The sequence below is a fragment of the Pyrus communis genome, chromosome 12, assembly GCF_963583255.1.
Source record: "Pyrus communis chromosome 12, drPyrComm1.1, whole genome shotgun sequence".
Lineage (NCBI taxonomy): Eukaryota > Viridiplantae > Streptophyta > Magnoliopsida > Rosales > Rosaceae > Pyrus > Pyrus communis.
The window spans coordinates 17113517-17178305 of NC_084814.1; the positions used below are offsets into that span (position 1 = coordinate 17113517).

The 64789-nt window shown below is 38.6% G+C and overlaps 7 protein-coding genes across 7 annotated transcripts; 4 read left to right on the top strand and 3 right to left on the bottom strand.

Moving 5' to 3' along the window:
* The first annotated feature begins 8474 nt into the window (after window positions 1–8474).
* LOC137710089 (autophagy-related protein 8B-like) lies at window positions 8475–9559 on the top strand. Its single transcript, XM_068449045.1, has 2 exons — window positions 8475–8497; window positions 9040–9559. Exons 1-2 carry the CDS (start codon window positions 8475–8477, stop codon window positions 9557–9559), a joined length of 543 nt encoding a protein of 180 aa, XP_068305146.1.
* A 1021-nt stretch (window positions 9560–10580) lies between these two features.
* LOC137711510 (uncharacterized) lies at window positions 10581–13543 on the bottom strand. Its single transcript, XM_068450749.1, has 4 exons — window positions 12841–13543; window positions 11986–12725; window positions 11764–11895; window positions 10581–11595 (listed from the first exon to the last, which is right to left on the bottom strand). The coding sequence occupies exons 1-4, from the start codon at window positions 13385–13387 to the stop codon at window positions 10843–10845; spliced, it is 2172 nt and encodes a 723-aa protein (XP_068306850.1). The 5' UTR covers window positions 13388–13543; the 3' UTR covers window positions 10581–10842.
* A 9520-nt stretch (window positions 13544–23063) lies between these two features.
* On the bottom strand, window positions 23064–23408 carry LOC137710090 (uncharacterized). Its single transcript, XM_068449046.1, has one exon. It carries the CDS (start codon window positions 23406–23408, stop codon window positions 23064–23066), a length of 345 nt encoding a protein of 114 aa, XP_068305147.1.
* A 6637-nt stretch (window positions 23409–30045) lies between these two features.
* On the top strand, window positions 30046–34663 carry LOC137710704 (uncharacterized). The gene is made up of 8 exons (XM_068449807.1): window positions 30046–30247; window positions 30474–31647; window positions 31768–31833; window positions 32458–32602; window positions 32701–32919; window positions 33398–33617; window positions 33726–33921; window positions 34124–34663. Exons 2-8 carry the CDS (start codon window positions 30491–30493, stop codon window positions 34236–34238), a joined length of 2118 nt encoding a protein of 705 aa, XP_068305908.1. The 5' UTR covers window positions 30046–30247; window positions 30474–30490; the 3' UTR covers window positions 34239–34663.
* Window positions 34664–38671: 4008 nt separating this feature from the next.
* Window positions 38672–41875, top strand: LOC137711718 (COP1-interactive protein 1-like). Its single transcript, XM_068450978.1, has 2 exons — window positions 38672–38835; window positions 39326–41875. Exons 1-2 carry the CDS (start codon window positions 38745–38747, stop codon window positions 41734–41736), a joined length of 2502 nt encoding a protein of 833 aa, XP_068307079.1. The 5' UTR covers window positions 38672–38744; the 3' UTR covers window positions 41737–41875.
* A 4530-nt stretch (window positions 41876–46405) lies between these two features.
* Window positions 46406–55563, top strand: LOC137711001 (COP1-interactive protein 1). The gene is made up of 4 exons (XM_068450189.1): window positions 46406–46709; window positions 47074–47159; window positions 48831–48994; window positions 49140–55563. The coding sequence occupies exons 3-4, from the start codon at window positions 48901–48903 to the stop codon at window positions 55331–55333; spliced, it is 6288 nt and encodes a 2095-aa protein (XP_068306290.1). The 5' UTR covers window positions 46406–46709; window positions 47074–47159; window positions 48831–48900; the 3' UTR covers window positions 55334–55563.
* A 267-nt stretch (window positions 55564–55830) lies between these two features.
* Window positions 55831–59337, bottom strand: LOC137711002 (mitochondrial adenine nucleotide transporter ADNT1-like). The gene is made up of 8 exons (XM_068450190.1): window positions 58962–59337; window positions 58249–58297; window positions 57881–58044; window positions 57690–57727; window positions 57084–57196; window positions 56875–56988; window positions 56295–56639; window positions 55831–56191 (listed from the first exon to the last, which is right to left on the bottom strand). The coding sequence occupies exons 1-8, from the start codon at window positions 59123–59125 to the stop codon at window positions 56108–56110; spliced, it is 1071 nt and encodes a 356-aa protein (XP_068306291.1). The 5' UTR covers window positions 59126–59337; the 3' UTR covers window positions 55831–56107.
* Between the last annotated feature and the right edge of the window lie 5452 nt (window positions 59338–64789).

The window sequence follows — 64789 nt, forward strand, 5'->3', positions numbered from 1 at the left end:
GAAAGTGTACTAAAGGAAGAAGCTAGCATCCGATGATGATTGGATATTGATAGTAGTTGTTACCTCAAGTGCATAATCACATATCAGAAGAGCATTTGAAGAATCATTTATTGCTAGAAGATTCATCGAATGAGACTTCGATGTTGAAAAAATAGCATTTCAATTTTTTAAGAATAATAGTAGGTGAGAAAATATCATATTAGAGGTTAATTATGAATAATAGTTGGTGGGGAAATAAAATTTCAAATTTTTAACATTTTATGATGGGTGAGTTTATAATGTGATGAGAAAATAGAACATTGATGGGTCTAACAACTCTCATTGAAAATTACTTAATGAACAAAATTTAACCAAACACATAAAAGTATAACCCCCATCCCACTAGTCAAAATTAAGCAATTACCAAATTTCAAGCACTGAATTAAAATTCGCAGTTTACCGCTCAGGACTATGGTATGATAATATTCATCTTCAATTGGAAGTGAGATGTCTTAAGTTTGAATCTTGTAGATGGTGAATTCAATACCAAAAAATTAAAATTCGCATTTTACCGCTCAAGACTACGGTATGATAGTATTCATGTTCAGTTGGAAGTGAGATGTTTTAAGTTTGAATCTCGTAGATGGTGAATTCAATACCAAATGAGTTAGTTGAACTACTAATCTCTGTAAAAACATCGATATACTCGGAAAAAAAAAAATCCTTAATCCAAATTACCTGCAATTGGCAAACCTCTATTTCCTTCAACAGAAGAAGTAGAGCCAACTTCACAGTTATTACTGATTCCAGCCAGAGGCTTGCTTCTTCTTCTTTGCATGTTCCTCCTCTTCCCCGAAATGACCTCATTGCCTTGGTCTTTCACCGGAAACTTGTCTTCGCTAACCGCCTCTGCCTTGACCATCACGGAAAGCTTGACCTTGAGCTCGTCCTCTCCTTTGAGCTTCTCGAGCCGCTCGAACTCGTGCTTTTCCTCCATCAATGCCTTCTCGTGCCTTTGCCTCTCAAATTCTCGCTTCGGTTCCGCTTCTCTCCCTGCTAAAGCCTCTTCGATTCGGGCGAAATCCTCCGCCCGAGACGCCGCTCTCAGCGCCGAAACCAGCTCGGAAACGTTTCGATTTTCGGCTTCAGCTTCGCCCCCGTGGTCGTTAGAAAGAATCGTACGTCGTGTCTCCGCCATCATTTTCATGGACGGAAATTGAACCGGAGGTCCGGAACCGAGCCGAAGACGTCTCCGTAACACAGTGGGAGTGACCGGAGGGACCCAAGTCTTGAAAATATGAACGAAAAGTGCGATTATGGTCCCTATGCCACTTTTCTACCAACAAATAATGCCGAGTGTCACTGAAGAGTGTACCTATGAGTGCATAAGATCGTGCCACGCGTTGTTAACGTGCATTATCGTACGGTCTGTTATTTATTATGTATATCAAAGAGTAATTAGGCCATTTCCAACTGAAAGGTTCAGAAGGCTAGAGGATCAAAAATAGCCCAAAAACCGTCTTCAACCAACGGCTAGGCCAGAGGGCTGTGGAATCTGAGAGGGTCCCATGGAATCGGAGATGGCTAGAAGGTTGGAAGGCTGGCTAGAAAATAGAGCAATCCTGTCAGTTATAACTTACTAGATTGCTTAAAAAAATTGAATACAACGGCTAGTCAGCTAGCCGTTGTATTCATTTTTTTTTTTTAAATTCTTAAAAATTCTAATTTTTTTTCCTATAAATATCTAAACCATTCATTCAATTTAAGTTCTAATTTTTTGGGGCCAATTATCATTGTAGTTTTTAAATTTAAGTTGTTGGATTTGAATTTAAGTTGATGTAGTTTTTAAATTTAAATAATAAATTATGTTTGACCTTATGGTCCTTTGGCCCTCGGTTAGAGACGGTTTTTTGTGACAGGGCTAAAATGAGCCCTATGACCCTTTGATCATTTGTTGGAGACGGAGGCAAATATGGCCCTGTACTTTTCATTAAAATATTAATATCTTGGAGGATCTTGGAGGACTAGAGGGCTAAAATGAGCCATCTGGCCAGCCATCGGTTGGAGATGGCCTTAAAGGCTAGCCTAATCCCATCGATATTGTAAATAAATGGATAATTATTGCATTCCCTTTTGGCATGAGTTTATTCTCATACTTAAAATATCTTCATCGTACAACTTTATAGTAAGAAGTGTTCAATCTCTTAAGAGCAGTTCCACCGTGGGAAATGCCCCCCAGGGCTATGCACTATTTAATCCACCCAGTAAATAGTAACTGCCCTTAATGAACAGTAATTGTTTTTTGCATCTCCACTCCTACACTGAATAGCCCTGGCAATAGGCAATAAAATATTAATATTTTTTATTTATAAAATAATACAAAATAATTTAATTTGTAATTTCAGATAAGATTTTTAATCGTTCTCGTTACGCTACATATCATTATCTGAAAAAACAATTATTGATGATGGATTTCAATAAGATTTTTATCCAATGCCGTCATGCTACGTGTCGTTACCTTTTCAGAATCTTTGATGATAGATTTCCGATAAGATTTTTAACCAATCACGTCGTGCTACGTGCCACAATCTGTTTACAATCTTTAAGGATAAATTTCGACCAGATTTTTAACGAATGACGGCATGCCATGTGGCATTATCTACAACCTAATCCTTTCTGAATCCTCCATATAATCCATCATCCATCCTCAAAAATCTCACACCAATTTTCTGAAGATTTCTATCATTATTCATAGTTTCTGCTTCCTTCTTCACCAAAATCAAAATATGTATCATTATTCATAGTTTCTGCTTCATTCTTCACCAAAATCAAAATATGTATCATTATTCATAGTTTCTGCTTCCTTCTTACAATGTCTTCTTCTTCAAGGATGATGTGGGAAATCGATCAATAAGAGGAAGAATTGTTTAACCAATGAGAAGGAATGTTCAATCTCCAGGTGGCCCAAAATGAGAGGGAAGATGATGAGGAGCGTAGAAGGAGAGATGACGAAGCAAGAATGGGCAGAGCCTCACATTCCTGTAAAGTCATCCAAGCTGCGGGTTAGATCTGCAAGCCCAGCCATTCTGAAAACCTTGATAAAAGCAGGCAACGACGAGGTATGGAGCTCTTGGACGATTATTTTGTCCGTAATAGTGCATTCCCTGATACGTATTTTAGACGTCATTTTAGAATGGAACGACATTTGTTCAACAAAATCATGATTGCTGTTTGCAACCATGATTCTTACTTTGTGCAAAAGAAGGATGCTTTTGGTGGTATGGGTCTCCTTCATGAGCAAAAAATTACTGCTGCCTTACAGATGCTTGCATATGGAGTATTTGCAGACCAAGTGGACGAGATATCAAGGATGTGGAAATCAACCATTCTTGAGTCCCTAATGAGGTTTTGTGGAGCAATTGAATCTATCTACACTGCAGAGTACCTCCGGAGACCTACTGATATGGACTTGTAAAGGCTTCTGAAGAAGGGTGAAATGCGAGGTTTTTTGGGGATGATTGAAAACATTGACTATATGCAATGGACCTGGAAAAACTGTTCAAGTGCATGGCAATGCGCTTATGGGGATAGAAAAAGAGCAAAAAGTATCATTTTGGAGGCGGTGACATCTTTTGATACAGGGATTTGGCACGCATTTTTCAGGGTTCCGGGAGCTCAAAATGATCTCAATGTCCTTGGCTAATCTCCAGTGTTCAATGACGTACTGCAAGGAAAAGCTGGGTCAACAGACATAAGTATGACGGGCCATACTACTAAGCAGACGACCTTTACTCAAGGTGGTCATCGTTTGTCAAAACAGTGTCACGTCCGCGAAGTGCAACGGAAAAACACTTTGCAAGCTGTCGTGTAGGAAGGATGTGGAGCGTTGTTTTGGTATCCTCCAAGCTTGATGGGCAATTGTTAGGGGTGCTGTCAGAATGTTTGATGTAGAGTTACTTCGTTCCATCATGATGACGTACATCATTCTTCACAACATGATTGTGGAAGATGAGAACGATTATGATGCCGTTGATGAATATGAGTCAGACACGATAAACAATTCCAGAACACAAATATATTGTGCTCATGACGCCACTGAAGAACCCGTGCAACACAGGCTATTAGAAAGGGATGGACGTTACAATGAAAGACTCATTCAATGATATACTACACTTCAAAGGCCATATATGCACAATGCCTAGCAAATTGACTTGATAGAGCACCAGTGGGAATTGAAACAAGCTCAAGATACTTAAGTTCATATAGTGTGTTTGTTTTTTTAAGTTCATATAGTGTGTTTGTTTTTATTTGGTGTGTTTATTTAATTTTATTTGGTGTGTTTTTTTTAGTTCATTTAGTGAGTTTTTTTTTTATTATTTGGTATGTTTATATAATTTTATTTGGTATGTTTTTTTTTAGTTCATTTAGTGAGTTTTTTATTATTTGGTATGTTTATGTAATTTTATTTGGTGTGTTTATGTCATTTGAATAAAGATTCTCTTAGTATAAATAAATTACCAAAATAAATAAATTTACTCTTACTTTAAATAAAGTACTAAATTCAATAAATTGGAAACAACATAAAGTACTCTATTCAATAAATAATAAATTACAACCTAAAGTGATTGGAAAATTATGGGCTCCGATTACAAACAAAGTGATCGAAAAATTATGGGGTCGTGAATTCATCATCATCACCTAACCAATTTGTGGTGTTAGGATGATCTTCTCTTGTCGTACTAGGACCATCTCCATTTGCTCTCGCTTCTCTTGCACGCCTCATTCGCACTACGTCCGCTTTCTTCGACTTCCAAAAATTTTTAGAATTTGGAGACTTCCCTTCTAAAGGTGTGTTCATAATGTCACGATCTCGTTGAGCCATTTTTTCTTCTCTAACTTGTTCCCTTTCTTGCCTAAGTAGCTCTCTTTCTCTCTCAACATCAGCAGCTTTTGCCTCCTTTCTAGCCTTATCAGCCTCAAATTTAGCCATTTCTCTCGCCAAACTCAATTCACCTTAGCGAGCAAGTTCTTCCATATACTTTGCATAATCATTCTTGGAAGCACTCCATTTTCTCTTTGAAGCCTTCTTACCTTAAGGCATAATTGGATAACGGGTCGAACCCAACGCTTGTTCAAGGGGGCATTTCAGGCACTTCTTCTGCGTCATCTTTATGAACATGCGAGGAATGATCTGGCGTAGAGTGTAGAGGGGTGTTGTTCATGAAAACTTGGGGACCAACAGACACAACTCTGAATTTAGGGCAATCTTTGACAATATTCCAACATTCCCACTAGTTGAATGATTGCTTGTGGTTTTTGGATTTGGCAGTATACCAAGATTGTGCTTGAAGTGTCTACATAATGCGGGAGAAGAAATAATTATAATAGGCATCAATCTCATCATACCAGGCCCTTGGTGCCTGCTTCAATCCATACAGTGCTTTGTTCAACTTATACACCTTAGTCTTTTCATTATCCTTCACAAAACCTTATGGTTGCTTAACATACACTTCTTCCTTCAGCACTCAATTGAGAAATACATATTTCACATCCAATTGATACAAACTATATTCCTTTTGTGCAGCAAGTGCAATCAAAGTTCTTATGGTATCCAATCTTGCCACTAGGGCAAAGGTTTCATTGTAGTCAATTCCAAGCTTCTGTGAGTAGCTTTTAGCCACCAATCTAGCTTTATTTTTTTCACAATACCATCTGGATTGAGTTTGGTCTTATAGACCCACTTAACACCAATGACTGGCTTGTCAAATGGTCTCTCAACAAGCTGCCATGTATTATTCTTCTCTATCATTTCCAACTCAGCTTCCATTGCCTTTCTCCATGAGTCATCTTTGGCTGTATCATCATAACTTTCAGGTTCAATAATACACATATTGCACTGAGCCATTATTTCACTCACACTTCATCACTTTTTAGGTGTATTATCATATACTTGAGACCTGTCAATCACACTTTCACTTTGAGAAGTAATGGGTTGCTCAGAATGAGAACTTTCACCACTTTCACATATCACATTAACATTTTGATACTCAGTGACAACTGGAAATCTCACTTCATTATTTGTAGTGCAGTTCCAATCCCATGAAGCATTCTCATCAAATGTAACATCCCTTGATAGAATGATTTTCCTTGAAATCGGATCAAATAATTTGTAGCCCTTCTCACTAGCACCATAGCCTACAAAGATGCATTTATGGCTATTTTATTCCAACTTGTGTCTGAGATTAGAAGGTATGTGCACATAGCAAAGTGAACCAAAGATTTTCAAGTGAGCTATCCCTGGTTTTCTTCCACTATATGCCTCAAATGGAGTTGTTTTCTTCAAAGCTTTAGAGGGACATCAGTTAAGCACGTCAACTGCAGTGTTCACTGCTTCTGCCCAAAACACATTGGAAGATTCTTTTCATGTAGCATTGACTTTGCCATTTCCACCACAGTCCTATTCTTCTTTCGGACACTCTTTTTGTTGAGGAGTATAGGCCATAGTCAATTATCTTTGGATCCCTAGATCACTGCAATACTTGTCAACTTTTGCAGAAATGAATTCTCCTCCTCTATCACTCCTGAGACATTTCACCTTATAACCACATTGTAATTTAGTCATTGCCTTGAACTTTTTAAAACAATCAAGTGCATGAGACTTATATCTTAGAAAATACACCCATGTCATTATTGTGCAACCATTTGTGATAACAAAAAGTATTTGTTTCCAGAGTGAGATTTAACTTGCATTGGACCACAAATGTCTGTGTGGATCAATTCCAATGGATTCTTGGCTTTCCAAGTTGATTAAGAGGGAAATGTGTCCCTATGTTATTTTCCCATCATGCAACCATCACATACACTTGTGGACATTTCCAAGTGAGGCAATCCATGCACCATTTCCTATTATTCAAGTAGTTTGAGACTTCTCTCATTCAAGTGTCTCAATCTCTTATGCCAAATATGAGAGCAATGTGTGACACTTGCTCTTAGTGAAAATTGATTTGCAGGCATCATTGTCAAGGGGAAGCATCTGTTATTTGCCATTAGTACTCTAACTACCAAGTTTTCAAGTGACTAGCCATAAAAAATATTCACTACATTTCCTCCAAACAACAAGCGGTACCCATGCTCTATCATTTGTCCAACACTGAAAAGATTCTCTTCAAGTCCAGGCACAAGCATCACTTCTTGTATATGTTTTCTTCCCAGTTTAGTCTTTCGTGCTACCTGAACAATTTCCCCAGTCCCCATCTTCACTTTAGAAATCAAATTTCTCTGAATATTGACCAATAGCCTCTCATCACCTGTCATGTGGTTACCACAACCACTATCAATGTACCATGAGTTGTTTACTTTCACATCTGTCACTACATTACAAGCATAGAACAAGGATCCTGTTTCTCCCATTTACCTTGCATAATTAAAATTTTGCACTGCCTTATTCTCATGACAATCCTTCACAGCATGACCTGGTTTACAACAACCTTATCCTCATACCAACACTTCCCATAATGAAACATGTCCCACCATTTGCAATCTCCCTGAGTGTTATTCTGCCTCTAAGTGTAATTAGGCATGTGATCCCAATTTCTTTGAGCATTGTTTTGTTTATGGACAAAGTTAGGCTTGTGATCCCAACCTTTCCCTATTGGCTTCCAATTCTTTTGAAATTTTTGATTTCTAGAGGATCCACCACTTTTATGACCCTTAGTTGCAACATTTAAAGTTGCAAATACTCTCTCAGTGGAGGTTTAAGCATGCAAATCAAGCATCTGCTCAAGTCCCTTGAGTGAAGCAACAACTTCTTGGACCTCAAGGGTTTCGAGATCTCTAGAGTGCTCAATCACATAACAAATTGCATCATATGTTTTTGGAAGACTAATTAGTAATTTATGCACAATTCTTTCCCTAGATAGTTATTCTTCATAACTTCTCATTTGATTAGTGATATCAAATAATCTAGTGAGATACACAGATAAAGATTCATTATCCTTCATACGAGTATACTCAAAATCTCTACGTAACCCTTGCAATTTTACACTTCTTACTTGTTTATCTCCTTGGAATTCACTCTTCAGGACATCCCAAACTCATTTGGACGTTTCTTCATTCACGATTTTGGGGAAGATCTGATCCGAGATAACTCCCTGGATTATCCCAAGCGCTCGAGGATCTCTCATCAAGGTTTCATTGAATGGCACCTCCTCCATCGTCTCCTTCTTCGTCTCATCAACCACAGTCTTCTTATCCTTCAGATCTGGAGGTTCAAACCCATTCTTGACCAACTCCTAGAGACCATACAATTTTAGTATAGTCGTCATGCGAATCCTCCAAAACTTGTAGTTCTTTCCATTGAAAACAAGAGCTCTAAGCTCAGCAGTGCTTGATCCAGCCATGTTAGACTTGGATTCAAGAAATCACAGTTTCCAGATTCGATTTGAGCTCAAAATTCAACTCAATCGCACTCACAGATTTCATGCCCAGTTTAGACGATGAAACCTGGCTCTGAGGCCATGTTAGTGTTTGTGTGTATTGGATATGCTTCAATGGAGACTTGATACAAATCTGAAAATACCAGAGGATTTGCAAAGAATGATGATGGAATTAATTTATGGAATTCCTCACTCAAAGCATGAGTGGTTTGTTACCATTATACATGGAAGAGGAAAGGAGATCATTCACTCATCAAACTGAAATACAATCTCAGCCCTTAATTGCTATCACCCTATGAGATGATGCCACTTGTCTTAATCTATCACTTAAGCTAGATACAAGAGAGAGCTGCCACATGGACTATGATCCAATGGCCTAGATTTAAACTGAAAACAACTATTAAAATAAAGCATTTGAATTGTTTCTTTGGCTCCAAGTTTCGGTTGAAGGGTTACACACCAACAGACATTCCCGTCAATAAAGCGAAAAAATTTTGTCAGCAACAAGGAAGAGCAAAAAACAAGTGTGTCGTAATATCACAAAACCCATTACAGTTTTAGACCCTTGGAATAACGGGCTGATTGTGAGGACTGACCTTAATACAAAGGATGGGATATGGTTCAGAAAATTTCTGGGGCGCCCCGAAAACCAGCCTCATCGTATAGATGCTTGGCATTTGAGGAAGACGTGCGCAATTTTAATACCTGTGGCTGTCGAGAAGGATGCTAGATGTGATATTCCTGAATTTGACAGGAAGAAATACCAGGTCCCTGGTAATATGACCCTTGGAGAATTCATCTTATTCATTAGGGTCAGTATCAGGATAAGCAAGAAAAAGCCGATATTTGTCTCTTTCAAGAACACTAAACCTCCTGTTGGTGTTTTTTTTTATGAAATCGATGAGGAAAATAAGGGTGAAGATGGATTTCTTCACATTACCTACAGTGGGGAAGAGAATGTTTGTGGATCAAATCAAGAGCAAGAACACGGGGATGAAATCTCAATCGAGAAGGAAGCCGCAAACAATCCACATGCAACACCAGCAGGAATTCCACTGAAGCAGAACATAATTCTCGTGAAATCTGCATGCAAGGAGGGGAAGCCGCAAACAATCCACATGCAACACCAGCAGGAATTCCACTGAAGCAGAACATAATTCTCGTGAAATCTGCATGCAAGGAGGATTGATAGTATTCCCGACAACAATTCCATTGAACCTGCCATGGGTGCCTGGTTATCTGCAATCAATGAGAGAAATAAGGATAAGTCGTATTTCTTCACATCAGTCGGAAAGGAGGATAACGTTTGTGAATCGTCCAAGGAAGAGCGAGAATGCATTAAGTTGAAGTATTTAGTTTTATGAAATGCAGTGGGACTGTAATATCTGTGTGTGATAATGTTATCAGTTAGAAATGATTGGGGGCTCAATTACATCTGTATCCCTTGAAACTCAACCCGAGTTAGAGTAACTGCGTTTGTATTTAACTCTAAACTCTATATCCGACCCTAACTTTTTCAGTGCATTGTAAATGTCACACCCCGATCCTGGAAACATCTAGAATCAACACATGACATGACATCAAGTCATATTGAGACAATCACGTAAAACCTAGCTAGATTTCGTGCTTCATAAATACAAACAGAAAGAACCTAATCAACGAACCAATAGCCTTACAATGCGAAGTACCAAAAACAATCAATGATTTAACAACATAGCATCCGCTCATTTATTTTACTACATATATATAATCAGGGTAACCATTATGAACTATATACTTTGTTCTGTATAGCTGACTAGGCATACGAAACATAAATGTATATAACTTCAAATTCTCCATATCTTCTGTTATAGTCTCTTTCAGAATTTTCTTAGGTCTTTCTCTACTTCTTGTATTATGCGCCTTCATCTCATAGTTTGCATCTTTTGACCGGAGCATTTGTAGGTTTTCAGTTCCCGTGTCCAAACCATCTTAACCGATTGTCTATAATCTTTACCCAAGAAAAACATTCTTGCAATCAAACATAATCCTCGCATCATCATTCGCCCAATAAATGTTTTTCCAAAAAGAATTCTTAATAAAAGTAATTGTTTATAGGGAACTTTAACAAAAAGTTTCCAATACTGTTCACTTTAACGAAAAATCACATTTTTACACTAAAAAGTCAATCATGTTACTATTTACTATATCCTTTATTTTGTCCTTATCGTTAAAACTCAAAGTTTTCAAGCTCTTATCATTAGTTTTTCTTTGTTTAACTTGCTAATTACACATTGAAGCAGAACCGACTAATTCAAGCCTTACCATCAAATGAAGCAGACTGCACACATTACAAGGGAAGTCTTTCTTTAAATAGGACGTGGAAATGTGAAAAACAACTAAACCACATAAAGAGCTTGTTCATCTGATCGTGCCGGAAGCAATAGCATCAGATAGGACATCCTCCCTTCTTTCCATTTCTTTCCTCGTCTACTTTCCTCTCCTTTTCGCCCCGCTGTTCATCCTCAAACTCCAAATCTAATACCCTCTTCATGACGCCTTTCTCAGGACTTGTCAAAAAGGATTGCATTGGAGATACCTCAACTTGCACGTCCTCCCTCAATTGCACCACGGAGCATGGACTTCCTTGATTGAGCTTTTCTTTGAGTTCTTGATTTTCCTTGATCAGCTCCATTTTTTCTTTCTTTAGGTTTTTCACCGCTTCCCTTTCCGCTTCAAGAGTTTCTTCCAGCATTTTCACCAACCTCTTCAGAGAATCAAACAATGATTTCTTTTCAGAAGTTAAGACCTCATTTTCCTCTTTCAGCTTTCTCCTTTCCTTCTTTTCTTCTTTTAGTTTTCTCTTCAACTTTTTAGTTTTTTCCTTCTTACTCTCCAACTTTTCAGTTAGCCTACTCACTTTTCCTTGATCAGCACTTGCATTCTGAATCACTCTCCAAATATCTTCTGATCTTTCTTCCAAGTCCTCATTGTCATTTAACCTTTTTGAAATAGGGGGTCCGCGGACGAATTTCATTTTTCTCTTTCGAGCTCGGAGATGATCTTCCAATTCGCCCGCTGTATCACCAGTCACATTTTCCCATTCTTCTCGTTCTTCTCGTCCATTGGTTATAATAGCTTCTTCGCGTGCTTTTTCATCTTCTCCTAGTTTCTTCCTCTCCTTGTCCTTCTTAAAGCTCAACTGCACAGTTGCATTATCCAAACAAATACGATATCAGCATCTGCAAGCAATACCTAGCAATAGAGTATTCGCATTTGTACACCAATTACAACTACCCTCAGTACCCCGTACTATATAACAGTTAGTATGCATATGATAACATAAAGTACGAAAATTTACAAGACTTACCCCAATGTCTGCGACATGTACTTGTTTAAGTTTCAAGTGCAGTTCCTGCATGCTCCATTTTACGAGAGCTGGTTTCTGTCCCTCCCTTCCCTTGATTGGTTGTATGAGGTTAGTTCTCTCACACAACCAAAGCTGTTAGCATGAAAGTAAAAAACGATCACGATCACATATGAAGGCAATCTTGCATTAGGAAGATCTAATACGTAAGAGTACATCAATTACCATTATGGCAACCACGCACCCAGGAACAGAATATGGCTTGAACCGCCCGGTCCCTTTTTCCAATCCCTGGTGCAGAACGTCAGCCACAGCTTTCGCCCATGAATATCTTGAAATACTTTCTAAATCCTCACAATACTTGACTAAATTCCATGAAGTAACTTGGCCCGAGTTACATAACAAAAAGGTTATGCATAATTCTATCAAAATCAGGCGTACAACATCCTCTACGTCTGTTTCTCTTTTCCCTTCTATTGCTTCGTCCAAGGCTTTATCCACCAATGTTTTATACACTCTTTTGGCGTTAAAATATCTTTCGACAAAATCTGATTTGTAACTCCTTGATCCCTTTAACTTCAATTCTTCACCTTCTTGTGGAAGTCCCAAAATTTCTGCCATGTCTTCTGTCGTCAACGATGCAGATGTGCTACCAAACTGAAAACTCATTGTTCTTGCGTTGTAGCACTTGATAATGGCGCGGACATCACTCTCTGATTTCTTGCATTGATCTTCCGATATCACACCGCTGTAAAACGCGGATATTAATGGCCAAAAAGGAGTCTGTCGAAGCAACTCCAAGTGCCGTTCAGTTAAGTGCCCCTTAATTCGCTGCATTGTACTGAAAAACGACAGCATATTACATCGGTATTGTACATATTCTTCTCCTCTCCCCCACCTCAAATTTTCCATCTTGTTCTTCCCCATCTTCCTTCTTATCTGCTTCTGTATGCTCCTTCTGTAACCTAAACATACACACACACACACACACACACAAGTATATGTATATGTATATATATAGAAACAAGATTTACAAGAAGATTAAAATGCAAACGTTTAAAATTCCCTAATCCGAATTACCTGAAATTCTCAGAGCGTTATTTCCTTTAACCGGAGCAGAGCTACCTTCACCGCTATCATTGTTAGCAGTGGTATCACCACCGATCGCAGCCAACCGATCGCTCCTTCTTCTCTGGATGCTGTTACTCAAACCCTTCTTCCTCAATGTCTTACCGCCCTTCTCCAGCCGCGAAATGCGGCGCTCCAGCTCCTCGTTCTGCGTCCGGAGCTCCAAAATTACCTCTCTGCCCTCGCCGCCGTTCTCTTCGCTCACCGCCTCCGCCTTGATCGGTGAAAGCTTGAGCCTGAGCTCCTCCTCTGCTCTGAGCTTCTCGAGCCGCTCGAACTCGTGCTTCTCGTCGAGCAGCGCGTTCTCGTACCTCTGCTTCTCGATTTCTCGCCTCAGTTTCGCTTCCCTCGCCGATAATGCCTGTTCGACTCGGCCGAAATCCTTCGGCCGAGACGCCGCTCTCAGCGCCGAAAACAGGTCCGAGACGGTCGGATTTTCGGTTTCGGCTGCGTCGTCGTGGCCTTCAGAAGGAGGGGTGAGTTGTGTCCCGAACACCATTTGCAGGGACGCGAATCCGTGACGACCGAGTCGATTTTCGGAACGGGAGGGAAACTTTGAGTTTCGGATGAAGTGGAGAAGAAAGCGACGGTTTTCTAACCGAAAAAGATGGAAGCGATCCTGCTCCCTGTGGCAAGTGTCAGGAGTGTACTTCTGAGTAAACAAAGATGTCGCCACATGTTGTTAGAACGCAGGATCGTGCGGTCATGGTTAATTCCATTCTATAACTTTTTCTAGAAAATAATAACACACTCCTATTCTCATTCAACATTCAACATTATTGTTTTATATTTGCGAGATTCATAATTTTTCACTTATATGTTTCAATTCAATCATTTTTATCATTACCGTTTGAAATTGCTAAAGCCTTTGTTAGTGCGTTCAGGTGGCATAACGTAGGACCAAATGTACTTTTATTATTGTTATCTGGATTAAAATTAAATTAATTACAAAAAATGTTTAAAGAATTACCATACCTTCACCGCCCTTATCCTCTGCTTAGACATGACATTTTAGTATTTGGGTAAATGCTTAATGGGTCGGGTCATTAGTAGGTAATTGTTAAATCCCTAATCTTATTAAATAACGAGTCATTTTGAGTGAACTTGCGAAACTAATTATCACCCTTTAGCACACATGAGGACGTTTTGTGTAACTTCATAAATATGTAACAAAAGAAAACCCTCGTTGACTCTCTTTGCCTCGCACTGTCGCACAACGCACACACTCTGCCGTTTACACTCTAGTCTTTTTTTCTTTTCTTTTTTGGTTAAACTAGATAATATTAATCCGGGCAAAGCCTGGAACGACGTCGAATCAAGCTCGGAAGCATCACGGCTTGAAACCTCCTTGAATTTGATAATAACTCTGTCGTCATATCTAATTGGATACAAAATCAAGGAGCAATTAGAAAGTGTAAGAATCTAAATTAATTGAGCTCAATTCGTTGCAGATTTACAAAACTAATCAACATCATAAAACATAACGATTCGATACATATCTAGATAAGAAAAACGAACCGAAATCATATACGAACATGTAATACTGAATCGAACATTGAACAACACCAAATCGAGTTGGCCAAACAAGCTATTCAATTCAATAACGGCTTAAAATTTTAACAACATAAAACCACCATTAGCAAGCATATGGTGAAATGATGAACGAGAATTCGATATAAACTATCCAAACAGATATCAAAATTGGGTTTGGGTGTTAAAGGGTGAAACATATGACCTATTAGCTTAACAGGCTAGTTGGGTGACCCGCTAGCTTAACGGGTTAGGTGTAAGTGATACGTTATCGTAATGGGTCTTACAGGTCTACCTCTACCCATCACTCCGACTGCAAATTACCTTGACTGTCCAACCCTTTCCTCGAGAATTCAACATCTTCCCAATGAGTACGTGCAAAGGCAAAAAGTATATGAAGGCCCTCTCTTTCTATCTAAATCTTTTCTCCTCTCTCTTTGTCTCACATGTCATGCTCCAATTCAAATTTAATATTATAAGTTGCTCATCAATTCAATTTCATTACTAGATTTTTTAGGATGGGGTCTATTGCTTGGTTGAATGGGTGGGACTTAGTGAAATTTTTGCTCTATATTATTGCTCCAGGACAATATTCATGGCATGAAAAGTTGAATAAGTCTTCTTCAAGAGATCATATTCAGTCAAGTCCTTATTACATAACTTGAGAACTGATTAGATTCGATAAACTTCATAATTGTATTCATTCACAGACTTCAAGTCTTGGAAACGTAAGTGATGCTAGTTGTGTCTTGCTATAGGCAAGAAGATATGTTTGTGGTGATCGAAATGCTTTGTCAGGGCGAGTCAAAGAGTGTGTGGATCATCTTTAGCGAGGTATTCGGTCTACAATCCATCGTGCATATGCCTTTAATGAATACCATGGTGGTCATTTCGTTAGCTTCGTCAACTGGTTCATTCGTAGCCTCTTCAATTTTGGCTCTGAGACTTTTGGAGGTGAGATCGAGCTTCACATATTGGACCCACTTCAGGTAGTTTCTTCTAGAAAGGTAAAGTCGAGTTTGTTCAAGTTCGACATGTCGTTGCAATGGAGAGAACAAGATTGTAGTTCTTCTTATGGAAAATTAAATATCCACAGACATAAAGTAGAAAATTTAGCTTCTATAAACATGTTCTGGTTTAATTTACGTGAAAAAATTCATGTTTCATGGGTGTATGTTTTGTATGATTGTGAGGAGAAAGAAGAGTTATAAACGTATGGAATAACATGCTTGAAAAATATTCTCAAAAATGATGATTGGTCACGTGGTATGTTTCGCATAAAAGAAAAATGAGCTTTGGTCAGTTTTGTGCCGATATCACCACCACTCAACGTAGCGAAAGAATGAATAGTTCTCTAAAGAGGTTTTCCAATTGCAAACATGATTTGCACATTTTGTTTTACTATTTTCAAAGACTAGTTGAGGATTGTTGTTATGAAGAATTAAAGGCCGACTTTAAAGCAAATCAAAGTTCTTTTGCATTGTCATTTTCCGTTGATATATTGAAGCATGCAATGTTAGATTCCACATCGCCCAGGGGAGTGGATCCTCTATGCTTTATATGTATATTTCCATCTCTACCTAGCACGAAGCCTTTTGGGAGCTCATTGGCTTTGGAGTTCATTGGAACTCTATAGTTAAGCGAGTTCACACGAGAGTAATCCCAGGATGGGTGACCCACTAGGAAGTTCTCGTGTGAGTTCCCAGAAACAAAACCGTGAGGGCATGGTCGGGGCCCAAATCGGACAATATCGTGCTACAATGAAGTCGAGCTGGGATGTGGTGGGGGCCGAGACCGGGATGTAACAATTTGGTATCAAAGTCAATCCCCTGCCGGAAGTGTGCCAACGAGGACGTCGGGCCCCTAAGGGGGGTGGATTGTAACATCCCACATCGACCAACGGAGAGGGAGTGATGTGCCTTATATGTACATGCCCACCTCCATATTGCATGAGGCTTTTTGGGAACTCACTGGCTTTGGATTCCATCTGAACTCCAAAGTTAAGCGAGTTCAGACGAGAGCAATCCTAGGATGGGTAACCCACTGGGAAGTTCACGTGTGAGTTCCCAGAAACCAAATCGTAAAGGCATGATCAGGGCCTAAAACGAACAATATCGTGCTACGGTGGAGTCGAGCCCGGGATGTGGTGAGGGCCAGGGCTGGGGATGTGACAATTTGGTATCTGAGCCAATCCTTGGCCGGAAGTGTGCCAACGAAGACGTCAGGCCCCTAAGGGGGGTGGATTGTTAAATCCCACATCGCCCAGGGGAATGGATCCTCTATGCCTTATATGTATATTTCCATCTCTACCTAGCACGAGGCCTTTTGGGAGCTCACTGGCTTTAGAGTTCATTGGAACTTTGAAGTAAGCGAGTTCGCATGAAGGCAATCCTAGGATGGGTGACCCACTGGGAAGTTCTCGTGTGAGTTCTCAGAAACAAAACCGTGAGGGCGTGGTTGGGGTCCAAAGCGGACAATATCGTGCTACAGTGGAGTCGAGCCCAGGATGTGGTGGGGGCCCAGGCCGGGATGTGACACGCAGTTAGTGTTACAAACTAACAATGTTCACTGTATTTCAGAATGAGTTATGTAAAACTCATGATTATGCGTTGAACTTCTTAGGCAAAAGTGGTACAGTGAGAAAACATTACTTATAGCTTCCTAGTGGTAATAATTTAACCACAAGTTTGATTTTGTCTATGTATTTTTCAAAGATGATAATATTTTGTAGACGCATGGTAGAGTTTAAGTGAGTGAAACTATATGGGTTTCAAAATCAGGATTTCACTTAATTATCATGGTCTTGTGATATTTGTAAGATTATTAATGCAATTTCATGACCTTTTTCTCATGTATCCAATTTCATTGCTACCAGAGCTGTTGGCATTTTCATTTATTTTCTTGTTGTGATGGTGAAGTTTTCTATGTTTTAATGTGGTTGAATATCAAAGAACTGCGAACTTTAAAATTATGTACTTCACAGGTCAAAGTTTCCCATGGCTTGTAACAAAATACAACAATCACATCTTGACCATACAAAGTTATCACTGGGAATCTTGAAAATTTGAGATATTCACATCTTGTTCTCGTAACAATTTGTGTTTGTTCAAAATTGCATCCACTCTCCCATCTGATAATGTTATGCACCAATAGGGCAAGCCACCTCAAAATCCCATCAACAATGTTCTTCCAATCATGCACAAGAGGCGTAACATAAATGACCATACTTAAATGGTCCATAGCTTCCTTGTCAACTAGAGAAAGCCCCCATAACAGAAAAAGAAGCATAAACCCATAGCTTCTTATGACTGAAACCGCATCGTCTGTTCCACCACACTTCTATTGAAATTGAACATCCGTTTATACTCTAATAAAACTGTGCACCACTAACCGTTCCACCACACTTTGATTGATTGAACACCCTTTTTGCTCGATTAAATCGTGCACACATTGGTGGTTTCGATGAACTTTTCGTGGTGTTCTGTGTGCTTGTATTCTACTTGGTCATTTGCTGAAGGAGAGTCAATGGATAAATGACTCCATCACAACCCTTGTAATTGTGGGTAAGCTTTGGTTGTTCTATGTGTGCTCAAATCTTTGTGCATGGCTTTTTGGCTCCATGGTTTAGTGTTTAGACATAGAGACTGAGAATTTTGGAAGCTAAAGTGAGCAAAAAAGAAAGTCGAGACAGAGGGATATTTTTGAAGAGTCTAAGCGTCGTTTGTTTTTTGCAATTTTTTTTTTCCAAAATTTTAGGAGATAATAGAGGTCTGGGGATAATATAAAGATTAACAGAGTTAAGATTAGTAAGTGAGTAAACATGCGTCGCATTTTTAGGGAGGCCACAAGGATGCAACATTACTTTTTGGATGCATAAAAGATTTGAAACCAGAAAAAATATTCTCATATTACTTTGGGAACCCCACATGCATTAAAAGTTGGCCTATTAAAGAGAATAGCTTGCACAATGGAGCTAAAACGCGTTTACAAATAATATTTTTTAATAAACAATAGCGTTAGTAAGTTAAATGTTTTTTATTTTTTTGAATAAAGTGAATTAAATTATTAAAGGTCAGAAGAGAGGGAGATTCATGAGAATCAAACCCGCACCATGTACATATACATTATAACTTTCCATCATTACATTAAAGCGTTATCTGCAAATAAAAAAGTTACAATCCCATCATTTTGCAAAAATAGTTAATGTATTAAAGCAGGAGCAACATCATGGCAAACTTGTATCTTTCCGAAGATGTTTTCTGTGTCTCCTTAATTTTAATTCAACGAACATACAATTTCATTATACTAGGAGAATTTGCTTCTCGAATGGAAGACTCTAAATTTTAAAGATGAAGATGGACATTTAACATCCTAAAGTTTTACAATTTTTTTTTTTCTTAAAAAAGGGGACAATTGGTGGCTGTGGATGCAAATTTCCGCCTTCTTCTTCTTGGACGAAAATGCACCTACAAAACAATTAACACCTAAGATCAAGGCCAAGAGCCTCACGCGCCCACGATTAATGGGGGGCTTTGGCTGAAGAATCTCTGATGCCAAAGTTAGAATTTGAGGGAAAAGTGTTTAGAGAAATTTAGAGAATTTTAGAAAAGAATTGGACTTAGATTTTTGGAGATATGATGGGCTATATATATGGGTGTGGCCACCCCTATTAGGAGAATTGGGACCGGCCACATTTGGTTGATTTGTGGGATTGATTGCAAGATATTATGTGAAATAATATCTTGCATTAATTTGGTAATTAATCCGAATTTGAAAAGAATAATTGGGAGTTACTTTGTGGGTAAGGATTTGATGAGGAGTGATAAGAGTGTTTTAAAAGAATACCATTTTGATCACCTTTGACCTCGATTGAGCCGTTATTGTCCGTTGCACGCGCGTGAAAATCCCGGTGTGCCTTAAGGGTAATTTTATCTTTTTCACCCAAAAGTCCACGTGTCGCCTTCATAATTTCCTTGATTATTTTTGGCTCCGTAAATATCCCCACACCTGTTCGGCTGCTCGCAAGAAATGGCCACAGGTGTAGAGATATTCCTTTGCTTTAGGAAACATAACATTGTTTCTTATTTTGATGTAGATTCCCACATTTGTTGGAAATTAGATCTTTCTAGGAAAGGAAAATAAATCACTTCAGAGAACAATTTATTCTACCCTACAAGAGAGAGAAAGCTAGAGGATATTTGTTCCCCCTTCCCTAGCAATCTTCTACACTTGCCCGTGCAAATGATCGTCTTTCGTTGCTTTTTTCGTCTCCTTCACGCCACACTGGGGTAAGAAAAAAAAAATAATTTTCCTTGTCTTCTTCTTAGATAGTGTTGTCACGGGGCAGTCGTCGGGGTGGTGTGGCATGTTGGCTGGCAATGGCCAGGAGTCGGCTCGGCATGGGCCAATAAGTGTTGTGGCAGGGACCACTACTTGGGCTGCTTGACCTGGCTAGAGCCAAGGGCAGCTGTGCAGCTGGGGTCGCGGATTGAGGCCTTGGGGCGCAGTGCTAGTTAAGCCACATGGCTCATGTCATTTGGGCTCTTGGACCTGACGCGTGCCAGGTCGACAATTGAGAAAAATGAGGAGGTTGTGTGCCCCATAAGCTGCTGAAATGTTGGGCATGTAAGTCTCCTGCTTGCTGGTCTGAGAGAAAAAATGAGGAAAAAGCCAGTATGGGTTGAGCTCTTCCACTGAGTACCGTGAATGGCGTTAGCTGCTTAGTCCTCTTCGCTGAGAAAAATGTAGGCTGTTTCCGAGAGATAAGATAAAGAGGATCAAGGTAGATGCATTGGCTTGTCTGATAATTATCGTGGGGCCTACTATGAATGAAGGTGGAAAGAAGAGATTTTCCCAGCCTGCTCAAAAGATGCCGGTTAAGAAAAAATCGAAGACTTTCTCCACTGCTTAAAGGGTCTGCTGCTGCTGCCGAGAGGTCTGTGATTAACTTGAGCTTGTGGCTCCTACCATGCCGAAAATGGCTAGTACAATTGCTAATAAGATTGCTTAGCGTAGAGGTTTTGTCATGCCCCTAGTGCCGAAATTTGTACCAAGATGTCCGTTGTGAGCTAAGTTTGGTTCACATTTGGAGAGGCTTGTTACTATAAAGAACGATAAGGTGGATTTTGCTGCTAAAGTGGCACCAAGGCCCATTCCCCTTGCTATTGAGACTGATTCGCCTACTAAGAAAAAGGAGACTACTCGCGTGGGCAGTTGTGAAAAATCCACCAAGCTTGTTTCTGGGAAGGCTGCTAAGATTTGTGCTTTTTTGAAACCAGTTTGCTTAAAGACATCGATGTGTGTGCCAAACTTATTAATGGCATTAGAGGGGTTGTTTGCCCAAATTCCGTCGCGAAGTATATAACCGAGTATAGAATGACGACTTTGCTTGCTATGATGCAGAAAATGGCGATTTTGGTAGATGAGTCTATGCTTCTTAACCAATAGGATACCAAGGCTACCAAGAAGGTGGCAAAGACTATGGTAGTTGAAGCCTATTCCTTTGCCGATAAGATTAAGAGGTTGGAATTTGAGCTCGTCGCTTTGAAAGGATTTAATATCTCTCCACCCCATTTTTATGCAACTTGAGATCGCAGCTTGCCAAGAGATCGTTGATTTGAAAACTAGGCTTAATGTGATCCAAGTTAAGTATGAAAATGTAGAGAATGAGATTGGATGTCAACTACCTCAGATTCAAGTAATCCATTTCAAGAAGATCATCAATAGGCTTAAACCCCAAGTGTTGGAACTTCAAGGTGCATTGAAGATCAACGAAGTCTGAAGAATGAAATAAATGAGCTGCAGCACATCCGTGTTGGTCTGCTCAAGGAGAACAAGTAGTTGAAGGGTGAGAATGCTGGGCTCGAAGCTTTGCTTGTTCAGAGTCAGGCCGATTTCTACAAGCTGGGTTATGTATATCATCTATTTGGTAGTCCATCTAACTTTGAGTTTGCTGGGAAAGACTTCGAGACCTTTTCTATTTCTCTGGAAGACTTGTTTGCCTTTACTTTTGAGCCTTCCATTGGTGAAGTAGTCAGAGAAGTTGGTGCCCTTGCTAGGGCAGCCGAGGGTGAAACGCTGAATGATATCGTTGCTGAAAGCGTCGCGGTTGCTGAATGTGTGGCAACCGAGTAGTTGTGTGATGTCCAAGTTGTTGAAGAGTAGTCTTCTAGGTAGCCTTTAGGATTTTCTTTGTTTTCCTTGTTGCTTTTTGTTTTACTTGAACTCTTTCAGCCTTTACTAGTTGTTTATCAAATTTGCTAGAAAATTTAATAAACTTGCTTCCTTTGCTTTTCTTTATCTTCATTTCTTTTGTTCACTCCCCACTTTTGACCTTTAGACTAGCGGCAAATGTCCTATTTTTCAATAAACAAACAGGCCCATGTAGCCTATGCAGTCGTAGGTGTTGGTATAGAACTTTTGCAAAGTTGTTAGCCATAGGGCCGACAGCTGGACGCCTTACTTACAGAAGTAGACTAGTCCGCGTGACCACTTGGCTATTAACTTTGGCTTTCTTCAATCCTTTGAGCTGTGTGGCCTGCATCACAACATACTAAAGATTTTTGGGTTATGAAATTTGCTAACCTTTCGTATCAAAGTACATGGTTGTATGGAATTTCGTAAGCAAAGGTCCTAGAAAACTCCTTGCTTTTTATGTAACCAATTATGTGGGTTGTGTAGCAAGTATTAACACTTTAGGAATTAGTGTAGATCTAAATGATCATTCCGCATTTGGCAGAGGTGAAGTTTATCAACTGTGTAGCATGTCAGCAGTGGATAAAGCTTCTTATATGCACGCTAACCTTTCATAAAAATGTGCGGTTGTATAAGTTTATTACGACTTACTGCTCGAAGGGCAAGCCGTAGGTAGTCTTCTGAAATCGAATGCTACATTAGTGCACTCAATAGCAACTTTAGGGCTCGAAGGCAGCTGTTCATAGGGCGTACTGCGTAATGTGCCTCCTCCGTCTTTGAGGCCCGGTTCCCCACGGATTAGGCCAAAAGACACAAAATCCTTCAATTAGCTAAACCTTGAAAAAGACCATTGTGGCTACTTCTAGGAATCCCAATGCAAGCCATTGTGCACCTACTTATACCAGGGTAGCCTGACTCATCCACGTCTGGATATTCAGAGTGTAAAGTTTATCCTCCCGCATTGGAGAGCAAACTCATGTGGGTGTTGGGGAATTGGTTTACCCTTTCGCACTGGAGAACAATTAGTTTATCTTTTCACATTGGAGAGCGGATCCAGATGGGTGTCGAGGAATTGGTTTACCCTATCGCACTGAAGAGCATGGTTGGTCCCCTAGGGGGATTAATTTTTGCGATAAGTCCTTAAAAAGGGCACGATCTTCTTTTGAAGTGCAGGAATGATCAGTTGTTGTAAATATGCAGCTATGCCAAGTTGAAGATTACTTCTGAATTCCTCGTTGGAAAACGATTGAAACGAACAAAAACTTAGCTATAAGGTAGGGACTGCATAACAACTGGATAATCATTGGCTTACGAGGTGGTACCCGTCGAGCTACTTGAGTCTTTAGGCTTTGATGTAGTAGGATGTCACGCATGGTACTTCCTTAGATTGTAGGCATTTTATCTTTTCAAAGCCTTCTTTATGAGCAATGATAAAGGCTTAGGACTAAATCTCAGGGTTGGAATTGTCGGATCTTGGCCCCTTTGTTATAGCTGGATAAGAGCTGTTGCTGGTAGGCTGCGATGCGGGTAATGGTCTTCTCGCATTTCTCTTCTGCCAGATCTAAGCTTATGGCCAACTCCTTACTATTCTGCTCGATGTTTAGTAGTAGAGTGCTGATACTTAGCACGATGACATTGGGAGGAATGATTGCTTCTGAACCAAATGCCAAAGAGAAAGAAATCTCGCCGGTTGCTTGTCGTTTGGTTGTGCGATATGCCCATAAACATTCAGGGAGTTCGTCTGGCCATTTTCCCTTTTTGTCGAAAAGGGATTTCTTGAGGCAGTCGAGAATCATCTTGTTAGATGCTTCGGCCTGCTCATTGCCTTGGGGATACCTTAGCATGTACATGTGCTGCTTAATGCCATATTTTTGGAAGAACTTTGCTAAATCTTTGCCTACGAATTGCGGGTCGTTGTTTGTGATGATGTATTGAAGGATGCCAAATCGGCCAATGATGTTCCTTCATATGAAGTGCTCTATGTCTGTCTGAGTTGTGGTTGTCATGGATTCTACTTTTACCTACTTGGTGAAGTAGTCAATTGCCACGATCATCATGCATCTGCCCTCACTAGCGGGCAACATTGGCTTTACCAAATCGATTGCCCACTACATAAATAGCCAATGACTCGTCTATTGGTATAGCTCGCTGGCAGGCAGTGTTGGTACCGATTTGTAGTGTTGGCAGCGGTCGCACTTTTGTACTAACTCCTTAGCGTCTTGATCCATAGTAGGCTAGTAATAGCATACGTTAAAAGTCTTTTGTGTTAAGGATCGGCCTCCGGATTGATTTCAACAAACACGTTCATGGTTTGAACTTATAACCTTTAGGTCGTTGGGAGGGGCTAGGCAGCGAAGATGTGATCCAGTGTAGGATCTTCAGATTAAAATGTCGTTCCACATGTAGTAACGTGCCGTCTTTGTTTGAAGATTTTTAGACTCTAATTTTTCCATAGGGAGTGTGCCATTAACCAGGTAGTTTATAATGCAATCTTGCCAGTTTAAAGTTGTACTAACATGTGACACCTCGGCTGCTGGTTCCGCCTCTATTCTTGGCTTGTTTAGATACTCCACCAGAATAGAGCATTTGAGTTGGTGATCAATGGCGGAGCCTAGGTCGGCTAGCGCGTTTGCGTGGGCGTTGTCTGCCCGCGGAACTTAAGTAAGGGTGTAAGCTTGAAACTCTTCTAGTTGTTTTCATACCTTTTTTAGGTATTGCGCCATTTTCAGATGTTTTACTGTGTACTTCCTAGTAGTTTGGTTGGTGATTAGTTAGGAATCAAAATGAATTGCAAGTTTTTTCACCGCTAAGTTTTTTGCTATTCGAAGGCCTGCTAGTAAGACTTCGTACTCTGCTTCATTGTTGGATGCTTCAAAGCCTAAAGTGATCACCTGCTCGAACATCAAACCATTTGGGGTGTCAAAGACCACGCTTGCTCCCGAGTCCTTGTAGTTTGATGCGTTGTCGTCGTGCAAATGCCAGAAGTCTTCATCAAGTGAAGTAGGTGTGGCTAAGGCGTGCTCAGTTGCCTCCAAGGTGTCGTTGGGTCGCTTTGTTGTGTCGCCTAGGTTAGGCATGAAAACACGGTAGGGAGCTATGGAGCCATCATTGGGTCGTTCTATTGCATCGCCTAGGCTAGGCGTGAAGGCACGGTAGGGAGCTGTAAAGCTGGGGCTATGTTACACACAACATGAGATGCTCAACTACAAGTATTAGGCTACTAAGGAGCTGAATTATGGAGCAAGGTTCGGTTGGGGCATGTAACGCGCAGCAGGATGTGGTGCTTAACTGCTGGTACATGTTGCTAATAGGATTAAAGGCACACCACAAAGTAGCACACAAATGTCCTATTGATTTTCCTTATTAACACTAAGATTTATCAATTGTAGCATATGAAAATAAGGGTCTTTCCTGCAGAAGATTGTTTTATCTAACTACTTAAAATGTCATAAAAACTGTGTTGCTGTCCCTACTGACCAGTCACCGAAAAATAATTATTAGACCGACTTACACTTATCTAAAGTCTAGGAAATTTTATATGAAGACACTAGACACACAGAGCTACACTCACACAAATTTTTGGGATTTTTGGAGTTGATTTTCTATTTAAATTAAATCGAACAAAAACAGAACAGAAACATATTTTTAAGTAGTTCACAAATTAAGAAAAACGAGTTAGGGGAATTGCTATCCACCACCAAATAATCATGCAAACATGTTATGTTTCATTCAAATTTCTTTCATTTTTTATGAAGATGCTCAAGTTGGCTCAATGTTAGAACTCAACCTATTACTCTTTCTTATGTAGTATGTTAAGAGAATGGCGTTTTCAACTTAACTTAGTCCCTAACATGCAATCTAGAATAGTGTGTTCATAGATTTAACAAGTAGAAATCATTAAAAATGAAAAGAGTTTGAGTCATCACAAGGCATTGTAAGCACTAGCGTTGTCTTACTTATCCTAGAAATTGATTCACATGTTAATCGCAATTAACAAGTACTACTCTATAACATATGTAGGTCCTCATTCGACAAGGGTAGGCACACACATATTCATAGTATTAGAATCCTAGATATGCTTACTAAGTATGCATCCGTAGAAAACACATAAAGAATTCATAAATGAGACAAGTAGTGAACCAATTTCCATCCATTCGTAAAAGTAATTCAAACGAAATGTCATAACAAACTTGCAATCATATTCGGGGCTTCAAAACAGCCCCTAACTACTAAAAATTAGTTACACATAATTCTCAAATTAAACCAAAAGAAAGACATGAGTTTGAGAAGATAAAACCGAAAGAAGAGAATGCCAAGATTTCATCATTCCTTTCCTTCCTTCCCCAATGTAGCAGCCTTGCCTTTTTTCCTTGCTTTCCTTCCTGTTTTCTATCTTTTTTTCCACCTTTTTTTCCCCCTTTGCTGCTGCAACCTGTAGGTCTTTTCTTCTTTTTTGCTGCCACAGTTTTTCCTCCATAACTCACCCCACTAATAGCCATTTAGTGATGACAATAAGTGAAAGGAAATGCTAAAACAATTGTAACTCTTTGGGCAGCCTTTATGCCCATTACTCTCACTTAATTTTCTATTTCCTCTGATATTTGAATAGGTGTTAGCTGGCTTGTTCTTGGCTGCATCAATTTTGGCTGTTAGTTTTATTGGATTTATTGCTTTCAATGATTTATTGCTTTCAATGCTTTCTTGTCAGTTACAAACTGCTCAGCCTCTTGGGAACCTTTCAATGTTAAAATGGCCATAACTTCTTCTAGAAAAATGATATTAACAATCCGTGAAATGCTCCAGAAAATAGACATCCGTAGCTTTCGAAGAATATAAGGCTCATTCTCTAATTCATTCTGAGTTGTCTGCAACTTGCTTCCAAAGTCAGCTAACATGCACATGCAGTTTTGACGAATTTGTTACTTAAAATTCCACTTGTGCTATTTTTCTTTTCTTTACTTGACAAATCCTAAAAAACACAAAAACAAAGTAAATAGCTCAAAAATATAAGGAACTAACTAAGAAAAGACAAGTGAATTTGATATAAAATATATATAGATATGAGCTTATCAGTTGCTCATATGTAGAATCTTTTAGGGCGACGAGAACAAAACTTGTTTCCGAGTGTGTCCTTCTAGTGTTCGTCTACCCTTGGTGCGCCTTTTGGGCTAAGTTGTTGCGTTTGTCAAAAAACTTTGCATTCGCCAGTGTCTGCGTCTTTATTGTCGCGTGTCTGGATTGGGGCAAAATAATGTGTCATGAGGATGATTGCATGCATCTGAAGGTATAACTTGAGCTTCCGGTGCAACAACTGTTGCCAAAGTTAGCTTTTGAATTTCTGGTAGCTAGTTTCCGCATCGAGAAGAGTTTTTGAATTGTGGAAGGTAGTCGGGCCCCAAACTATTCTCATATGAACATGTGAATAGGTCATCCGCTGCTTTAAGTTTGGATAGTATGAAGGTAATGTCAAGTACTCTTTCAAGTCCTTGAATCTGGATTGGAGAGCCTTGTCCCAAAGTGCATGCTTCTCTACCAGAGCGAAAAAGTCTACCAGAATTAGATCTTCCTTCATGATGAATTTTCCGAACAGTGGGTGGTTTGCTAGAAGTCTTTTTTTGGAAGGTTGCTCCAGCTATCAAATCGTTGCATCCAACTATCTTTGCCTTCTCTGCTTTTTAACCTCTTCAGATAGTTGTGAAGCGACTCCTTTGAGTTATTGACGTTGAATAAGTGGTCAAACTTCTTCTTGATCGAGCAATAGGATGAATATTCTTTGGTGAAAACCAAAGAAAGTTCGTTGAAACTCCGGATGGATTATGGCGGCAGGGTGTAGAACCAATATTACTCATCGCCTTGTAGAGTGGTGGCAAATATCTTGCACATGAGATCGTCGTTGTTTTGATAAATGATCATTGCGCTTTGGTAGTGATTCAAGTGTCTCTCCAGGTCTCCATCTCCTTTGAAGGATGTGAAATGTGGCATGCTAAACTTGAGTGAAGGCTTTGTCTGCTCGATCTTGTCCGTGAAGGGTGACCTGCTCATGTTGGTCATATCTCGTTGTAGGGCCTCATTAGTGACATCGTTGCGTTGGAAATCACACAATCGCTTAGTTAAGAGCTTCTCTACTTCTTCCTGAATTTACCTTTGGTAGGGTAGTGGAGCTCTTGGCTGTCCCCGTTCTTGACCTGCTAGTCTAGGCTGTTTTTCTATATGCTTAGATCGTCTACACCACGGCGCGATGCATGTGGTACATCCCTAGCATGCAAGTGAGTTCTTCGCAAGCTTCTGGTTGAACTTGAGCTGGATTGAGTAATTAGGTCTCTTCGTCCTTCATGCTGCCTACTCCAATATGAGGTGGTGGATGCTCTTTGTAGGCCTAGCCACGAATAAACACTTCGCCTGGAAGGTTATTCATGTTGATTATCAGAGTGTGGACCCAACAGTGAGTGTATGCTTGCTCGTGGGCCTAACTGAGAGTGCACGCTCCTCCACGTGCTAAGACGAGAGTATACGTTATCTCGGGGGCCTAGTCGGGAGTGTACACTGCCAGGACGCTCAATTCGTGGCTGGTCTAGTGGTTGTTTGCCGGGATACTGCTGGAGAGGTTCTTCGTCTGCCTATGTCCTACTCCTGGACACCTTGTCAGGGGCACGTTGCATCTCGGTGCATTGCAGGAGCTGATTCACCAAGGTTGTCTGATGTGCGAGGGTGCTCGTCAACTCTATAACTTGTTGAGACAAGTGTTGTTCTCCATTTAGGTTGGAAGAGCTTGGACGAAATGCGTCTCCTTGAGTAGTGGAAGTGTGGTAGACTCCGAGTGAGAGATTTGAGTTGGGAAATGTCAAATCTACGGAGAAATAGGGTGAAAATGCCCCATGTTCAATTTTCAACCTTGAAATTTGGAGCCGGGATGGTTGAACCGGTTTTGGACCGATTTGGGCTGCTTGGGACACCACGATGGTGGGCTGCTCCATGTGCGGCATGCGTGGGAGTTAGGCCTGGGCTCGACTCGGATGTGCATTGGGCTCACGTCGGGTCATGGCTTAGGTCGACTCATCTTGGGCTTGGGCCCTTGAAGCTTGAAGTGGCACGGCTTGGGCTATCTGGTCATTAGCTCAGCCTTGGAGTGGATTGGGCTTGTGATGGCCTTGGGCCCGCGAGGCTTGGCCTGTTGCTCCTACAGTGGCTACTTGATTATGGGTTTGTTCAACTTGGGCCAAGCTGGGTTCCTTTGTGGCGCGGGCCTGGGCTCGACGCTACAAGGTGGCATAGGCCTGAGCTTGAGGCTGCAAGGTGACTTATTCACCGTGGGTGTGGGCCACGCCGAAGGTTGCCACGATGGTGGCTACCGTGGTGGCTGCTATGGTGGTACCCCCGTGGGGGTGGTGCCGTTCCATTCATTGCCTTGTTAAGCCTCGTAGATTGTCGTGGTCTAAATTCTTGAATGTTGGAATTTCCATTCGTCATGGTTTCCGAATATTTTGTCATTGTACTTTTCTTTTATGTTTATTCAAAGAATTAAAAAAAAAATTCAAGAAATAAGAACGTACGAAAAATCTACGAATGAACAAAAAATTAGAAACCTTAAATGCGAGAGTCTTCTATGAGAGTGTGAATCAAGACTCTCAATGAAAGTACCAATTTGTGGATGCAAATTTCCACCTTCTTCTTCTTGGACAAAAATACACCTGCAAAACAATTAACACCTAAGATCAAGGCCTAGATCTTCACGAGTCCACAATGAATGGGGGGGCTTTAGCCGAAGAATCACTGATATTAAAGTTAGAATTTGAGGGAAAAATGTTTAGAAAATTTTAGAAGAGAATTAAACTGAGGTTTTTTTGAGAAATGATGGACTATATATAGGGGTGTGACCAGCGTTATTAGGAGAATTGAGACCGGCCGCATATGGTTGATTTGTAGGATTGATTGCAAGATATTATGTGAAATAATATCTGGTAATTAATTTGGTAATTAATCCCAATTTGAAAAAAAATAATTGGGAGTTATCTTGTGAGTGATGATTTGATGATGAGTGATGAGAAGGTTTTAAAAGAATATCATTGTGATTACCTTTGACCTTGATTGAGCAGTTATTGTCTGTTGCATGTGCATGGAAATTCCGGTGTGTCTTAAGAGTAATTTTGTCTTTTTACCCAAAATTTCACATGTCACCTCCATAATTTTCTTGATTATTTTTTGTTCCACAATAATAAGACATGGTTAATCTATCCATTCCAGAAACCGGAAAGACTCGCAAAGAAAAGTTTCACTGGAGCAAAATTGTTTGCCATCTTGAAATATTTCAACGAAAATGTCGTCGTCGTAAAAGTTTCACTTGCATCTTTAATTTGCTCTTAAGTACGCTATAAAAATACGTATTTCTAGAAACCCGAATTATATTTGGATTCGGAAGGACCCGGCCCAAGTAATAACCCCAACACAAACACCCACGAAATTTTATGCGCGCATCTTTTCCAATCCCCATCGTCTCCTCCACGAGCACCCCTTTCCCTCTATTTCCCAAACCCTAAATTCCCAATTCCTCTAATTTCAAAACCCTAACAGCCCTTCCCTCTCATTTCTCCGGCGACCCCGCGTTCTGCAACTGCTAGATTTCTCTTCCGAATTCCAGGTAAAAACTTAAATCTGTGATTAAATTCTCTGATTCCAGTTTGTTCTAAATTATCAAGTTTCAGTTAATTCGATTAAATTTCATGTTAAAACTTTGAAATTACTTCTGCAATTGGAATTAGCAAAGTTCACGTTTCGTTTTTGAGATTTGGAATAACTTTCTGGAGTTCAAAATTTGAAAAGCATTGAGAATTGCTAGAATTTGACTGGGTTGTACTGTTTTCCAGGCGAAAAAACCCTAGCCATGGCCTCCTACAAGGACGCAGACCCTTCCCTAGGGTTCCTAACCCGAAAGGACACTGAGGTCAAACTCCCACGACCCACTAGGGTTAAGAACAAAACCCCAGCCCCCGTCCAAATCACTGCAGAGCAAATTCTTCGGGAGGCACGTGAGCGTCAGGAGGCTGAAATTCGACCTCCCAAACAGAAGATAACTGATCCCACTGAGCTTGCTGATTACCGTCTCCGTAAGCGCAAAGAATTCGAGGACCTAATCCGGCGTGTGAGGTGGAATGTCAGCGTCTGGATCAAGTATGCCCAGTGGGAGGAGTCCCAGAAGGACTTCAAGCGTGCTCGCTCGGTTTGGGAGCGTGCCCTTGAGGTCGATTATCGAAACCACACCCTGTGGCTCAAGTATGCGGAGGTGGAGATGAAGAACAAGTTCATTAACCATGCAAGAAATGTGTGGGACCGTGCTGTTACGCTCTTGCCTAGAGTTGACCAGCTCTGGTACAAGTACATTCACATGGAAGAGATTATAGGGAATGTGGCTGGTGCTCGACAGATATATGAGAGGTGGATGAATTGGATGCCGGACCAGCAAGGCTGGCTCTCCTTTATCAAGTTTGAACTTCGCTATAATGAAGTGGAGCGTGCTAGAGCGATTTTTGAGCGGTTTGTACAATGTCATCCAAAAGTTGGTGCTTGGATTCGGTTTGCCAAGTTTGAGATGAAGAATGGTGAGGTTGCAAGGGCAAGAAATGTATATGAGAGAGCAGTGGAGATTCTAGCTGATGATGAGGAGGCTGAGCAGTTATTTGTGGCTTTTGCTGAATTCGAAGAACGGTGCAAAGAAACTGATCGAGCAAGGTGTATTTATAAGTTTGCACTTGATCATATACCCAAAGGAAGGGCCGGTGACTTATATAAGAAGTTTGTGGGTTTCGAGAAGCAGTATGGAGATAGGCAAGGGATTGAAGATGCAATTGTGGGAAAGAGGAGGTTTCAGTATGAAGATGAGGTTAGGAAGAACCCTCGTAATTATGATGCGTGGTTTGATTATATAAGGCTAGAAGAGAGTGCAGGGAATAAGGATAGAATTAGAGAAGTTTACGAGCGAGCAATTGCTAATGTTCCTCCGGCTCCAGAGAAGCGATATTGGCAACGATACATTTATTTGTGGTATGTGGTACATGTACTAAGCCTTGGTTAGTTAGCGACTGTGCGAATGCTTTGACTTTAATGTGGCTTGATTTGTTTGAATAATATGTTGCTGATTGTTTGTTTCTTTTGCAATGTTAGGATTAACTATGCACTCTACGAGGAGCTTGATGCTGAAGACATGGAACGTACTCGAGATGTGTATAGGTAAGTGTCATTTTGTTAAGCTATGTTTTGTTGATGTACCTGAAGATTGTTTTGTTCTTGACATATTTTTCTTTTAACTACTATTCAGGTCAATATTGATATGTAAATACTTATGTATAAAATTGGAAATAAATCTTGTTCATCTTTCTCGGTACATGAATTGCTACAGTACACTGGGACTGAAAAAAGGTTTAACTGGATGTATATGAGGATAAGCTTGAAAACTATTACCCAAAGAAACTAATTTTTTTCTTTTGGGTGAAAAGAAAACTAATGTTTTATTTGAACAATATGGGTATGAAGTTATATTTTTGGTGTTCTTATATTATATGTACCATTTTAGTTTATCATGACAGTGGACTGATGAGCTTTCGGCTTTTTTTGTAGTAAATCATGATTTGTTGTAGTAGTGTTTTAGACATCTCTTTGTTGCACCAACTAATTTGATGGCTTACACTTTGGAGATTTTGCAATGCATATTGCGGTTATTTGGTGAAAATATTCATGCAAATTAAAACAAGGATTCACAGTATAAGTTTACATTTGTTACCTTTGACATAGTTAGCATGTGGACACATCCTAAATACTTTGAACAGATTTCTCAATAACTAGAAATTCTTCCAGGGAGTGCCTTAATTTGATTCCTCACCAGAAATTTTCGTTTGCAAAAATGTGGCTTCTTGCTGCCCAGTTTGAGATACGGCAGCTGAATCTCAAGGGTGCACGACAGATCCTCGGCAATGCAATAGGAAAGGCACCCAAAGATAAGGTAATGTATATTTAGCAAATACACATACTCATTTTACAAAGTTCATTTAACAAGTCAAAATGTATAGCTAGTATTCATAATATGCTTCCTTAAAACAGATATTTAAGAAGTATATTGAGATTGAGCTGAACCTTGGGAATATGGATCGATGTCGGAAGTTGTATGAAAAGTATCTGGAGTGGTCCCCAGAAAACTGTTATGCGTGGACCAAGTATGCAGAGTTAGAGCAATCTTTATGCGAGACAGAACGAACCAGGTCGCTTTTTGAACTTGCCATTGCCCAGCCGTCACTTGACATGCCTGAGTTGTTGTGGAAGGTAAGACACAGGAACATCCTTTTTCTAATACAACTTTTATTGTTTGAATTTTGATAGTTTCTTATGGAATATAGTTTAACCTTTTCTGCACTTTTGTACTCTTCAATGATGTTTCATTACATCTGGTATAATACCATAGATTTTAGTTGCACCAGTGCCATGCATAGTTATAATTCTTGACTCTTAAAACTTGAATTTGAAGAAATAGCAGAAGCAACACTGTGCAACGCACCTATTATTCTCTGTTGTATCAAAGTGTTTTTCATTGTATATCCTTTCTACTGATTGATTTATCACTAAAGCTAGTTTTGATATGGAGAACATGTTCCTAGCTACTCAGTATACCAACAGCGATTCTTTCTAGAAAATCTATGACAAATATATTTGTTGGCTACGGCTGATGTTCTTAATTTATGCACTACAGGTTCAAATGACAACATTATATTTGTTACTAATTTGATTGATAATTTGATAACAGGCATTCATTGACTTTGAAATATCAGAGGGTGAATTTGAGAGAACTAGAGAACTTTACGAGAGACTCCTAGACCGGACTAAACACCTCAAGGTGTGGATCAGTTATGCGAAATTTGAGGCATCTGCTATGGTGCAAGATGGTGTGGATTCAGATATGTCCGAAGATCAAGCCCAGGATTATCTCCTTGAACAAAAGAAACAATGTCTTCTGCGTGCTCGAAGTAAGCAGTTGTTACTAGATAGAATAGTAATTGAGAGTTGTCTAATTTATATTCCTTTACAGTTGAGAATATCTAACCCTTGTGTTTTTTTTTTTTGGGCTTCACCAGGGGTTTTTGAGAAAGCTGTTAACTATTTTAGAACTTCAGCACCCGAGTTGAAGGAAGAAAGAGGTATGTTGCTGGAAGAATGGTTGAATATGGAGGCTAGCTTTGGAGACTTGGGTGATGTTAGCTTAGTCCAATCTAAGCTTCCAAAGAAACTGAAGAAGAGGAGGCCAATAATGACTGAAGACGGCCCTGCTGGGTATGTGATCAACTCGCTCGTTTTTTACATTCCTAAGTTTTTATATTCGTTTCTCATTTATAATTATATATTCATCTCGCTGTAGAGAATCTTTTAGTTACTGAAAAATGGAGCAGAGTTTTAGTTTTCTTGTGTTCAATTCCATATGGCGAGTTCATTTCGTTTTTCCATATGTCAACTGATCTGTGTTGGGACTTGGCAGGTATGAGGAGTACATTGATTACATGTTCCCAGAGGAAGCTCAGACGACAAATCTCAAGATATTGGAAGCTGCCTACAAGTGGAAGAGGCAAAAGGTGTCTTCCGATGAGGACTAGTAAGTTTTTGCATTTTGTAGTTTCGTGTACTGTGTAAATACAGAGAAAAAGCGTCGTACGCCGATTGCTGAGCAAAATGGTTGCTTGGCTGATGATCATCTTGATTTTGAGAAACCATGCTTGATGGTGATAGAGAGAATGTCTAACGAAACTCTTTTTACCGTACCAAAACCCTTGTACCAATTACCGTACCAAACTTTCAGTTTGGCAAAATCTATTATCACTACCATACCAAACTTTTGGTATACCGAAGTTTGGTATTGCCAAATAGTTCGGTGGCATGGTATGACAATGGTAATTGCCACTTTGTTTTGGGACAAAATCTGTTTTTGTTTTTTTTAACCTAATTCAAGGGTACACTTTATTTTTGTATCTTTATCTCATATATTGTAGCCTAAATTCATCTATTATTCATCATTCACAATTTACACACATAATAATTCAAATGGTGCATCAAGATTCATGATGAAAATTAAGCTTACAACCCATATAAAAGTTACAAACCAAAACAAATAGAAGTTAAGGTTTCAAACCGAATGAAGATTGGAACTAAACTTCAAAAAGTAAAATTCATTGATCAATTTTTCAAGTTTGAGATGTCGAAACTTTTGGAGGAGGTATTGAAGTTGTAGAAGATTGAGCTTGTGTCAAGTCTACATTACAAACTAAGAAAACATATTAGTAACAAGAAGAATTAAAGTTGAAAACCATTTAATAACTAATTTACTAAAAGAATTAAAGCATATCTTACTTGTTTTTACTTCCTCCATTTCTTTTTAAAATTGAATCATATCTTTTGTTGGTTCCTTGTAGAAGTTTACTTCATCAGTTCTAAGCTAATCACTAGTACACACTAGTGTCTCTACCATTTTAGGAGTCAAGGATGCCTTAAAAGGGTTCACAACCCTCCTCCTTAGGCTAAATGCATTTTCACTAGCAACGGTAGAAGTGGGGATTGCAAAGATATCCATGGCTATTTGTGAAAGAATTGAGAACTCTTTGTGTTTAATTTCCACTAACTCAAGAGATCAAAATCACCAACAACAATGCTAATATAAGTAGGGTTTTATTTTCAAATTATTGGAATATTATAAAATATATATTATAAATAATGTGTGTTATATAATTATATGTTATATTATATTTTCGATACGGTACGGTAATACCGTGGTAATGGTATCCATTACCAATATCGTATCATGAAATTTTGGTACAGTACAATACCGTACCATTACCGATTGACACAAAAAATTCGGCACAAAATCGATATGACACTGTTGGCACGATAATTTGGCAAAAAAAATCTACCCCTAAATAATTCTCTTATTGATGTAACAAAAATTGTGTACCACTACAGTCTACCATTTATCTTTGTTGTGAGTGAGAGGTTTTAAGTTTGAATGTGATAAATAAAGAATTCGATATCATTTTGTTTTATCAAAATTTTAATTTATAAATCATTACGAGCTTGTTTGAAAGTGATTTTGAAACATCCAAAGAGATTTCAGAGTTTTCTCCTTTCCCATTCAGTTTGACATTTAAATAGAATGTGATTTTTATGGCCACATAATTATTACAGTAGGCATATAGACATTAAAAATTGGACATTAAAACTGAATTAAGTGAGGCTAATCACCCCAAATCTCCCATGTGTTACTTCTTCTTTTTTTTTTTTTTTTTTTTTTTTTTTTTTAAAGACAGATCAAATAGTGATTTCGTCACGGCAATTCACCTTTTCAGGGGCTAGGAAGACTCACAGAGGTAGTCTTTTCCTGACCATCATTGTGTAATTCATTAGCATCAAGAATCGGACCGAGTACGTGCTTTATGGAATATAGACCTAAAATTTGTCATCAACCATTGAGTCATTCTATGACGATTAATCTCCCATGTGTTACACTCACAATCACATGTTCCATGTCTACGTAATTGGCTACTAATTATAAACCTGGTCTATATCATTAATGATCATAAAAAAGTTGGGTATATAGGATACCTAAAACTGCCAAACTGATAGATACCTCAGGTGCCCAAAGGTCAATACTCAAACTATTGACAATGATTCACACGATAAAACCATCAGGAAATACGGGTTTATAATATTCGACAATTTATAATTAAGAAATGTTATGAAGTTTAACAAAATAATGATGTTATTCATATTATTTATTTGTACCATTATTGTATACTATTGGCATGTGAGGTAGACATCCACATCATTTAAATCAATCATAATTTTGATTCAATTAAAAACAAATTAAAAAAACCAAAAAAAACAAACGAAAAATCCTAAGAGCATCTCCAATGGTTGGGCTAAAAACCAAATTTTTTAGCCCGGAAAATTTAGCTTTTAGCCAAGAAACAGCTTTTCTGCTCCAACAGTTCTAGCCTAAAATTTTAGTTCGGGATTATTAAAGAATAAACTTAGGTTATTTTTTTTTGTTAAATTAATTTTTTTTAAATAAATATGTAAACCATCGTAAATTAATTTTATAAACATTTTAATCTAAAAAAATTTACATTCCGATAAATATTGGGTGGAGTCCACTCTGATTTCTAGGCTAAATTTTGAGGGGAATTTGGCATTGGTTTAGCATTTAGCATTTAGCCCAAAATTTCCCCTTGGGTTGGAGTGGGTTTGGAGGGAAATTTTGGAAAGTAATTTGGTTTTTAGCCCACATTGGAGTTGGTCTAAAACCTAGCAACGTGGACCTGGATTTCAAGTTGATCACTTTATCTGGCCGGCAATCAATCCCCGCCATGTTCTGTAAGGCGGCGGGAAATACCGCACGTGGTAATTACAGAGTGAGTACCAAATTATGCCAAGTGTCAGCCTTTTTGGTCCCCAGTTAGCGCGAATCTCAGACGTTGATTTCCAATGGTTTCCGTTGTAATATTTGGAAAATCAGAAGGTATTTTCATCGAAAGAAGCGCCAATTTTTGGTTCTCCACAAAGGTAGGGGTAGGACACAAGAATAACCAGTTAAAAAACCCCAAGGAAATTACAGTTATTTCCTTTCCCATTCTTTCAATTTTTAACTCCCAAAATCCTGCTTTTTTTTTTCATTATTTTTTGGTTTTTGAGGGAAAAAGATCTTAAATTCTGCTCCAATTGCAATCGAAATATTTCTTTTTCCGCTGGGTGAAAATGGCATTCCAGTTTCAGGTGATTTTTGTGGATAAATTATTCAAGATAATTTTATTTTATTTATTTTTACTGCGTGTTCTGCTTTAAAGATTTTCTAGTTCCAAATCGAGAAATATATTTTTTGCTTGGTTTTATCTTACAGTCTGATATGAGCTAAGGAGCATGATTCAATAATTGTTTAGATAATAGGATTTTAGAAAACAAAAATATTTCGATTTCTTGTTACTCTTTGATGTGATTCTCTCATTTACTTATTGTTTTCCTCCATTTACGTAACTTAGATGAATTTAATATAATTATTATATTGTCTGTTAAAAAAAATAGACAAATGAAATATAATATCAATAAATAAGGCTCCTCATTGTCTAATTTGGAAAAAGAACTTAATATTTTGGCAAATTTACTCTATTTGTTTTTTTGTTGGGAAATGTAAAGGTTATTCTCAATTGTTATTTTATTGTTTGTGTATATAAATGTAGTGTTTTCCTATGCAAAACAAAGATGCGTTGAGAAAATTTCACTTTTATTCAAATTTGTTCAACTTTGATTGTCTTACGTTGTAGAAAGGTTATTCGGAGCTTACACAATAGATCTCGAGAATTGAAATTGGTAAATTCCTTCAATTTTAGGTTTGAGCGCTAAAAGATAATTATATGCCCTAAAATAATTAACCATGTCAATAAATGGTATCAAAGTTGAAGAAAATCGAGTAGAATCATCAATAAGAGCTTAGACTTTAAAGTTTCTAGTATAAGATTTGGTAAATCGTTTCGATTTTAGGTTTAAGCTGTAAAGGACTATTATGCCCCAAACAATCAACTTTGTTGATAAATGAGATCAAAGTTGAAGAAAATTAAGTAAAAGTGAGATTTTTCAATGCGTTCTACACGGAAAATTATACATCATTAAAATGTACTTGTGATTTCCATTTTTAGTGTCTTAATTTTTCTTTTGCTTACTAAATCTTTAGTTGACTCTGCCATTACGATTGCCTGCACTGCTTGATGAAACAGATGCTATAACTTTCAACTCAATGAAAGAAATATTTAGTGGAACTTGAAGAACCACCAACCCATAGAATGCTTATAATGGTAATGAACTAATAATCCTTAAGTGTTTCTCTGTCAATCTTACTCTCTAATCACAACATACATTTTCGTAAGAGCATTTTACTTCTTAGCTTTTCGATACGGATTATGATAATTTTTCTTCCCTTTTATTTGATGAGATTTTATATTTTGTTTGAATCTTGTTCTTGTTTGATTTTCAGGTCTTAGATATGTTGCGTGCAAGACGGATGGAGAATTGTGTTTGTGTGTGGTGATTTTTGAGTATTTGCTTAAGTATCCAAGATAGAGATGATAAAACATCGCTGGAGAGAGCTAGCTAAGTCCTTTAATAATCATGTTGATCCTGAAACAACTGAGCGGCTGAAGAGGACTAAAACAGGTGTAAACTTCTTTCCTCTCAACCTTTGATCTTCGACTAAAATGCCGGTCACTCATTCGATCCATGGATCCCGAAACAGACTTTTTATTTTTAGGGAATTTGCAAATTTTTGTTTCTGCAATGCCATGAAGAAAAGACCATAACTGAGTACGATTTTCTGGAATTGATTTTCTTCTTCTTTTTCTTTTATTTTTTTTATTTTTATTTTTTTTGAGTTGATGTGATTCAAATGTAGGGCATCAGTTCTTTTTGTAAAGTTCTGAAACTGCGTTCTAGGGTTATAAAATTATGGCAGTCTGCTTGTTGCGCAAGGAAACCATTAAAAATTGTTACCCTAAATATTATGTGATAATATGAAAATTCGGATGCATTGGTTGTGTGTTAAATTTGACAAATTTTCGAGTTTTCTTCCCGAATTCGAGAGTCGATCAATATGTTATTCCTTTTTGTTGCCACTTCATTTGATGTTGAAGTTATTTTTTATCTGCAGAAATTGAAACCAATGTGACAAGGATCTTCAAGCTTATAAAAATCGAAGACCAAGGGAAGAAAGATGTAAACCAAAAAGATTTGAAGCAAGAGTCGGAACTTGTTGCACTCATTGAGAACTTCTACCAACAGTACCAGTCACTATATGCTTTATATGATCATTTAGTAGGAGAGTCTGGGAGAATCGTTCATGGCAAGAAAGAGCAAAAAGGTTTTTCCATGTCTCCCCCAAGCTCAGATTCTGAATATTATTCCTCAGAAGACGTTGAAGGTAACAATGCCAGATTGGAAAGAGCTGACAGCATCAAGCATGAACTTAAGAATGAATATTCCGAAGGATCTGGTGATCTGAAGCGAAAATCGGTCTCTGAAAATGGAGAAAAGGAGGCGATAAATTCAGAATATTTGGCAGCATTGAGAAAAATAAAACAATCAGATATTGTAGACAATGATCTGAAGGATGAAGTGGATGAAAAAGTAAGAGAACTCTCAGCTCTTGTCGAAGTGCATGAAGCTCATGGGAATCATTCCTCAGCTCGGGTAAAAGAGTTAGAGGGACAGTTAACAGGCTTTAAAATGGAGTTGGAATCCTTATGCAGCCAGAAAAGAGATTTGGAAGCATGGAAAGAAGGTAAATCTGCTGAAGCTAAACAGCTAGGAGATAAAAATATCGGACTACATGCGCGAATTTTGGAACTTGAGTTAGTTTTAAAAGAAAGAGAGGATGAAATATCTGATTTCAAGAACAAACTCAAGGAAAATGAGGAGAGCTCAGCGTCGAAAATTTCAGACTTGATGACACATGCTGAAAATATGCAACAGGAAGTTGATTCGTTGTGTGCGCAAAAAGGTGAAATGGAGAAAAAGATGGCGAGTAAGAAAAATGAATCAGCGACGCAAGTCAAAGGCTTAAGTGAGCAGGTCAATGCAATGCAGAAGGAATTGAAGATCCTGCACCAGAAGAAAATTGAATCACAAGCACAACTGGATGAGAAGAATAAAGAAATCTCCAAGCATCTGCAACAGATGGAAATTCTGAAAGAGGAATTAACAAAAAAGGACACGGTTGAGAGGAAAATGATGGAAGAAAAAGAAATTTTTCTTGTGAAAGTGAATGACTTGGAATCGGAAGTGAATTCTCTACGTAACAAAAAAAGGAATGTGGAAAAGCAGATTAAAAACAGAAACCATGAGAACAGCAAGTTGAGACAGGAAAATGAGAGTCTTCTTTCTAGAATTTTCAGGTTGGAGAGAACTTTGACCGAGAGAGGGGATGAGATTTACGCTCTTCGTGGAGAATGCGAGCATGGAAAGAACGAAGCTTCTGCTCGACTTATTGAATTCACGACGCAGGTCAGCAATTTGAAACAGGAAATGGATTCCTTGCAGGCTCAGAAAAGCCAGTTGGACTTGCAGATTGAGATACAGAACAAGCGCTATTTGGAAAAACTGACTGAGATGGAAAATCTAAACAATAACTTGATAGTCAAGATTGGCCAAATTGACAGAGATAACCAAAAGTATTTGGAAATACTGAGTGAGAAGGAAAATCAAAACCATAATTTGACAGTCAAGATTTCTGATCAGCAGAAAATTATCAAGAAACATGAAGAAACTTTCAAGAAGTTCAACAAGGAGCATAAACAAGCTAAAATTTGGTTTCCTCAATCTAAGTTAAATGTACAATTTGCCGAAAGGAAGATGGAAGAATTGGCAGAGAAGTACCGAATCAATCTTGAAGACAATGTGCGCCTCTTGTACCAGAGGATCAGGGTAGCGGAACAAATACATAACGAAAACAAGGAGAGCTACAAGAAGTTCAAGGAGATGTACGAGAAAGAAAACAAAGATCTTAAAGAAAAGCTAGCAACGTATCAAGATCCAGACAGAAAGATGAAGCAAATATCGGAAACAGCGAAAAGTACACTGCATGGATTGGACTTATTGGTGCTTAAATTTGACGAGGGACACAAGAACTTTCAAAACCAGATTGCCAAAATATCGGAGGAGCTTGAGTCTGCAAAAACTTGGGTTAAAGAGAATGCTGGCAAGATCAAACGGTTAAAGCACAATGTAGATTGCTTGACCACACAACTGAACGAGAAGGAAGAGCAAGAACTTGTGTTGAGAGAGAAAGTTTGGGAGTTGGAAGCATCGGCGAGCAAGGAAACCAGAGAGAAGCTCAACTTAATGAAAGAGTTTGGCCAACTTGAGAGTCAGGTGGGAAATCTTGAGAGGGAAGTAAAGTACAAGGATGAAGATTTGTTGAGCCTTGGGGAGGAGAAGAGGGAGGCCATACGGCAACTCTGCGTGTTGGTTGATCATCACCGAAGCCGCTACTATGATCTGAAGGAAGCAGTGTCAAAGAGGTCAGATGCAACAACTACTAGAGGCAGCAAGACTACAACTTAGGCCTCTCTTATAACCATTGTTGTGATAATTTTTGTTTGCCATTATAAACCCTATTCGACTTTTGTTCTTTCTTTTTGTACAAGGTAAGTGGATGTGTTGCTCAAAGTGAATTTCACCATCCATGATATACAATGAATTCATGGGATATATACAAGTATACATAATTTGCATTGTTTCTGAGTTAATTAAAAACGAAAGTGATTATTCGATCGATTCTTTTTTCTTTGTTTTGTTATTGTGGGAGGGAGAATTCGAACATAAGATTTATTTCAACATTAGAAGAAATGTATAATTATACTTGTTGTGAACGTCTCTAAATGGAAGGCCTCAAGATCAAATTAGATAAACACCACGTCCAATTAGTGAGTCAATCCTATGTAAAATCAAAATGTAATTTCTCACTTCACTATCGATCATATCAAATATTCTCCAAATTTGTTTTTGGCTTGGTGTCAAATTTGGAATGACTTTTTGAATATATACGTGGGTCATGCCTTTTACATTTGAACCTTAAACAACAAGGCACCTTCGTTTATGTTCCAATTGAGGTTAAGAACAAACTAGGAGCTTGATGTTGGAAGATAAGATCCTAGATCGGATAGACGACAAAATAATATAATTAATATTTGAGACTTTTCACCTCTAATACCACTGAGACCTTTTGTGGTACAACACAACACTTAGCAATAGATGGTTAAGTTGAGACAATATCGGTAATGTTGGTGGTGGACCATGTTGAGCCTATAAAGTTTATCATGGTATCAAAACAGAATATTATTTCGACACATTCTAGGTTTGAGTTTTTCTTCTTAAGTTGAGCTTTTAGAAAATTGTGCTAGATCCAGCTTAAACGTAAACGACCCATCCCTAATTTTTCTATTATTACGACCCATCCCTTTTCGTCACACTCCCCCGAAAACACCGACGCCACCACCATCGTTAATTTCTCGACAACTTCAACCACCAAGCACCATCGCTGACTCACCATAACTTCCTAAATACCCATCCAACTCCAGCGAGATTCAAGGAAGACCTTCTCGCATTAAGCAAGGAGATGAGCTCCAGCGATAGGCCAAGTTTTTCTGAATCCGCACACTTTTCCGAATTCGATAGAAGAGGCCTAGATAGAGGAGGACTTCATTGAAGATTAGTGAGTGGACATTTATTTCAGAAAATGTCTTATTTATCTAAATTTCTAAGCATGTCTAGATAAATATGAATTTCAGTTATGTTTTACAGATTATACCGGTATCATGATATATCTTCAAAGATAATTTATGGCATGATTTATGATTATGAGTTAGAAAGATTTTGAGATTTTACTACCAGACTTATGATTTATGATATATACTTTATGATTCATGATGATGACAATTTCAAGAATGTTATTCTTTTATTATACATATCTTGTGGCACGCATACGCCCATACATACTTAAAAGTATTATTGTACGCTTCCACGACTTTAGGACATATCTTACACGTGTATGAATATTTTCAACTTGTCCACATTGTGACATGTCCTTCCGGTTTGTCATTGCCTCGACATTACTTGACAATGACATGATTATATTTCTAGCTTACACTAGCTACGCCTAGTGTATGATTATATTTCCAACTTACACTAGCTGCGCCTAGTGTATGATTATATTTCCAGCTTACACATGTATTGGTACTATATTTATACTCTCAACTTGTCATTATTCAAGATTACTCAGTAATGACATGATTATACAATTATATTCTCTACTTGTTATTGCCTCAAGATTACTTGGCAATGGCTTAATTATATTGTCCAGCTTCCACTAGCTACGACTAGTGAATGATATTGTATACTATGTAGCCGGCAAGTAGATGCTCAATATACATGTATCTATTAGCTCTCAGTGTATACAGATATATATATATATATATCAATATCAATTTTTAGTTTTTATGACATGCTTACGTTTTTCTAAAATTATATGTAGTATTATATGTATTTTCAACAGAGGGTTAGTATGTTCAAAAAAAAAAAAAAAAAAAATTGTTTCAGAAAACTTTATTTTTCGTCCACTTACATTTTTATGTTTTGTGTCCCCTCATGAATTAGAAGCATTTTATGTAAGCATATACGACGTCGAGGCATCATTCCAGGCTCTAACATATCCTTATCGAGTAGGTTACCTATTCTGCTTTATTTGTAAAACTAGTATTGGACAATTATGCTCTGAACCAGTTGTCATGCATGTAAAAGAGGGTCGAAGACATATTAAGGGTGGCCCTTCGGGAATGTGTTGAAATTAATGTGGTTACCTATGGGTGTTTTACTTTGGGCTGATCTTTGTTTAATTGAAATTTTGCTGAATTTTTGGTAGATTTTATTAGTTGATAACTTTAGTTATGTTTTCATGCATATCATGGCTTGTTCACTCATTTGGGTGATGCCCAATATGCCTCGGTCTTAGTGTCCATTGAGCACGGGGTTCGGGGTGTGTCGTTAAAGATATTGAATGACTCGGTCCTCAAAAAGTTTCATTGGCTCTAGTCCCCAAAGGATGACCGGGCTCTCTAAAAGTTACATTAATGCCGATATAATGACTCGACTGATTCTCGATGTGGGAATTGGTCTCATGTGACCCATATAGGGTCACTCGTGATAGAGCGTGTTGAAGAATAGAATCCTACATCAGACATATGATATAATAATATACAATTAATATATGAGAGTTTCACCCCTAATATCACTAAAGCCTTTTGTGATAAAGCCTAACACCTAATAATAAGTCGTTAAGTTGAAACAATATCGGTGATGTTGGTGGTGAACCATGTTGGGCCTATAAATTTTATTAGTTCAAATGTTGCGTCATAAAGAATTCGAAACTCTACACACTAATCCAGTGTTACCAATGGGTTGTTAACCATTTTGGAAATTTTTTTTTTTTCACTTTTTTTTTAAATTGTAAGCTAAAATCTTGTTTGGTAACTACTTTCAATTTTCAGTTAAAAAGAAAAACTAAAAACTGCTTTTTTGACTTTTCACAGTTTGGCCTTGGGTTTTCACTTTTTGGTTTCCAGCTTTCATTTTTTTTTTTTTAAACTGAAGTATTTTTCAGAAAATTGAAAACGAAATAGTTATCCAATGATCCATCTAATCATTTTTTTATATACAAATGATTTTCTATTTTTTAAATCAGTCTAAACTTTTAAAAGCGAGATTCGATCTCGATGCATAGAATAAATAAATGTACTCTAGCCAATATGATTACAACCTCTCGACAAAATCGAGATCCATCCCATTTAATCCGATAAGGACAAGGTTGGAAATAGCAAATCCAAACCCGTCATCAATTGTTGCTATCTCAAACTGTCTGTCTGGATCATGGTCCAAAAGCAGAAGAAGCCCACTTCATTCTCCATTTCATGTTATAAATAACATGACTACGGCCACGTCTGTTATGTTTTCCACAAAATCGAGATCCGTCCTGTTTAATAGAACTACTATTAATTCTACCAATCATGATAGAAGTGATGCAGGACCATCAAACCCTACTGTACACAGACCACATCAGATTAGTACCACCCCTCACAAATTGTTGCTCATCCCTAACGGTCCGTTTCGATCATTGCCCAAAAGTAGAGGAAGCCCACTTCATCCTCCATATCCGGCAATTATTGCCGCCGACGAAATTCCCAAAGCCCACATGGAAGCGAGTAGGACAGCGAAAACAACAACGAACGAACCTGCGCGGGAATATGACTGACGTGGCGAGACCTCATGGGCCATTAAGTACGCAATAATTTCCCACCAAAGCTCACGGCACAATCACCTTCGACGCCCCAAAATTTGACCGCACTCGGATGAGAACTTGGCTGGCAACTGTCTCGATGCCCGGAGGCACTTATATGTAACGGATACATGATAATAAAAAATAACGGGTAAACTGTAGTAATAGTTCATCAATTTTAACTTAATTAGAGTAATAGTACTTCAACTAAAAATTTATTATTATTGGTTCCTTAATTTATCAAAATGTGTAGCTATGATTTTTTTCGTCAACTTTGTTAGAACTTTCGTCAAAATGAGTAACGTGTTATGTACGTGAGGTTGAATCAAGAGCAAATATAGAAAATCAAATAAGAAAAATTGTATTAATGATCCTTTAACTTTAATCCAACTCGAGAAATGTTCATTCAATTCTAACCCAATTGAAGCAATGATTCTTCCAACATAACTTATTTTTTGACAGAATTCTGAAAGGGTTGATGAAAATGACTATAGCTACACGTTTTGATAATTTGAGAGACTAATGATAATATATTTTTAGTTAAGAGACCATTGTTCCAATTTGGTTAAAGTTAAGAAGTCATTACTACAATTTACTCAAAAAATAACTTATACATAATGAGTTTATCATCTTGTGATGCTCATTTTAATAAGAGATGTGCTATCACGCACCTCATTTTACTTCTCATATATTTCTTATTAGTTTCTGTCATTTAATTTTATTAAATTCTTTCAATTCGTCGGCAAAAAAATTAAAAAAGTACTTGCAAAGTATATAAAAAAAAAAAATTGTGATATGACAACTTTTTAATAATGCATATTTATATCATACGTAGTTTTTTCTCACATGACATAATTTATTAGACGGAACGCTGCGGGTAACTGTGATTCGTATCAATGCCAGGAAGAATGGCACTAGTGTAATATAGCATCAAAGACAAGGGCAATTACGCACCGGAAGCTCCAAGATTCCGCACCTTCGGATATTTGAAGGTCGACAAATGGCGTACAGTCACTTTGAGCGCCTCTAATCAAAACAAAATCTCTTTTTCCCTTTCATTTTATTTTTTGGACTTTTCATTTTTCATAAGCCTCTCTCTCTCCTCCCCCCCCCCTCACTCTCTCTCCTCAATCGGAGGACTGGAAGGCTGGAAGCTTCTCTCTGCTCGATCACCGGTCGAGAATCGGCTCTGACCTTTCGGCTTCAGGTGATCATCGACTTTGTTTTCTGGTCTGAATTGAGGTCTCTGGTTTTTTTATTTTTCAGTAGAATTTTCGTCACTGGATTTCTTGAACTTCTTGATCGGAGTCGGATCAAACTTCTTCTTCTCCGCCATATCTGAATTTTGCATGCTTGATTTCGCTTTCTCTTCATTCTGTAAATTCTTCAGTTGCTCGATTTATATCTTTCGATTTTTGTTAACGATAATCTGAAATCGGATCAGCCGAGTTCTGGAATTGAAATTTGTTTTAAAAATTAATTAATAAATTTTTTTCTGTTTGGCTAAAATTTTTACTCGCTTTGTTCATAACTGTGGTAATTTGTTTATTTATTTGATCATTTTCTTACAGCGGGGAGGTTGCTAAGATTTTGAGGTCAGCAATTTCTGACGAAGCTTCGTCAAGACGACTTGAAGAGGAAGCAAAAGAGTATTAAGGTAAATATCTTTTCTTCCTATATTTGACTGTCAGCTGGAGTTACAGGTTTAAAGTGGCAATTACGTAATTTGGTAGTTTTTAAAAGGGCAGATACGGAATACAGAAAGTAACGATATGGTTTTTGCTACTTTTAATATATTCGAGCATTTGTTGACAATTACTTGGCTTTTAGTTAAATGGAAAGGAAATAAACAAAAAGAAACAGCTCATTTTTCGAATTTTATTTTTGTGTACACACGGCCAACAGCTCATTTTTTTTCAGGTATGCATGTTAGCTGTCTTTTCTGGATCCCAAATCGGCCTTATAGGGGATTCCCCTTTTCTAAAAAGCTGACGTGGCATCAAATTTTGGACTTTTACTAATTTGGATTCACTCAAAATTTTTCTAAAGTAGCCATGTTTTTTTTTTTTTTTGTTTTTTTAGTTTCTAATTCTTTAGAGATTATTGCACTCGCCCTCTTCACTCAAGTTCGAACAGTTTTTCTTACGTGGTTTGAATATTAGAATTATTACTTAAAATGTTGCTCGAATAAAAAATAAAAAAAAATTCCATGTTGGTGTAAGCAAAAATAATTGGGGGTTTCAAATTGAAACAAATTTAAGGAGTAGTTAATAATTTACTGTAATACCTAAATGTATTAATTAGGTGAACTATTGTGTGGTCTTGAAAGACAATCTTCCGAGATTTACTCAAATTTAGAAGATAGGAAGGTGTTCGGATGCATGTTTGACCAAAAAAAAAAAGGTGGTTCGGATGCATGTAGCTTGTATGGTTATACCTACCATTTGTTTGAAAATGAAAATTTTACAAAGGAAAAGAATAGAATGATGCAACTAAAATTGTTTTTTTTTTTTTTTAAGCCACCGGCTTAGTTCAGCGGCGACGGTGGATAGGGTGATGGGTAGGTGTAAGCTAGAGATTCTGGGAAACAATGTTTAGAAGAAAAAAAAAAATTAGTTTTTTGTGATGCTACCGAGGATTGGCTACTTAGTACTACAATTTAGTAATATTCCTCTTTACTTGTAAGTGAAAGGTCTTAGATTCGAATCTCGGGAATGGCGTGTTTGCAACCAATTTATTGGTCCACCCCCTTAGTGTAAATATATCTTTGTATAAAAAACAATGGTGCTACGAAGGATTGAAAATCAGTCTAAAATGGATTCAGATTCGGTTGGTTGGTTAGAAATCTGTTGTAGGTAGAGCTCTTGGTTTAGCTTTGTACATGCTTCCTAAAGTAGCTATGGCAAGGACCATGCTAGTTTCCATGTGTAGATTCATGGACAGTTACATTGGTCCATTATTTATTGCACCTTAAAGATGAGACAACGGAGAGAGACTTCCAAAGAACGGGTTGTTGTGAATCATGTTTCACCCAAGTCTTTCTCCTGTGAACTAAACAACTAAACTAGAATGTATAATCTATTGCTTTTCTTATGATAGTTTTAGACAGAGTGGAGTGAGGATAGAAAATGAGTAAGAAGTCCATACCTGGATAAACATACTGTACAAACCTCATGACATTGACATGAATAAACAAAGTTAATGACCAGTAGTGTTAAAGGTAAATTGTCAATGTAACTCTCTTCTGAATGCTTTTAGCACTTGACATTATCTACTTACATCTTATGCTTCTACAATGATTTAAAAGGGGAGAATTTTTGTGTTTCAGACTTTGAGCTGGAGATGGATACATCCTCGTCATAACCCACATCTACTGGGGAAGCGTAGAAATTGAAGCGATGCCAAAGCACCGCGTGAGGGAGTCAATTAAGTCCTTATTTGGAAGTCATATCAATTCACAGAAGCATGAAGAGCTGAAAGGAACTAAAATAGGTAAATTTTCCTGTAAAATTCTGCATTAGGCTTTGAGATGGCATTGCAGCACTATACAATGCAACTGGGATAAACTTCACTATGATTAATATTTCGGTGGATCGCTGAAATGGAAATTTAAAGAAGTTTTCTATTTTTACTGCAGGTATTGAGGAGAAGGTGAATAAAATATTGAAGCTTCTAAAAAATGAAGAGCTTGAAAAAGTTGACGTCCCAGTAGAGAACTCCAAAGCGGAACCTCTCGCTGAGCTAATTCAGGATTTCCACAAGGATTACCAATCACTGTATGCACAATATGATCAACTAACCGGAGCGCTGAAGAAAAAAGTTCGGAGCAAACAAGAAAAGGACAACAGCTCTTCATCAAGTTCAGACTCAGATTCCAATCATTCTTCAAATGAAAAAAGCAGTAAAAATGGAGTGATGGAAAGTGACTTTCAGAAAATAACTGATGGGATGAAGCAGGAACTTGAATTGGCACATCAAGAAGTTGCTGACCTGAAGAGGAGATTGACAGCTACAAGTGAAGAGAAGGAAGCTTTAAGCTCAGAATGCACGGCGGCTTTGACCAAGATAGAAGAAAAGGAGAGTGTTGTTATTGACTTGAAGACTGCAGCTGAAAGGTTAGATGCCGAAAAATCACTACTTTTGGCCGAGAATGGTGAGCTAAAACAAAAACTGGAAGCTGGTGGAAAGATAGAAGCTGAATTGATTCAAAAAGTGGAAGATGTGGAAGGAGAGAGAGATAACTTGATTAAGGAGAAAGAGACTGCTCTGAGAACAATTGAAGATGGAGAGGCTATTACTGCGGAATTAAGAACCGTGATTGATAGGCTGAAAGATGAAAAAGTAACCCTTGAGCAAGAACTAGAATCTGTTCGAGGGGAAGTCATCCATATAAAGGAGAAGCTGCAATCTGCAGAAGAGCAGGTATCAGATTTAAGCCACAATCTGAAAGCCAAGGAGGAAGAAACCTTGAAAATTGCAGAGATCTCGAATGAGATTCAGCAGGCACAGAACGTGATACAAGAACTCACAACTGAATCTAGTCAGCTAAGGGAGAAATTGGGTCAGAGGGAAGTGGAATATTCGGCTCTGTCTGAGATGCATGAGCTGCATGAGAAGAAAACATTGGCTCAAATTATGGAATTACAGGCTGCTATGACAGGGCTGGAACTGGAGCTGGAATCTTTGCGAGCTCAGAAAAGAGATATGGAAGTGAAGATTGAGAGCACAGAAGCTGAAGTAAAACAACTGGGAGAGGTGAGTGCAGGACTGCAAGTCCAAATTTCAGAAGTTGAGTCAATATCAAATGAGAAAGCAGCAAAACTTTCTGCTCTCACGAAAAAACTTGAAGATTACAAAAGTGAATCTATTCAGCTGAAGGAGAAATTGGGTCAGAGGGAAGTGGAATACTCAGCTCTGTCTGAGATGCATGAGCTGCATAAGAGTAAAACATTGGCTCAAATTACGGGATTAGAGGCTGCTGTCGCAGGGGTGGAACTGGAGCTGGAATCTTTGCGAGGTCAGAAAACAGATATAGAAGTTGAGATTGAGAACAAAGAAACTCAAGTGAAACAACTAGCAGAAGCGAATGCGGGACTGCAAGCCCGAATTTCACAACTTGAATCAATATCAAATGAGAGAGAAGCCGAATTTTCTTCCCTGGCGAAGAAATTTGAGGACAGCAGTAATGAATATGGTCAGCTACAGGAGAAACTGGGTCAGAGGGAAGTGGAACACTCAACTCTGTCTGAGATGCATGAGCTGCATAAGAGTAAAACGTTGGCTCAAATTACAGGTTTAGAGGCTGCTGTGGCAGGGCTGGAACTGGAGCTGGAATCCTTGCAAGGTCAGAAGAAAGATATAGAAGTTGAGATTGAGAAGAAAGAAACTCAAGTGAAACAACTAGCCAAAGAGAATGAGGGATTGCAAGCCCAAACTTCAGAACTTGAATCAATATCAAATGAGAGAGAAGCTGAACTTTCTGCTCTCACCAAAAAACTTGAGGAGATCAATAGTGAAGCTATTCAGCTGAAGGAGCAATTGGTTCAGAAGGAAAAGGAATACTCAGCTCTGTCTGAGAAGCATGAGCTGCATGAGAGTAAAACATCGGCTCAAATCCTGGGATTAGAGGCTGCTGTGGCAGGGCTGGAACTGGAGCTGGGATCTTTGCGAGGTCAGAAAGAAGATATAGATGTTGAGATTGAGAACAAAGAAACTCAAGTGAAACAACTAGCAGAAGCGAATGCGGGACTGCAAGCCCGAATTTCACAACTTGAATCAATATCAAATGAGAGAGAAGCTGAATTTTCTTCCCTGGCGAAGAAATTTGAGGACAGCAGTAATGAATATGGTCAGCTACAGGAGAAACTGGGTCAGAGGGAAGTGGAACACTCAACTCTGTCTGAGATGCATGAGCTGCATAAGAGTAAAACGTTGGCTCAAGTTACAGGTTTAGAGGCTGCTGTGGCAGGGCTGGAACTGGAGCTGGAATCTTTGCGAGGTCAGAAAAAAGATATAGAAGTTGAGATTGAGAAGAAAGAAACTCAAGTGAAACAACTAGCCGAAGAGAATGCGGGATTGCAAGCCCAAACTTCAGAACTTGAATCAATATCAAATGAGAGAGAAGCTGAACTTTCTGCTCTCACCAAAAAACTTGAGGAGATCAATAGTGAAGCTATTCAGCTGAAGGAGCAATTGTATCAGAAGGAAAAGGAATACTCAGCTCTGTCTGAGAAGCATGAGCTGCATGAGAGTAAAACATTGGCTCAAATTACGGGATTAGAGGCTGCTGTCGCAGGGCTGGAACTGGAGCTGGAATCTTTGCAAGGTCAGAAAACAGATATAGAAGTTGAGATTGAGAACAAAGAAACTCAAGTGAAACAACTAGCAGAAGAGAATGCGGGACTGCAAGCCCGAATTTCACAACTTGAATCAATATCAAATGAGAGAGAAGCCGAATTTTCTTCCCTGGTGAAGAAATTTGAGGACAGCGGTAATGAATATGGTCAGCTACAGGAGAAACTGGGTCAGAGGGAAGTGGAACACTCAACTCTGTCTGAGATGCATGAGCTGCATAAGAGTAAAACGTTGGCTCAAATTACAGGTTTAGAGGCTGCTGTGGCAGGGCTGGAACTGGAGCTGGAATCCTTGCGAGGTCAGAAGAAAGATATAGAAGTTGAGATTGAGAAGAAAGAAACTCAAGTGAAACAACTAGCCGAAGAGAATGCGGGATTGCAAGCCCAAACTTCAGAACATGAATCAATATCAAATGAGAGAGAAGCTGAACTTTCTGCTCTCACCAAAAAACTTGAGGAGATCAATAGTGAAGCTATTCAGCTGAAGGAGCAATTGTATCAGAAGGAAAAGGAATACTCAGCTCTGTCTGAGAAGCATGAGCTGCATGAGAGTAAAACATTGGCTCAAATTACGGGATTAGAGGCTGCTGTTGCAGGGCTGGAACTGGAGCTGGAATCTTTGCGAGGTCAGAAAACAGATATAGAAGTTGAGATTGAGAACAAAGAAACTCAAGTGAAACAACTAGCAGAAGAGAATGCGGGACTGCAAGCCCGAATTTCACAACTTGAATCAATATCAAATGAGAGAGAAGCCGAATTTTCTTCCCTGGTGAAGAAATTTGAGGACAGCGGTAATGAATATGGTCGGCTACAGGAGAAACTGGGTCAGAGGGAAGTGGAACACTCAACTCTGTCTGAGATGCATGAGCTGCATAAGAGTAAAACGTTGGCTCAAATTGCAGGTTTAGAGGCTGCTGTGGCAGGGCTGGAACTGGAGCTGGAATCCTTGCGAGGTCAGAAGAAAGATATAGAAGTTGAGATTGAGAAGAAAGAAACTCAAGTGAAACAACTAGCCGAAGAGAATGCGGGATTGCAAGCCCAAACTTCAGAACTTGAATCAATATCAAATGAGAGAGAAGCTGAACTTTCTGCTCTCACCAAAAAACTTGAGGAGATCAATAGTGAATCTATTCAGCTGAAGGAGCAATTGGATCAGAAGGAAAAGGAATACTCAGCTCTATCTGAGAAGCATGAGCTGCATGAGAGTAAAACATTGGCTCAAATCCTGGGATTAGAGGCTGCTGTGGCAGGGCTGGAACTGAAGATGAAAACTTTGCAAGGTCAGAAAGAAGATATAGATGTTGAGATTGAGAACAAAGAAACTCAAGTGAAACAACTAGCAGAAGAGAATGCGGGATTGCAAGCCCAAATTTCAGAACTTGAATCAATATCAAATGAGAGAGAAGCTGAACTTTCTGCTCTGACGAAGAAACTTGAGGACAGCAGTAATGAATATAGTCAGCTACAAGAGAAACTGGGTCAGAGGGAAAAGGAATACTCAACTCTGTCTGAGATGCACAATCTGCATGAGATTGAAACACTGGATAAAATAAAAGGATTTGAGTCAGAAGCTACAGGGCTAGCACTGGAGCTGGAATCTTTGCGACATCAGAAGAGTGGCTTGGAAGTAGAGATAAAGAGCAAAGAAACTGTAGCAAAACAACTGGGAGAGGAAAATGTGGGACTGCAAGCCCGAATTTCAGAACTTGAATCGACTTTGGAAGACAGAGAAGCTGAACTTTCCGCTCTCACAAAGAAACTTGAGGACAGCAATCATGAATCGTCATCCAGAATAGCAGATTTGTCTGCACAGATCAATAATCTGCTAGCTGAGGTAGATTCTTTGCGTGCCCAGAAAGTTGAGTTGGAGGAACTTATAGTATCCAAAGGTGATGAAGCATCGACTCAGGTCAAGGGATTAGTGGAACAAGTAAACGTGTTGCAGCAGGAATTGTTGTCAATGCAGAGCGGGAAAACTGAATTGCAAGTGCAGCTTGAGAACAAAACTCAAGAAGTTTCTGAATTCTTGATACAGATACAAAATCTGAAAGAAGAAATAACAAACAAGATAACGGATCATGAGAGGGTTGTGGAAGAGAAAGAGAGTTTGACGGCAGAAAAGAGAGAGATTGAGATAAAGGTGGACTCAATACACAACCACAAAAGTGAACTCGAAGAGGAGATAAGAACAAAATGCCTTGAGAGTGATCAGTTGAGGGCACAAATTGTTGAGCTAAAGGATCAAATAGTTGAATTTGAGAAGAGACTAACAGAAAAAGAGGCCGAGTTTTCTTCCCTCCAGGAGAAACATGACAGTGCTGTGAACGACGCTTCTGCTCAAATAACAGCCTTTGTGTCACAGGTTACTAGTCTACAACAGGATTTGGATGCATTACAGACCGAGAAGAACCAGATGGAGTTGCAGTTTGAGAGGGAGAAACAAGAACTTTCGCAGAGCCTGACGCAATTGGAGAATGAAAAGGTTGAGTTAAAGAGCAAGATTGCTGATCATCAGAGACTGCTGAATGAACACGAGGAGACATATGGCAAGTTAAAAGATGAATATATGCAGTTGGAGAGTCGTATGCAGGACAGTAAGGTCAACCACGATGCTGCAGAAAGGAAAATCGAGCAAATGGCAGAAGATTTCAGTAAGAAAATTGAATCGAAAGATGAGACAATAGCTGATTTGGAGCAAGAGGCTGAATATCTGAAACGAGATCTTGAAGAAAAAGGGTACGAGCTTAGTTCTTTGGTTGAAAACTCCCGTAATGTTGAAGTTAAGCTCCGCCTGTCAAACCAGAAGCTCCGGGTTACAGAGCAGGTATTGACCGAGAAAGAGGAGAGCTTCAAAAAGGCAGAACTGAAATTCCTGGAAGAACAGAGAGCACTTGAAGACAGGATTGCTAGATTGTCTGGTATAATCTCTGCTAACAACGAAGCCTATCAAAGAAACATCACACTTGTTTCAGAAAATGTTAACGGTTCTTTGAGAAGAATGGAATCCATGATCAAAAAATTTGTGGACGACTATGCAAAATATGAGACGTGCATTCTGGAAACATCACAGCAGCTTCACATTGCAAAGAATTGGGCTGCAGAAACAAATAGTGAAAGAGAGACGTTGAAGAGGGAGGTGGAGGACCTAATTGAACGACTGCGAGATAAGAAAGAAGAAGCATTGGTGCTTGGAGAGCAGGTCGAGAGGATGCGGGCAAAGGCAAGTAAGGAAGAAGTGGAGAAGGGGAGTCTGATCAAAGCCGTGAGCCAACTTGAGAAGAAAGCGGCGGACTTGGAGAAGGTGGTGGAGGAAAAAACAGAGGGAATGCTGGGATTAGGAGAGGAGAAGAGGGAAGCCATAAGACAGTTGTGCATATGGATCGAGTATCACCAAAGCCGGTACGATCATCTCAAGGAAATTCTCTCGAAGACAACTCCGGCAAGAGGCCAGACGAGGGCCTCGACGTCTCGTCCTTGATAATATATTTTTTTTCCTTCGATTGCAATATGACAGTTTTTAGTCCTTTTGCATCATGAATTTTTTTTATTGATTCCATTTTTTGTGTTTCTTTTGAAGGCTAGTGTTTATAAAGCATTTTAGGTAGAGCTTGAAACGTATATGCACGAGTTTGCTTGTAAATTTTGCTTTTGTTCTTGTCCATTTAATGCAGTCATGTATAAAACGCAGATAGTTCTTTGTTAACCTCATTTGCGCTGAATGTTACTGGTTTAGACGAAAAATAAGATATTTCGAATCCATCAACACATACACAATCACGTTATCTGTAAATGTAATATTCAAAGATTGGCACAAAATATTCGAACTTCAAGTGCAAAAGTTCCAACTCATCCCTCGCAAAACTGCGGTTTTGGCGAATCCATGTGTTATACAGCGTCACTTTTAGTTTGCCAACTGATTCGCTCAAAAATGCCCGCAGTATACAAAATTACTCGTATTCTGTAGGAATCAATCCATTGTAATGCATCATTTCCTTGAAAGATAATACTTATTGTCACAATGCCAAAGCATATGAATAGGAAAGCTAAAAGCTATAGTCGTTCAGCTGAAGGCAGATAAGTGTATAAGATGGATGGGAAGGACTATCAACATTGGCTATACGTCTGCTTCTAAACTTCCTCCTAGAAATTATTAAAAAATCCTGACACTTTACCTTCTCCTACGCAGTCCATTCCCGCTCATTTCCGGATTTAGAACAGAAGTTAAACATGTGGCTCACGGTTCTCTATGCTTTTAGTCAGATATCCTCATCTCAACTCCAAGAACGTCCTTCACTACCTCATACGTGACAAAAGCAATTGCTATGGAAGGTACCACCTAAAAGAACAAAAATGCTTTGTAAAGCTTGGATAGAAGATAAGTATGCAAAGATAAGCTAAGATTTTAATTTCGATTCCAGGATATGCCCTTAAACACTGACCTTAACAGAGTTTGGGACCAAACCCTTGTACAGTGCTCCAAACCCCTCATGATGGACTGTTTTCCTGAATGCATCAACCATACCAGTATATTCTAGGGATGCCCTGCTCTTTCCATCACCAACGACAACCGAAGCAGCATCCTTCCAGCCTACCATCTGCATTCTTCTCCGGATGACATCGAGAGGGTAAGCAACCGTCTGGCCCACAGTCCCAGCAGCAGCCCCACATGCAAGCCTCGTAAGTACACTCAACTCAGAGTCCTGGACTAGTCCAAAAGGTCTACTTTTGATCAACCAATCTTTCAGAGATTCATAAACAGCAAAATTGAGACCAACATACGGTACCTGTAAACAGAATAGAAAACATTTAGACATCTCATACAGAAATGCGAATAAAACCCTTCCTCGCACAATATTCATCTAAAAAAATATTCCATCAGAACTATAACTCATCATCTACACTCATCAAAGTGCAGATTACGACAATGGAAATGTTAATGAATGAACCAACGATTTGATAGAGGATTCTATGTATTTTAGCACCATAGAGAATACAGAAATAAACAAACACTTCACTTACAACTCCTATGACAGAAGGCAGCCAACCTCTGTACAGAGCCCGGGGTCCTTCTTCCCTAAAGACGGTTGTGAGAGCATGATATATTCCCCTATATTGCCGAGGAGACATGTCTGTCTGAAGAAATAATAAAGTTCAAACAAATTTAAGCCATCAAAGTGAACATGTAATAGTAATTGCTTGGATCACAGGAAGAAATCTCTAAATTATACCTGGACAGTTAAACGACCTCGTACCATGTCCATTGGGTAAGTTGCTGACATGGCAATAATTCCAGCACATGCACCAGCTCCAAGGCGTAATACAGGTGTGAGTTGAGCATCTTCTGCAAGAGATGAACAACAAATATCACTCTAGAAATCCATTAAGGCCACAATTTTCATAATTTTTTCCCAAAATTGGATCTATAAGACATACATTTTACATGAGGGAAGAACTTGACCACAGAGAGCACACAACTGATTCAAAGTTAACCAAAGAAACTCATTGGCAATCAGATCTCAGACAACAAACACAGACTGAATGAATTCAGCCCAGGAAATCAAAAAATTTAATTTACGTGCTTCTCTAGGTGGAAAACTACAAAACACAAAAGGGGATGGTTTGAATCGTTTAATAATCCAAGCATCAATCAATACTACGATTCCTACCCCCAAGAACCTTCACGTTATCATTGACAAGCTACACAATGAGGATAAGACTGGCACAGTTGCCTAGAAACTGTGAAAATTAGTTTGAATTGATTCATTCCAAATGAAGCCACCAATAATTTCATGGTAATTGACTTTGCATAAGAAATAGGCACGAGGTGGTCATACCATTTCCAGTTTGCTGTCGGTAGAACCATAAAATACCCCTATTTGGACAAAGTACATAAAGGTGAAAAAGTTATCAGAATGCAGCTGACAGGAAATATAACTGCCAATACAAATCAGTACACATATTAAAAAATTATGGGGGGTGGGGGAGGGGGGGGGTGTTGGAGAAACTGGGACATGGAGAAGCATACTTTGATGCTTCCTCGTAGCTAAAGAACTTGACTGCTGAATTAGGGACTATGCGAGCACAATTAGTTCCATTGCCTTTAAACAAGCCTCTGAAACCCTCAGTCCTCCATATGTACTTCAAGCCCTGAATCGTCCCTTTGTATTTAATACTATGAGGGTTTTGAACCTGCATTTATGGAAGATGCAAATCCAATTTAGTTTGACTTAACATAAAATGCTTAGGTCCTCGTCAACCCCACCCACCCCGGTACCCCAAAAAAAGGATTAACATGCATTCAATTACAGTGATAAAGGTTTCATAAACAGAGTATTGACTAAGGATCAAATGGTACATCACCAAATTTCCCGTATGTGAAAATAAGAGAAGTACCTGCAGCAAAATTTTTAATCTTTCCAATGGAGCAACAGCAGTTCGTGACCTGCACCGGGTAGTCAATACCAGATAGAGAAGCGTAAGGTTTGAAGTTCACCCACATCACTCTTGTTGCATGTAACACAACACAACAATGCCTATAGACAACTACATTCATGCATAACACATAACTATTTGTTCTTAACACTCAATGATCTAAAACCCATTCAAGAAAGAAATAGCAACTCCGACAACAAGGAGTGGGTGCTTCCTGTTAAGAAAACAGCATAGAGATCATAAAACATACAATCTTCACACAGCAAGATCCCATTTCCTCCTCAAGTGTTCCATCCATTTCCTACAAGTATTTTCGTTCTGAAATACATAAAGACATAATACGACTCCTTACAATATACTTCCAACAAACATTGAGATTCAACTACATCATTGTTAAATACTGCTCTTCCATGAAAGACTACAATCCATGAAATTTAAAAAAGGTTTTCCATTTCCGGGCAACCAAGCATTAAGTCCAATTTCATGCCACAAGTTTTTGAAAAATCACAGAAAAAAAAAAAAAAGAAAAAAAAAAACCTACAGCAAATTCAGCATAAAAACAAACCAAAGCAAAAGGAGTAAAGCAAAGCAATCGTATACACCCACAAAAAATAAAAACTTTATAATTTCTACTTATTAAATAGAAAAAAAATCAGTATTTGCTACGAACTCACACTCCACCGGCAACTCCTCCGGCAACGAGGGACTTGGCGATGCTAAGCAAGACATGGCCGGTCGGCGCCTTCACTCCTTCGCTTGCGAGTTTCGCCTCCTCGGCCAGGTTCACAATCGTCGACACCGCGGAATCACTCGTCCTCTTCACATCCTCCGACGCCATTAAACCCCACGCACAACACACGCACAGAGAGAATGTCAACGGGTCGCCGGAACCCTAGGAAGACTCCCGGACCAATCCGCGTCCAATTCGATCAACGAGATTCTCAGCGATTTATCGGCGAGTATGCGGCCGCATGTCTGCGGACTGCGGAGAGGAGGCGTGCCGTTGGGTACGAGAACGCGATTATATATGTACGACAAAATGATTTGGTCGTTGAGGGTTATATATGTACGGCCGTCGTCACTATAACCAGCACATTACTACTACTGCTACGCTGCTTTTACTATTTTCTTTTATTTACTTTTTTTACTTTTTTGGGGTTTTGATGTTTTTGGTTGGTGTTTATTTCGTAGGAAGTTGCGAATTTAGGAAATAGAAATGATTCTTTATAGACTTTATGTCTTCATTATTTAACGTTAATTTTCGTGTTAATATAATAAAATATTGTGTAAAAAACATGAAGTGAAAAAGAGTCTACAGAAAATCTTACTTTTGAAAAAGTCTCTTTTCCATTTCTCGAAAGAAAATAGGTTTCTAGTTGTATCGTACGCGTCATCGCATTTTTACCAAATGGGCATGCCTTGTTTGTTGGTAGTTAGTGTGATTAATGGTTCTGATCAGTTGATTTGGAAAAAGATCAAAATGTATGGTTCGTGATGCTACTGACCGGCCAACATATTCATCATTCATAGGAGTCGAATTTGATATTCTACTTACAAATACAAATGACTAATACTAGACTGTAATGATAATAACATAGCAACACTATGTACTTTAAAATTGAAAAAAATTCCATGTTGAAGTGAAGTAATAAAAGTAAATTTTATTTCTTTATGCATAAATAAAAAATTTAGTGTAACACTAGTATTATTGTCTATTGACGTTTCTTTCCAAGTGTAAAATAAGGTCTCAAGCACGACTCTCATGAACCACAGATTTAAAATTTATTAGTATTGCTTTGATGCTTGATTGTGAATAGTATTCAATTAATCATGTTAAGGTGAAAAAGTTCATTTTATCAACCAATTTGGTGCTTGATGGCCACATAAATCAATTAAGAGAAGAAAAAAAAGTTAATTCCATCGATCAATAATTATGATTATCGTGTAAGGGGAGCATAACTTAATCAGTTAAGAACATTCATTTTTCCATTTGACGATTTAAGTGCTAATATTGTCTGTATTTGTTCCTCCTCTTATAATAAACATTTGTAGTTTTTGTACATGTAGTAGTTGTTTAGGAGTTTACGACAATTGCCTGTTTTAGCAAATTGGTTAGAGATTATTTTCTTAGTTACTACAAATTATATTCAATTGACACTTTTATATTTATTTTAATTGATCATTGAAAATTTCAAACTATTGTTTCTTGTGAAAAAAAAAACATTGAAAAATGTTAAGGGGACTTTCAAAAGTGGGACTTTTCATTGACTCTCTATTACCTCACAAGTTAACCTCAATTTCCATGCCAATGTTATAAAACATTGTGCCAAAATGAGAATGCTAGAGAGACCGAATTTGCAAACCAAAAGATATTTCGTCAATAAGAAATAAGCATGTTAATCAACATTTAAGTTATAATCCAATTATCAACATCCACATAATTTGGTTTATAAAATTTGGTTTAGAAATTTGGTCTCTTTAGCATTATATATGCCAAAAACACTTAATGACAAAAGAATTCATGAAGAGTCTCATTTTTTAGCGAGTTCCTTCAACATTTCTCAAAAACATTTTCCGTCTCATCTTATTCATATTTTTATTTTTATTTTTATTTTTGACAAAAAATCTGTTTACACGATTTATTGAGGATGGATTGGTCACGATCTCATATGATCTTATCTCATTAATTAGAAGATGAAATTGGTAGAAGCTGAAATTGATGTTTTTGGTCCACAAGTTTGCTTTCAATTCAAGCACGACAATATCCGAAACAAATCAATAATTTCGATATCGAAATTCATCCATTTCTTGGGCGAACAAATGCAAACCGCACACGTTTGCAGGAGACAATAACATGAAGGCCACAAGTTGATGTAGGAAAGAAATTGGGTTATTTTACATGCCATATAAAAAAAATAAAAAATAAAAAATAAAAAATAAAAAAAGAAGGAGGAATCTATGTTCAATCAAGAAAATCGATTGAAAAATTGGAAATTCGAGGATTAGTAGATTATTTGTTGCTGCTATTTCACGAAAGTAAATGTTTTGAATAATAGTCGAAGATTACAAACCTGAGGCCAATTTGACTTTTTTATGGTGTAACTTAACCTAGAAACCCTAGGAATCAAAATAAGGGGAAAAAAAAAACAAATAACAAAAGATCAAATTTGTACTAAAATTATAAAATCTCGTATTAAAAATAGCAACAACATAATTCCTCCAAATTTTGTCTGAGCTCATACCAAAGCAATGAGGGCCACTTTAGGTTTTTTTAAAATAAATTGATTATGTTGTTATTTAAGAACAATCAGATGCAAAATAAAGTAGTTGAACAGTTGTTATACTGTATTTTTAAAAGTGTTGTGAGTACAAAAATGAGTGTAAAAACAGTGTGTAGAAGGAGAAATAATGTCATTGTTTAAAATTAATGAGCTTATTACAGGAACTAAAAATATTCTAAAGGCTCAACTTCGCTTTTTATTGAAGCAGCTTTTAAAAGCAACCTACATGGTGCTTTTAAAACCTGCTGTCTAGAGGTCAGTGCTTTTAAAATAGGCAGTATATTTTATGTTTACCAAACAATTTTTTACTGCTTAACTTTAAAGTTAAGCAGTTTTTGGTGAATAAAACAATCCCAAACTGGGCCTAAGTCTTGTAGCAACAAATAATCTATAAACTATGTGAGCACAATGAGTCTTGTAGTAGCAAATTCTACTTGGGCCCGAAATAGATAAGCCAATGAAAAGTTGTGTTAATTGAACAGCCTGAAAAATCCAAAATGTCAACTGTGAAACCTCGCCCTAAATTAATTGTAATTTCATATTAACAGGAATTATGAGATTACCATTTTGCCCCCTATCCATCACCATATCCGGATCCCCCTTCCCTTTTTAGATTTTCTGTTATTATTTTATAACACTTCATCTCTCTCTCTCTGCTTGCCACGTGGCACCACCCTTACCTCCTATCTCCCTTTTTCTTCTTCTCTCTTCTCCCTCGAGTCATTCTCTCTCTTAGCTCATTCTCCCTCTCTCTCTCTCTCTCTCTCTCTCTCGTACACTCTCTACCTCCCTCTCCCCGAACCTACACACACCCACACACCCAAGATCGAGACAATGACGGTCGATGACACCACCCTCCACCATCACCTCACTTAGTGCTCTCTCTCCCTCCTCCTCTGTGAAGCACAGAGAACCCAGGAAGTGCTTCGGCGAACCTCGTGGCCTTCAAGCCAAAATCCAGCCGACTCGGGCCATTTTCACGGCGTGTTCTAGGTATGAACCTCTTCCTCTCTCTCGTAGCTTCAATTCTAGGGGTAGATCGTCGAGTCTAGTTGGGTAATGGAGTCGATTGGAGCTCAAGAAGCTCCAGTCTTCTCCCTCGCAAAAATGGGTCATACCCGACCCGAGACCCTAAACCGAGTCCTTAAGCCCAGAACTTTGGGCTAGGCTTTCAAGCCTAAAGCCTGTTAAAACCCAAGCCCAAAATCCATTTGAACCCAGGCATTTGGGCCATGCTGACTTAGGCCTTCGGGCCAATGAACCTAAGCCCAAACCCACTGAACCCAGCAAGTAACCAGGCCCAACCCAGGACCCGGATCCAGCCCAAACCCGGTCGGATCCCAAACTCCAGGCTCGCATGGGTCCATGTGTGGGCCTGCGCATGGGTGCGCGTAAGGGCATGCATGTGCCAGTGCGTGGAGCACATGCGCCTTCGCCTTTTATGGCGACGCTGGCAACTTTTCTGGCCAACTTTCCGACGACCCATCTCAGCGCATGGCCGTAAGGGCCGCCACCTTGCTGCAACGCGTGAGGGTGCGTGCGGCGGCGCATGGGGGTACCTGAGGTCCCCCCTTATGTTTTTTGACGTCTTGAATCCATTTATGATGTCCATTTTCCGAAATTCAATCATTATAGTAGAGTTTTATTAATTGGACCCTTTATGTGCTTAGGTACGATTATTAGCAGCATTTTCGTCCCTTCTATTTCGTACGGCTCTTCGATGACGAAGTATCTGTGAGCAAACCCCTTCCAAAATGCATAATTTTACTATTAGAAATGCACATAAAAAGTAAGATTTAATGGTTACGTTTTATGAAACGTATATGAGTAAATTAGATTTACACTTTACGAGATATCATGCTTTACTAAGAATATTTTGGAATACCATACTTTATTGACCTTACGTTCTTCGTAGTATATATGATTGATGACTATATACTACGAATAGGTTTTACGATATGACGTTGTAGCTACCGAACTCCGGTTAAGATATATATATATATATATATATATATATATATATATATATATATTAGAAATATTATGTTAATGTTTTTATATACTTACTTAGTGGTTACTCATACGATTTGCCTACGGGCGAATGATATCTATATTGGCTTCGGTCAGGTGATGTAGGGGCCTACCGGTTGAATGATATCTATATATTGGCTTCGGTTTGGTGATGTAGGGGCCTACGAGTCGAAAGATACTTATATTAGCTTCGGCCGGGAGATGTAGTGCCTACGGACGAATGATACTGCCTACAGGTGAATGATCTGCCTATGGGCGCGTGATGTAGAACCTTCGGATGAATGAAGAAGTGTTCTATATGCCTTGTGGTGAAACAAATATTATATATATATATATGTATATGCCTTATATATATACCACTACTAAACACATTATATACGATATATGTTTTATGGAAGGTTTTATGGCGTGCTAGGGTTTTCGGAAAACCTACTACTTGTTATGCAATATGAGTTTTCATAAACTTTGGGTGTTAGTACGTTGTTGAATAATTATGTTAGTACTATTTATATATCAATTTGGTCCACTCATGTTTTGTTTTGCGTCCCCTCAGGACATAGGAACGAGGCATATGAACCGAGCTACGAGGCATTCCCTTACCAGTGATATCGTGCCATCTTCTCTGCTTTTGACATTACTTGTAATAGTACTTTCTGTTACACCTTCCGTTTGTATTCTGAATTAGATGTATGCTCTGAATATGTCATGCATTATCACTATCATTTTATTGACGATTGAATATTATTATAATATTTTGATAAGGTTTGTATTTGAATTTTACCTTATGAGTAGTTCAAGCGAAATTTATACGCATGTTTCACATGTCCTTGGCATATGCATTCATTAAATGGTCTGCATCACCCTCGGGTGTCGGCCAACACGTGGCCATCCCGTTGTCCTCCAGACATCGAAATCGGAACGTGTCATCAACTTTCATGATATGGCAACATCAAATAATCTACTAACCACGAATTTTTAATTCTCTAATCAATTTTCTTAATTGAACGTGGCTTCCTCTCTTTTAAATTATGGCATGTAAAATAACCTAATTTCTGCCCTTACATCCCAAGTGGAACAAAAACTTGGAAAAGACATTGCATGGCATTGTCCGGTGGTTTTCATGAGTAATGCCAAAACTTATGCTCTAATAGTATGACATACTGCCGCACTTGCAGCTGTTACATTCAATC

What these genes read in the sequence shown, in the direction of transcription:
- LOC137710089 (XM_068449045.1), top strand. Translation starts at nt 8,475, where the DNA reads ATGAAACCTGGCTCTGAGGCCAT. An exon ending in AAACCTGGCTCTGAGGCCAT is followed by an intron (nt 8,498 to 9,039) that starts GTTAGTGTTTGT and finishes GATATGGTTCAG; the next exon opens with AAAATTTCTGGGGCGCCCCG.
- LOC137711510 (XM_068450749.1), bottom strand. Translation starts at nt 13,387, where the DNA reads ATGGTGTTCGGGACACAACTCACCCCTCCTTCTGAAGGCCACGACGAC. An exon ending in TAACGCTCTGAGAATTTCAG is followed by an intron (nt 12,726 to 12,840) that starts GTAATTCGGATT and finishes GTGTATGTTTAG; the next exon opens with GTTACAGAAGGAGCATACAG. An exon ending in GGTGCGTGGTTGCCATAATG is followed by an intron (nt 11,896 to 11,985) that starts GTAATTGATGTA and finishes TCATGCTAACAG; the next exon opens with CTTTGGTTGTGTGAGAGAAC.
- LOC137710090 (XM_068449046.1), bottom strand. Translation starts at nt 23,408, where the DNA reads ATGATTCTCGACTGCCTCAAGAAATCCCTTTTCGACAAAAAGGGAAAA.
- LOC137710704 (XM_068449807.1), top strand. Translation starts at nt 30,491, where the DNA reads ATGGCCTCCTACAAGGACGCAGACCCTTCCCTAGGGTTCCTAACCCGA. An exon ending in CGTACTCGAGATGTGTATAG is followed by an intron (nt 31,834 to 32,457) that starts GTAAGTGTCATT and finishes AAATTCTTCCAG; the next exon opens with GGAGTGCCTTAATTTGATTC. An exon ending in GAAAGGCACCCAAAGATAAG is followed by an intron (nt 32,603 to 32,700) that starts GTAATGTATATT and finishes TCCTTAAAACAG; the next exon opens with ATATTTAAGAAGTATATTGA.
- LOC137711718 (XM_068450978.1), top strand. Translation starts at nt 38,745, where the DNA reads ATGATAAAACATCGCTGGAGAGAGCTAGCTAAGTCCTTTAATAATCAT. An exon ending in GCTGAAGAGGACTAAAACAG is followed by an intron (nt 38,836 to 39,325) that starts GTGTAAACTTCT and finishes TTTTATCTGCAG; the next exon opens with AAATTGAAACCAATGTGACA.
- LOC137711001 (XM_068450189.1), top strand. Translation starts at nt 48,901, where the DNA reads ATGCCAAAGCACCGCGTGAGGGAGTCAATTAAGTCCTTATTTGGAAGT. An exon ending in GCTGAAAGGAACTAAAATAG is followed by an intron (nt 48,995 to 49,139) that starts GTAAATTTTCCT and finishes TTTTTACTGCAG; the next exon opens with GTATTGAGGAGAAGGTGAAT.
- LOC137711002 (XM_068450190.1), bottom strand. Translation starts at nt 59,125, where the DNA reads ATGGCGTCGGAGGATGTGAAGAGGACGAGTGATTCCGCGGTGTCGACG. An exon ending in GGAGGAGTTGCCGGTGGAGT is followed by an intron (nt 58,298 to 58,961) that starts GTGAGTTCGTAG and finishes TACCCGGTGCAG; the next exon opens with GTCACGAACTGCTGTTGCTC. An exon ending in GATTAAAAATTTTGCTGCAG is followed by an intron (nt 58,045 to 58,248) that starts GTACTTCTCTTA and finishes CCATAAATGCAG; the next exon opens with GTTCAAAACCCTCATAGTAT.